The 69203-nt window shown below is 34.6% G+C and overlaps 8 protein-coding genes across 14 annotated transcripts; all 8 read left to right on the forward strand.

Annotated features, from left to right (window-relative positions):
* The first annotated feature begins 9526 nt into the window (after positions 1 to 9526).
* LOC130982780 (probable WRKY transcription factor 27) lies at positions 9527 to 11386 on the forward strand. Of its 2 annotated transcripts, XM_057906863.1 has the most exons (4): positions 9880 to 9930; positions 10041 to 10236; positions 10424 to 10537; positions 10627 to 11386. In XM_057906863.1, the coding sequence occupies exons 1-4, from the start codon at positions 9918 to 9920 to the stop codon at positions 11108 to 11110; spliced, it is 807 nt and encodes a 268-aa protein (XP_057762846.1). In that variant the 5' UTR covers positions 9880 to 9917; the 3' UTR covers positions 11111 to 11386. The 2 variants fall into 2 exon arrangements, with proteins under 2 accessions (XP_057762845.1, XP_057762846.1); XM_057906862.1 differs by having other exon boundaries at positions 9527 to 10236.
* Positions 11387 to 14536: 3150 nt separating this feature from the next.
* LOC130979054 (probable NADH dehydrogenase [ubiquinone] 1 alpha subcomplex subunit 5, mitochondrial) lies at positions 14537 to 16693 on the forward strand. The gene is made up of 2 exons (XM_057902405.1): positions 14537 to 14946; positions 16294 to 16693. The coding sequence occupies exons 1-2, from the start codon at positions 14634 to 14636 to the stop codon at positions 16488 to 16490; spliced, it is 510 nt and encodes a 169-aa protein (XP_057758388.1). The 5' UTR covers positions 14537 to 14633; the 3' UTR covers positions 16491 to 16693.
* A 1146-nt stretch (positions 16694 to 17839) lies between these two features.
* LOC130983139 (pentatricopeptide repeat-containing protein At5g66500, mitochondrial-like) lies at positions 17840 to 27442 on the forward strand. Of its 6 annotated transcripts, none has more exons than XM_057907319.1 (6): positions 17840 to 19554; positions 20533 to 20653; positions 21237 to 21532; positions 22061 to 22389; positions 22508 to 23178; positions 27077 to 27442. In XM_057907319.1, exon 1 carries the CDS (start codon positions 17861 to 17863, stop codon positions 19373 to 19375), a length of 1515 nt encoding a protein of 504 aa, XP_057763302.1. In that variant the 5' UTR covers positions 17840 to 17860; the 3' UTR covers positions 19376 to 19554; positions 20533 to 20653; positions 21237 to 21532; positions 22061 to 22389; positions 22508 to 23178; positions 27077 to 27442. The 6 variants fall into 6 exon arrangements, with proteins under 6 accessions (XP_057763302.1, XP_057763305.1, XP_057763304.1 ...); XM_057907322.1 differs by lacking the exon at positions 27077 to 27442 and having other exon boundaries at positions 22061 to 22220; positions 22318 to 22389; positions 22508 to 23215; XM_057907321.1 differs by lacking the exon at positions 27077 to 27442 and having other exon boundaries at positions 22061 to 22188; positions 22318 to 22389; positions 22508 to 23215.
* A 14279-nt stretch (positions 27443 to 41721) lies between these two features.
* Positions 41722 to 46163, forward strand: LOC130981932 (protein SGT1 homolog). Its single transcript, XM_057905700.1, has 10 exons — positions 41722 to 42112; positions 43060 to 43129; positions 43585 to 43709; positions 43915 to 44038; positions 44426 to 44522; positions 44642 to 44707; positions 45052 to 45187; positions 45385 to 45470; positions 45547 to 45651; positions 45768 to 46163. Exons 1-10 carry the CDS (start codon positions 41953 to 41955, stop codon positions 45873 to 45875), a joined length of 1077 nt encoding a protein of 358 aa, XP_057761683.1. The 5' UTR covers positions 41722 to 41952; the 3' UTR covers positions 45876 to 46163.
* A 1291-nt stretch (positions 46164 to 47454) lies between these two features.
* LOC130981546 (receptor-like protein EIX2) lies at positions 47455 to 50137 on the forward strand. The gene is made up of 2 exons (XM_057905129.1): positions 47455 to 50037; positions 50117 to 50137. Exons 1-2 carry the CDS (start codon positions 47455 to 47457, stop codon positions 50135 to 50137), a joined length of 2604 nt encoding a protein of 867 aa, XP_057761112.1.
* A 21-nt stretch (positions 50138 to 50158) lies between these two features.
* Positions 50159 to 50943, forward strand: LOC130979286 (receptor-like protein EIX2). Its single transcript, XM_057902694.1, has one exon. It carries the CDS (start codon positions 50170 to 50172, stop codon positions 50749 to 50751), a length of 582 nt encoding a protein of 193 aa, XP_057758677.1. The 5' UTR covers positions 50159 to 50169; the 3' UTR covers positions 50752 to 50943.
* An 858-nt stretch (positions 50944 to 51801) lies between these two features.
* Positions 51802 to 54482, forward strand: LOC130982596 (receptor-like protein 35). Its single transcript, XM_057906635.1, has 2 exons — positions 51802 to 53525; positions 53636 to 54482. The coding sequence occupies exons 1-2, from the start codon at positions 51836 to 51838 to the stop codon at positions 53719 to 53721; spliced, it is 1776 nt and encodes a 591-aa protein (XP_057762618.1). The 5' UTR covers positions 51802 to 51835; the 3' UTR covers positions 53722 to 54482.
* A 6506-nt stretch (positions 54483 to 60988) lies between these two features.
* Positions 60989 to 64318, forward strand: LOC130981547 (receptor-like protein EIX2). The gene has a single exon (XM_057905130.1). The coding sequence runs from the start codon at positions 60989 to 60991 to the stop codon at positions 64316 to 64318; it is 3330 nt and encodes a 1109-aa protein (XP_057761113.1).
* The last annotated feature ends 4885 nt before the right edge of the window (positions 64319 to 69203 follow it).

Consider the following 69203-nt stretch of genomic DNA (forward strand, 5'->3'; position numbering starts at 1 on the left):
AAATTAAAAAAGAAAGAACCTTCCTCTGAGTGAATAAGAAAGGAGAATGTCCCTTGGCCAATAATACATAAGATGTATCTTTGTTTTCAACAGCGAAAAACGAGTATTTTTCAGCTTACTTGATTGAGTAACACTTATTATAGCTATTGGTAGTGCAATTGTCATTGTAGGTTTGATCTCATGTGAAAGTGTGGAACTCAAGTAGTGGAGCATATATATTGGATGATGATTAGAAGCACTTAAGCACATGCCAGAAAACCTCATGTATTGGCTCTATTTACAAATACCTTTCATAGTTTTGTTAATGGAATTTCTTAGTGCTCTCTTATCTTTCTAGTAGTTGTGATATTGAAATATTTATACACGCATTTTCTGCATATAACTCTTAACTCATTAGAGAACTTGATAATTATGCAAATTTTTTTTAAGTTAATCGTGATTTATTCTCATTTTAAATATATTTTATATTTTATTTTAATGCATGTACCCAGTTACCTATTATTGCTATATCAATAGAAATCTAGAATATTTAACTTTCATTCATATTTGTAAATCGCCACCCAAAATATACATTTAATTACATATTTTTTTAAAAAAAACTACACGGTTAGTGTATTTTTTTTTTGTTGGCACAAAACAACGTTAAATTCTTATATTAGGTATATGGCATGTTTATGTCACCCACAATGTTTGAATCACGACAAACCGAGAAATATATATCTGGAAAGTTGGTTTGGGTATCATCGAACTCACATCTTTTTAAAATATATTTTGAGCTTTTAGCCTTTTTACTATATGTGTCAACTCTCCTAGCTTAGCCTATCAATTGATATCTAAGTCATGGATATTGGACCCTCACCATCAACATATTGGTAAAGTGAACAATGGTTAGCGGCTAACAAAAAATTGACAGGTTAAGAACTAATTTATTGCGGATTTGAGCTCTATTTAAAGGTTTATTGTTGGCCAATGGTCTGGGTTGCTACATGCACAAGGCGGGATTCAAATCCCTAACACTTACGAGTAAGCTGATTACTCGACCAACTCAAGTTGGTTGAACGACACCTTTCTTGATCTATCCTAACTCAATTTAGTCAATTAGATAGTTGAAACAAATAATAGAATATAGAAATTAAAAGTTTAGAGATAAACAAAACAAGTGCAATTGTGCAAAGATAGGATCATGCATGCATGAGCTCGTTAAAAATTGTTAATGTTCGTTCTCCGTATATATCTTAAACACACACACCACTATCCATGGGTGATGGATGAGTATCAACTTCAGATTTTTTGAGATGTCCCTATCAATATATTATCATGATTAATTGATAAAAATAGTAAGACATCTTTTGCCAAACTAGTAGGGAGAAGTAATTGGAGTTGCCAAACCAAATGGATCTCACGCTACCCTTTCAATTTTTGCCATAGGTACATACCTTAATCATGCTATTACTGAAACTTCCATTGATAATGACTACCAAATCAGATTATGAACCAAACTATCAATTTCATGATATATCCTTTCAACCTTGGTATGAAATTAGTTTCTTAAAGATTTTTCGCTTCCACTTTATCTTTCAATGATTTAAATTAGAGTTTAATTTTGAATATCAATAGTGTAAAATATTTTATAAATTTTTTCAATCATACTAGTTCTTTTGGATGATCATTCACAATATCAATATTTACAAAACTAACGTGAAAAGTATTTTTTTTTATTTTGTGACATTACATAATTAAATACAAGTATAAATTTATTTTATATTGACAGTGTATTAAAATTAAATTTTTTAAAATAATAATAAAATAGTTTATCTGCTCGTGTCATAAAAAACTTGAAAGAAAAATATAGAAAATTAACTTTCTTTTAGCCAATTATTTCTTTTTAGTTCTAAAAAAATTATTTTTTGAGAATTTAAAGTTTCAAGTTTATAATTTAGAATTTAGTTTTAATGATTTACAATTTAGGATTTGAATTTAAAATAAATAAAATAATCTTAAAAAATTAATTAATATTAACTGAAAAAATTAGTTCTCTAACATTATTCTTTTTAAAAAATACAAACCAAATAAATTAGTAATTGAGGATTTTTTTTTATGAGTTAATTAGCTTCTTTAATTTCTCTACGTATTAACCTTAACATTTTTCTGCCTTTTATTTCTTTTTCTTGGAGTGAATTATCATATGATTCAAGAAATGCAGCGAAATTATTTAAATGTGTAGAGTTTTATCATTATTTAATAGCTCGTTTCATCCTGAATCCAATTTTAAGAATTTTAAAGAAAATCCGCAAGTGCTAGCTAGAGGGTAAGGCGGGTGAATATAGATCAGCTTCTCTAGAGAAGATCATTATTGTGTTCATCAAAATCAAATGGATGGAGATCAGAATATATTGTGATTAGGGATGGCAAAACTTTTTAAGATGCGAAAATTTTTGTGGGAATTGTTCTAAATTGATATTCGACTATGGAGAATTTTTATGCCGGGATGAGGATGAGTGACGAAATTTTTCTGAGGCAGGCGCGGGGACTTGAGTGAAGATTTTCACTATTCTTTGAAATTTATAAATTTATTTAATTGTCCTTAATAATTTATTTTTCATATATGTTTTTTAGTCATTTCACATAGAGAGAGACACTTAAAATTTTTAATCCTCATTTGCATAACCCTTCTTTAATTTATAAATCTCTAGCGTCGTCCATACTCCATCTAACCTGTCTGCAACTATTTTCTCGCCACTCTCTCGTCTCACCGCATTGTCACGCATCACCATTCCATCATCTTCAATGTGTCATTCTCTATATTCATGGTGTTCCTTTCACAATTCTGTTGTCATGTCTATTATTCTCTCTGCTGTCGCGTCCCCCACCTCGTCCAATGTTCTGTGCTCTAGCTCGCCATAACGTCCCCCACTGCATCATTTTGAAAGTCACCATTTTGTCGTTTAGACTTTTTGTATAAAATATTATTGTTTTTGTACATAATGGATACTTTCAGCTCTATTTTATGAAAATTAATAATAAGTCAGAACTATTAGAGAGATAGAAAATAGAGTCCCCACGAAAAATGAGACCCTATGAAAAATGGGGATGAAGAATAATATTTTTCTATAGCGAAAAATAAAGACAAAGACGGAGAATAAATTTTGGGGCAAAAATGGAGAGTAGAGAGGCATCCCATCCCCTTCCTGCCCTATTAACATCCTTTATTGTGATTGAACGGAAACTAAGTTCGATATACAGCAAAACAATAAATTACTTTTAATTAATTTTTCCTATATGTGTAATTTTACCCTTAAAAATATCATTGATATTTTATTTCCCGGCCACAAATGAAATCTTTGAAATACTTTTTCATATTATTAGGTGAAAATTTAGGTGCAGTTAACTTTATATAAAGTTGATAACTGAGAACCGTTATATAAAAATTTAATTAAATCAGTTAAATTATTTAACAATTCTCAACTATTAACTTTATATAAAATTGACTGTATCTAAATTTTTACCTTATTATTATTGTTATTCCTCTCCTTGCTACAATTACTTAGTAATAATATGCATGCATAAAAAGTATATATATATATATATATATATATAATTAATTTAATAATTAATTTTTACACAATATTTTTTATATAAAAAAGTATTGATAGTAACTAAATTGAATTTAAGAGTGACTAGCGAATGACAAACAAGGATTTAAAGTTGCATAAACATTTAAGATCAGTCTTTTTATATCCTATTTATCGGCCCTCTCCCATGGTTTTTTCTCCCAAAAATATTATTTTTATAATATCTTTTAATTTCATAAATCAAGAATTAATCTACCACAAATTAAAAAAAAAGATTTATACATTTTATAATGCGATTCGGATTAGTCTTACTCCAATAAAAAACTCAGCGTGTATTTTTAAAAGTGCGAGGATATATAAATTAAGTTTAATTGATATGAAAATAAATTTATACCATGAATAATAAAATAATAATAATTATACTATGTATTTACCAAAAATTAAACAATAATAATAATAAGAAGAAAAAATACATATAATATTAATTCTTTTAAGTGAATATCTTACTGCACAAATAAATTCCTTTAGTATATATCAAGTGGTATATAATGAAAATATGTTTGTAGACAATTTTATCCCCCACACTACTCCAAAAAAACATTTTGTTATTGGTATTTTATCAAAGACAGTAAGTTATTAATGTTTGAAATTTGAGAAGAAATAAAGCCACTGAATAATCATAAATCAGCAATTCTTTTCAAGTGGGCTTTCATCACAAGAAGGAAGGATGATATCGATATAAAGCAAGAAAGATATGTCTAAATTAAAAAAATATATATGTCTAAATTAAATTCTCAAAATGACCACACAAAAGAAAACTGACGTTTTGTAAATTATTATTCCATTGGAAAACGGCCAATCAAACTCAAATGAAATCAAGAAATATATACTTAAAAGATCTCATTATTATATATTCTTGTACAAGAGAAAAAAGAATTAAAATAAATTTTTGTTTGGACCCCTCCCACAATTAAGGGCAGAAATTAATGGGTTATACATCAGAGATATGATAGTGGTGGTGGTCCATTCTACACATACAATTAGCTTCCTTGAGGTACCGTCTCTATATGCTTCTACTCCTTGTTACAATATATATTTTAATCTAGCAATGTTATATGTATTATTATCTTTGTACGTACATCTTTTTGATATTTTTTATTTAGTATTAAAAAATAGTTACTAAGAAATGAAAGAAGATAAAAAATTTATCTTTTATACTATAAAAAGAAGATATATAATATATGCAAAAAAATTTAAAAAATATACAAATATCATTTTTATTTTGATCCATTGCTATATATATTGGTGCACCAATCAACTATATATCTCTGCATGTTTATTATTGAAATATATAAAGCTGTTTGAACAACACTCCTATATCACAATCATCAAAGATGCCATAGAAATAGTGTCATCAAATCATATTCTCGTAGTGATTCCAGAAACTTGGACAATGAGAAAGGACTAGCTTTTTCTTTTTCGGAAAGAAAAATAGTAATAAGTGAGAATCTTATTTAATTATTTCATGGAGGTAATTAAAGTAAAATCATAACCTCATCAAGAATTTACTTTACAAATTACAATGGACTACCTATAACTATACTTCTAAGAATTCCAAACTCCCCTCCCCCTCTTCCAAAAATTATGTAGTTATTAATAATCATCAAAGAGCTTGAAAAAAATCAAGCTAACCTTTTTAGTCCTGCTTCAAGGAGGATTCATATGAAATAATCCTAACCTTTTTTTTCTTTAAAATTATATCCTAACCATGTATTGAGAATAAATTAAGTCTATATTGGGAAAAAATGTTAGCCATCAAAAGTAATTGTCATTCCAGCCATGCCTAATAAAAGTGGAAGCTAAGTGTCCTACTGTATAATTGATATTTTTTTTTTTTTTTTGCTAAGTGTCCTACTGTATATTGTTGCTATTATATATATTTTAATTTTATGTTAAATATTCATAATATTCTATATATTATCATCAAACTTTTAATCCCAACCCTTATTAGTTATACGGTCATTTTCTATTTTTCTTACATTGCACGACAATATTCCCTTTTAAGTATTCATAAACCACTTAAAGTGATGATTTATTAATCAATATATTCCAGAAAATACTATTTGTACACCAAAATCAGCCACTAAAATCAACAATCAATATATTTATGTATAAATATGTAGTTTAATTTATTTTTAATATATTTTTGTATTTTAACATGTATTTTATACTGATAGCTGATTTTAGTGGTTAATTTTAATGTACACATAGCATAATACATATATTCCCAACAGCTTTTCTACATAAACTCACTTTAATGTTTAGTGTGGAAACTTCTAATCACATAAGATAGAATTAGCAATAATGAGTAATGAGTAGCTCTAATTTTATACATCAATTTATTTTTTTAATATAATTTTATTATTTTATCTACAAATTGAAAGCTCTTAATTTTAATTTTTATTTACACTCCAAAATTTTTCACCCGACCATACTCAACCGTACTTGCAACAAATGAATCTTTTTCAATCAAATATTCAAATGAATATTTAATTATTTTCATAAACATACTAATAAAACAGAAAAATACAAAATTAAATCCACATTAAAATTTAAAGTAAAAAAATCTTAATAAAATCTATGTTAAAATTATAAAAGAGAGAGGATATGTGTTTAATCTCCATCAATTTTATTGTAATAAATGTATATTAAATTTGTAGTTGATCCTACCCACAATTTAATCCACTTCGCTCTAAATCTGACCCATTGTAGATTGAATTGTCAATCCTATTCGAATTGGTTAAATTATCTTAAATATCTAAAGATAAAGTTAGTATTGTTATTTTTTAATATAAAATCTAATTTAAAGTTTTAATTTTTTAAAAATAATTTATTAAAACTGATTTTTTTAAAGATAATTTTCAAATATTATAATAAATCTGTTTAATAAATTAAAATAAAAGTAATTTTGAATAAAAATAAATTACAAAATTTGTATTTAATAAAATTATTTCTATTTAAAATTATTTTAATAGATATAAATATAACAAAAATAAGAACAAATATAGATATTTATTAATATATGAAATTATATATTTTTTAACTTTAAAAAATATATTTATAAGTTTTTTTGTAATTTTGAAATTAAAAATATAAATACGTGATCTTTTTATTTATCCAATACAAACTAAAATATTTATGTTTTTAAAAATATAAATGCTTCTAAGTCACCAAAAAAATATAAACACTTCTCCAAAATATTTTACCAAATTGGGCCATAATATGTTATATCAAGCCTAATTTTATTAAAACAAAATTACGAAGCAGTTCATTCAATCCACAATACAATCAAGTGTGTAAAAATAGTGCATGCAATTCTTTACATTTTACTTCTATTTTAAATAAAATAGTATATTATATAGGAAAATTTCAGAATGTATTTTAAACACTGTATTTCAATAATTTTAATAGTTAATTTTAATTAATATATTTTTTATAATTAAAGTTATCAGAACACCTAATATTTTGGATACACTTAAAATTCTTTCTATTATATATATGTACGGATATCTTCCGGTCTCTGGAAGCATCAACATATATATTGTTTTTTTCATATTCATTCCTCCCTCCAACTTTGTTCCGGTTTCTCTTTTTTATTCTAAGTGCAAAAAAAAAAAAAAAAAATTATACAATGTTCTAATCTTTTGCTAAAAGTATGCATATCTCAAATCACTTAACAGGCATGATTCTTTGCCAAATTTAGCTGGATTTTCCTTATATATAAAAACAAGATAGAATTTCTTTTGAACCATAATACTTGAAATAAATATAAATCATAGATATTTTATAAAGTTAACTAATGTAATTTGTTATATTTGCGTTGGTGTTAATTGATTTCACTATATATTATATATTATTAGTCCTTGCTTGTCCAAAAGAATATCACATTATTGTATACGATCCAAGCACACAAAAATTCTTTTAACCATGTTACCTAAATATTTAAAAATCAACAGTTAAATAATTCGTATAAAATATATATTAGAATATAAAATATATATTAAAAAATAAATTAAATAATATAATATAAATATATAATAATTAATTTAATAAATAATTTTTAAAAATTATTACTTTAATTTGTACAGTTTATTGAAGGATTTGAATTTTTTAAATTTTAAATTTCACTTTAAAAAATAAAGTATGATCTAATAACATTCATTTCATTAGTAAGACAAAAGAAATTAATAATAAAAGATCTCATTTTATCATCTAAAATAAAAATCTAAAATTTAAAAAATTCAAATTTTTTATTGAAAATACTCCTTTGCTGACTCTACGTACCTTTGCTAGCTTATAAAACATTCAAAACCTAAAACACTTTTGTTTTTTAACTGTAAGTAAATTTTCACCAAAATTAACAAGATGTGTCGAGGATGTAACAGAGATGCAATATAAAGAGAGAGGAGGAGGTAGTGCAGAATGCAGAATGGGGCCCCGATGGTAAGAGACATGATATATGCATGCCATGCAGAAAACATGATACAGTAACGACAGTGCTCATATCCATTTACATTATTGGGTCACCATTTTGAAACAAAAGGCGCCACTACTACTCCACTATATGTTACTACTTACTACCACACCTAATTCATGTATAAAGATGTTATATGTATTATTGTTGTATAATTTTTTTTACATTTTTATTTTTAATATTAAAAATGGTTGATAAGAATTGAAAAAGAAACATTCTTTATAAAATAAAATAAAAATATACAAAAAATACAAACATTATTTATCATAGTATAAATGAATGTACTATGTATGTACGTAGGTACATTCCCAAACTAGCAAGCACGCGCATTCTATCATGGCAAGAGGTTGGTATTAAATTTTTATCTATTTTATTCAATGTATTAATAAAAATTATCTAAAAGATCTTATTCTTTAAATTATAAATAAAATTCGTAAATAAAGTCAAACCCTTTAAAGTCTTTTTATATCTTCTAAAATTTCTAAATCAAAACTCACAAACGCGCTCTTAAAGAATAATGATTACTAGTTGAGTTTCCTACGTACAAAAATAAATAAATAAATAATTGAATGTTCAATTTAGTCATTATTTTTTACATATATCAAATTTGAATTTATTGTACTGTGTTTGATTTTTTTTTTCATTTTTTTGGTATCTCTCAACTCAACCCGAAAGTAAATTTAAATCTCATTTAAAAACTTATATATACAAATTCAAATACTTAAATAGACAAATGAATTAACTATTTGATCAAAATTATTTTTTATATAATGTTAAAAAATGTTACTAATTAAAAGACATATTGAATATTAAGATTCAACTAGAGTTTTTTTTATATAGTCAATGTATTAAACTAACAAAAGATCTTAATATATTATATTTTATTCTTTTTATTTTAAATTAAATGTCTCTTTTTCATTTGCCAAAAATATATTATGTTTGTAATGTTTTTTTAAATACTTAATATAAAAGGGAAGGAATATATTACACTACTTATTAGTTATTACTATTATAAGGGTATCTAAATATTTAATGGCATGGTATAGGGCATCTCTTAGCAAGCATCGGAATCATCGTCCTAACTCCTAACATTGCTAATGCCACCTTTGGTACTTGGGTCCCCCTTTGACATTTACCAAAGTCAAAGAAAAAGGTAACCGAATTTTCCCCTCTTATATGGAGAGAGAAAAATCTTCCACTTAAAATAACCCTCAAATCCATTGGAAAAAAAAAAAAATATATGTTAACAAGTACTTTTTTATATAATGATAAATTAAGTAGTAATTAAGAATTGTCCAAGTTAAGTGCTCCACCATCAACATAACATATTGCTTCCACACTCACCCTTTTTCTCTCTTCAAACTTCAAACAAAGTCCCTTCTTTGTTTTTTGTGTGTGTGTTCTGATTTAAAGCAAAAAAGTCAGCGCCGTCCTTTGTGCCTCAAATTTCAACCTCTGTCTGAGTCTTCCCCTCTTTGCTCTCAAATTTCAACTTCCTTCTATTGGCCCAAAAAACACAAAAAGCACCAAAAAACCACAACAAAATCATTCTCTCTTTTTCTTTCTATTTTTTTCCTTTCCTTTTTTTCTCCCTCTTCTGAAAATGAGTAATGAGGAGGATTGGGATCTCTTTGCCATAGTTAGAAGCTGCAAAGCTGCAAACAACACTGCACAAACTCCACAAGACACAACAAGAACTAGTAGTAATAGCATCATGTCTACTTCTACAACTTGCTTGGCCACTACTACTATCACTGCAGAACAAAATGATGGTCCATTTTCTTCTAACAATTTTGTGCAACCCAGGACCAATGGTTTCCAAGAGTTAGAACAATTGCTCAATACCTTTAACCCCACCATCACCACCACCACCACTACCACTAGTGCCCATGGCATCAATTCTAATAATCCTCTCACTTTTCCTCATTTCACAGCACCGCCATCCACCCTTGGAGCCTCCACTTCTGGTTTTGATGATAGATTCCACCACCACCAACAACATCAACAAAAGCAGCATAATCTACTACAGGTTCAAGTTCCCCAAACTAGTACAACTACTTCTCTGACTTTATTACCAAGCTCAGAATCACAATCACAATCACAAACGCAAACACCCAGATCAAGAAAAAGGTAAATAACTATGAAAATATTCTCTTTTTCCATTAATATACTAATTTCCAATCATTCTCGTTACATCCCAAATATAAAAAACCAAACTTTAATTTCTACATACATAAATACCCTTCATAACATCAAATAAAAAATACTAACATTTTATCACTTCTACTTTTCATTTTTTTTTTTTGCCCTTTTACAGAAAAAGCCAACAGAAAAAAATGGTATGCCATGTAACCGCAGATAACCTCTCATCAGATTTGTGGGCATGGCGTAAATATGGCCAAAAACCCATCAAGGGTTCCCCATATCCAAGGTACTAGTCTTAATTACTTTACATTAACACTCATAAACACAATTAGTCCTCTCATAAACATTTTTTAATGTGCCATCATCTCTTTCCAGAAACTATTACAGATGCAGCAGCTGCAAGGGTTGTGTAGCAAGAAAGCAAGTAGAGCGAAGCTTATCAGACCCCACCATGTTTGTTGTAACTTACACCGGAGAACACAAGCACGCTAAACCGGCTCACCGGAACTCACTCGCCGGAAGTACCCGGAAACCATCCACGCCTCGGTTAGCTGAGACCCAAGAAAATAATGATACTAAGAATCCTAATAATAATAACAAAAATAATAGTCATGATGAGAAGGCTCAGAATAGCAGCACCACAACGAAAGAGCAGAACGCTGAACCGCCGGAAATTGAACAAGAAATGGATGATTCTTCATGTGAAGACAGTGATGATGATGGTGTCTTGATTCCCAACAGCACTGCTGCAATGTCGGATGCAGTGTTCTTGGGAAGCAGCTCCGCCGCTGAAACATGGCACTGCGACGGTGGATTTGAGAATAGGTCCGATCCGGACGGTCCAAGTAATCGGATCTAAGGTTTGTTTTGAACCGGTTTATGATATAACCGGTTCAGCACCGGTTGGAATATCTCTGTCCGGTCCAAAATCCTATGAAGCATAATAGCTTCTTTTTTGGGTGGCTACTAATCTACTATTAGTCTATTGCCATTTGTAAACATAATATCTAAACAAAATTAGTTTGTGTAACAAAAAAATCACTCACCAAATTAGTTTTACTAATTTTGTGACTAATTTTTTTATATACACATAATAATATAATTAATATCTAAAATGTACACATATATTATATTAAATAGCTTAGTTAATTCATTTTCAATTATTATTTTTACATTGAGATCTTTTATATTAATAGTTGCCTTTTCTTTTAGTTACGTACAAAATTAACAAAATTTGATATTATTCATTTTTTTTGCTAAAAGGTTAATTATAAACGGCTTATCTTTTTTATTTTTTATTATGCAAATAAATGTAATATTTGTATTTTTTATAGACAATAATTTTATTATATCCAATCTTCTAACTTTATGGGAGCTAACTTTGTTAACATTTGATTATTTCATTAGTACATAATTATTTCACCTTTATAAATTTCTCACTCCTTAATTAAGGGACGTAAGATTTACTATTGCATCTTTGGTGATTGAGTTTTGTTGATGTCATGATCATGAAATCATCGTCATCCGATGGCTTCATCCTAGTGTTGGATGCAATTAAGATTGGTTTAATTTAGTGTTAAAATTTTGGATAATATGTAAGAAATCTTAGTTACTACAAATTTTATTGTCCATATGCGTAACCAAACTCATTGACCACATAGAGAAACAAATTTGTCAAAATTTATTTTTTATGATAAAAATTGAATGTCAAAATATAGGATCATGACAACAACTCATCAAGTTAATTAATGAGTAATTAGAAAATTAAATAATTATTTCTATACATTTGAATGACCATGTCAAAGTTTGAACTTTGAAGTCGGCATATCATTATCAAAGTCGTGGCAAGGAGTAACGCCAAACCAAATCCAATTTATAAATCATGCAATATTTAAGTTTCTATTGAATATTTCACATATACAATTAAGAAAGCTCCATCTAATATAATTCATTTTTCCCCCTCTGTCTGGTGTCTGCAACTGGGGAAGAAAAGAATTTGAAAATGTCATGTTGTAAAGGAGTGAATAAATGATTTCAATCCACAACGTTATAATAGTGCAGCTTGTATAAGTTATAATTTTTAATTCATTGAACAATAATACTTGTCTTTTTCCTTAGAGAATGATATATATATATATATATATATATATATATATATATATATATATATATATATATATATAGTCATACTTTGAATTAAAATGTTCAAAATTCTAAGAGGAAACAAAAATTTTTTATTACCAATAAGTAATAGTTCAAATGATATAGTCTCCTCATACTCAAACTCAATTAAGAGGTTGCGGGTTCAAATTTTTTATCTTTGATAAAAAAATAAAAAAAAAACAAATAATTTTATTACCTATAAATAGGAAAATTATCATAACAATGTGTGATTGTTTTTTTAATTCAAAACCACGCCTTTATCACGGGAATGATATTTGGTAAAAATTTAAATTAGTTAATTTTACGTAAAATTAGTAATTAAAATTTATTAAATAATTTAATATATTTAATTAAATTATCATCTAACCATTTTTAGTTGAGTTTACACTTTTCTTTATATATATTTATTCTTCTCACATCCACGATCACCAGCTGTTGATACCAAGGTCAAAGCTTTTTTATTCCTCGGAAGGAGCAGCCAGTCAACTATATTTTATTTAGTGTTTCCTTTATGCAAATAAACATATGTGCCACATTTAAGGCAGACAAAAAATATCAAATTAAAGCATATATATTATTATTATTGCATCCTTGCAGTTAAGTATTTTTTTTGTGACTCTTGCAGTTAAGTATTTGATTGGGGGTGTGTGATACACGAAACTGGTTTTTAATTTATATAAAATGTGTGTATGCAAGTTGTTTAATTATATAATATGTTTTTTTTATTTAATTGGCCAAGTTGTCAAAGTATTTTAATAAAGGGAATCTGATTAAGGGTGACCCGGATTTGGAGTTTGAACTAGTCTTTAAAAAGGTCATTTTTGGCGATATACTTCATTATCCAATTTGTTTTGTTTTGGTGATGTTAAACAAGTGAATAAACAAGCATACACCTTCAAAGTTCAAAGTGTCATGGAGGTACTTAAATTTACTTTTTGAGAGACTGCTGATTATATAATTTTTAATATTATTTAATAATTAAATAGACATAATTCCTTTAAAAAATTATTGAAATGTCTTATATTTATAAATATTATAAAAACCTTATTCCAATGAGTATTGAGAATATAAACATTTTTAATCCATTAATGGATATATCATAAAAATTTAAACTATCAATTGAGCCATAGGTTTACAAAAATAATTATCTTTTAATTTAACAAATCAATAAATCATTTATTGCAGATTTAAATTTTATTTAAAATTTTATTATTGATTAATATATTATTATACACAGAAAAGTAGAATTATAACTCTCAACACTTATTTAAGTAAATTAATAAACTAATTATTTGACCAACCTAAGTTAGTTTAAATAATTATATATTTAATACTAATAAAATACAAGTAATATTAGGTAATCAATTTTTTCAACCAACATCAATCAATTTTTTAAAAGTTAGTTGTTTATCTTAAAATCTAAATCTTAAATAATAAATTTTTAACTTTAAATATAAATCTAAATACTAAAATTAAGTAACTAAATGTTAATTCCTTGTACTTTCTCTTAGGTAGCGTTTGGTGGAGAGACAGAGATAGAAAGACTGAGACTGCGAGACAGAGACTAAGAGACATGGACTGAAATAAATTTCAGTATTCTGTTTGGTGCAAAATGGGAGACAGGAATTGAAACAAGAATGAAACTCTAATTTAATTTGCACAAAGAGTAAAATTGGAATTAATTAATTGAAATGAAAGTATTTTAGGTATAAAATATTATTAAAGTTTCAGTCTCCATCTCTAAAAATTTCAGTCCCCGGTGTCCCTACTTTTTAGAGGTACTGAAATATTGAAATTTTGGAGACAAAAACAGAAATTTTAATACCAATCTTTGAACTAATAAATACGATATTGAGTCTCAGTCTCTCAGCCTCTGTCTCACTACCCGAAAACATACGGTACCTTAAGGTATTCCAAACAAAAGCACTAAATAAGCTGCCTAATCTTGTATGTTTAGTCATGGAATAAGCTGCATAATCAACATTGCACATGAGGAAAAAAAAAAAATTTGGGCCACATTTAGACCCAATTAACAACAGAATCTGGACCAAACAGATCGGATTTTAGAACACCCGACCCATAAATGAAAGGCCCAATATAGATCCATTCACCTCACAGTCTCCAGCATCTACTCTACCAGAGAGAGAGAGAAAGAGAGAGAGACAGATCGTAGAAGAAGGAAGGAGTGATTGAGAGTGAGTGATCGGAGGAGAGCGAAAATGTTTCTGAGGGCGGTGGCTCGGCCGTTAATGGCGAAGGTGAAGCAGACAACGGGGATCGTTGGATTGGACGTGGTGCCGAACGCGAGGGAGGTTCTGATAGGGCTATACAGGAAGACACTGAAGGAGATCAAGGCGGTGCCGGAGGACGAAGGGTATCGTAAGGCGGTGGAGAGTTTCACGAGGCACCGGCTCAAGGTCTGCGAGGAAGAAGAGGATTGGGAGAATATCGAGAAGCGACTCGGTTGTGGCCAGGTCGAGGAGCTCATCGAGGAAGCTCAGGATGAACTCAAGCTCATCGATAAAATGATCGGTAATTGTCGGATTCGTGATTCGCTTGTTGAATTCAATTGATTTGTTCTGTTTGATTGTTTGGATTGTGAGAAATGGAGAATTTGGGAAATTTTATGGGATTGATTTTAAGGGAAGGTTAATTTGTGCTGAGAAATGGAAAATTTTTAGGTCGAATTAGTTGTTTCTTTTTAGCGATTAATATTAATATGTGGGATACAATGCATTTTGTGGGGACTGATTTTTGAAGTTTGAGCTACGTGATCAAATAGTTGTTGGATACTTTGATGTGTACTTTTGTGGAAAATTCGTGGTTCTTGAAAATGATAATTAAGTCGTGTTGTTTTTATCATATGCTGTTCATACAAGGGTTGTGATGGTTTTTTGTGTTTTCTTGCACCTGTGTGTGTTATATGATTGTGGAATCGTGTGAATGTTGAGCAAAGGAAGGAAATATGTATACATATTTGAATAAACACGGGGATGTTTTCCTTTGGTTCCACTTTGCTTTTCATTGTTCGCAAAAGTTGGTCTATCAAACCTATAAAATCTTGTGTACTACATAACCTGTGTAGAAGTTAGCAATGGGATAAAAACTATCTCAGGAAGACACTATCAAGTTGGTTCCTACCTCCGCCTATAACATCCTTGGAGTTTTAGATTTTAGCATGTACTTGTTTATCTGTTTTTCTACATTTGAAGTTCCTTGTGGACCTGGTTCACAGTCATACTCATTGTTTGTTTTGTCTTTCAAGCCTAATTCTGGATTTTTATCCACTTGTTACACAATAAGTTGAGATAGTTCACACCTTCCTGGGTTTTTACCTGACCTTTGGTGTTTCGAGGTGTTTCATTAGCTCTTGATGAATGTACTGGTGGACAGTTTTTCAGTTCAAGATGCGCTCCTGTCTTTTTGGCAAGTTAAATGGACTTGCATCACAATATTTTTGCTGTTAAAGTTTGAGCATTTCAAGTTCTAGTAGTATAGTTTATATAACCTTGAATTTTGATTAGAAGTCACATTGTAGGATCATACCATTTCACCAAAGAATAGTTTGCTTAGGTTTCTTCTTATTGACATTCATTCAAGTGCAGTTGATTTTCTCTTATTAAGTTATAACCATGTTTCAACATATGCAGGATAACAATGTATATGCAAATATGATACAATAATACTCCTAAATATGACATTCACTTTGTATGATATAATGACTCACGTAGTTAAACAATACACGTAGAAGTAGCATGTTATCTGCTGCCCATTCTGCACGTGCTTTTACCTTTCTTTTTGGATTGAACGATACATATGTAAGGCAACTGTTATATTACGAAATTGATTTAAATAGTCATGTTTATGTTTGGATTTCAGAGTGGGATCCTTGGGGTGTCCCAGATGATCATGAAATTGAGGTGATCGAGAATGATGCACCAGTTCCCAGGCACGTTCCCCTCCACCGACCTCCTCCTCTTCCTCAAGAGTTCCACGACACGCTAGAAGCACTTCAATCCAAATCAGGAAAGGATAATCCTGCTATCAGCTCTAGTGAATCACCCTCAAAGGCTTGATCTGCAGCCAGGAAGATAAAGAGCTTTTGGTTTCTCAATTCCAATGTATTTTCCCCTTTCTTTTCATCAAATTGTTTCTGCTAGGTACCGTTGGCTTCCTAAATAACCCGAACTTTGAACCTTGAGAAAGAACAAATATTGCTTGTCTTTATATGTATCCGTGATTAAAAGTAATTTAAGTCTTTTGACACCAAATTCTGCCATTTTCGTGTTCCCTTGACTCTCAACCTTGATAAATGAATACCATCTCGGATTTAAAATGATATATTAAATAATCAATGCCTTTCGAATAACTATGGTTTCGTTACAAGTATTTTCTCCCTAAAAAACAAGGAAGTAATAAATAAAAGAGAGGAAGGATAATAATGATATTAAACGTTAAAAATCATTGCAAAATATCATTCATCATTTGCGGGTGGTGTTTATGATTTCAAGATACTATCAATACAGTCGTTCCAAGACATGAAAGTTTCCCGGTGGGAACATATGCTATTGAATTTCCAATCAGTCAATAACAATATGAATAAGCGAGTACAAGTACATAAAATGATCACAGTTACGGGTTACTTAATGCGCCAAAATAAACAAGCCACCGCCAGAGACAGACCGGCACCTGTGGGTGAAATGATTCTTTTTTTGTTGGGTCAGATCTGTGGGTGAAATGTTAGATTGTGTCAAAAGTTACTGACCCAGAAGTAAAGATCCCAACTAGAACACCGTCCAGATGCGCAAACACCGTCATCGTTTTTTTGTCGTGATATGGGCCGGATAGACCGACCCGCCCCGAGAAAATACCCGAAAACAACCCCAAAATTCAAAAACAGAAATTGCTTTCCCCTCTCCCTCTCTGCGATTCCTGATGCTGCGCTTCCAGAAGGAGAAGATGATGAAGACCACCTGAGGAGCACTACTTCTACCAGAGGATCGCCGTTCGAGGTCGCCGTGGAGCTAACGCCGGCGAGCTACCTCAAACACTCCCTATCATCGGTTAAGCCATCGGACCGCAGCGGAGCTCTCCTCTCGGCGTCTCTGGTCGCTTCCGGCGTGGTTCCTGATCGGTTCCGACTAGGCTCTGCAAGAGCTCCGAGTGCTACGTCGTGCGTGCTGGTGGGTTTGTTTGAGATGATTGATTCTTGGTACTGTGAACCCAGCGACAAACGCAGCGTTGTTGTGCAATCTTCTCTCCCGGTAACTTCCTCACGGCCGAATTGACTCTCTGTTTGGCCCCCTGTCTCTCTATTCTGGACCTGGCTTTCGGAATTGAGATGATGGTTTGAACCTGCTGGCTGGAGTTGTCTTGTTCTTGGTTGGTTTCAAAATGCTCATTGATTCGGTCCTATTTTACCTCCAAAACCAACTTCACATATAACATGTTCGATGAAATGCTCCATAGAGACATTTCCCATGTAAACTCCCTCATCACCTCATATGTTCGCCGTGGAGACCTTGCCACTGCTTGGACCCTCTTCTGTGACGTGCGACGCACACGCTCTGACCTTGATGCACACACCTTCACCCCTGTCCTTCGTGCGTGCTCTTTGTTACCACTCTCTAAGCGGGGCAAACAAGTCCACACACACATGATCAAGACCGGTGCAGATATCGGAACTGTCGCAAAAACTGCACTGATGGACATGTATTCGAGATATGGGTACTTGGAACAATCCAAAAGGATCTTTGAAGAGATGGTTCACAGGGATGTTGTTGCTTGGAATGCTTTGCTTTCGAGTTTCTTGAGGCATGATCTTCCCCTTGAAGCACTAAGTGTTCTAAGAGAAATGGGAAAGGAGAATGTTATGCTCAGTGAGTTCACACTTTGTTCCGTGTTGAAATGTTGTGCTTCTTTGAAGGCCTTGGAATTGGGTAGACAGGTTCATGGTTTGGTGGTGTCCATGGGGCGTGATTTGGTTGTGCTGAGCACTGCTCTTATTGATTTTTACTCCAGTGTTGGATGTATTGATGATGCTTTGAAAGTTTTCTATAGTTTGAAGGGTTGGAAAGATGACATGATGTATAACTCTTTGGTTTCTGCATGCATCAGGAATAAGAGGTATGATCAAGGGTTCAAAATTCTGAGCTTGATGAAGCCTAATGTGGTTGGTCTTACCAGTTCTCTGGTTGGCTGCTCTGAGAATCTGGATCTGTGGGTAGGGAAACAGATTCACTGTGTCGCAGTACGTCAAGGTTTCACTTATGAGACTCAACTGTGCAATGCCTTGTTGGACATGTATGCGAAATGTGGGAAGATTTCACATGCTCGTTCATTGTTCGATGGAATTTCTCAGAAGGATGTGATTTCCTGGACATGTATGATTGATGCATACGGTCGGAATGGGCGTGGACATGAAGCTGTTGAGCTGTTTGAGCAGATGATGGAGGATGGGAATAAGGTGATTCCGAACTCTGTGACTTTTTTGTCTGTGTTGTCAGCTTGTGCTCACTCTGGATTGGTAGAGGAAGGTAAAAAAGGCTTTAATTTGTTGAGGGAGAAATATGGTCTTGAACCAGATCCAGAGCATTATGCATGCTTCATAGATATCCTAGGCCGAGCCGGTAACATGGAAGAAGTATGGTCAGCATATCAAAATATGATTGAGCAAGGTACTAAACCTACTGTAGGAGTATGGATAGCATTGCTGAATGCTTGTAGTCTTAATCAGGATGTTGAAAGAGGTGAATTTGCTGCAAAGCATCTCTTGCAGATGGAGCCTGATAAAGCTAGCCATATTGTGCTTGTATCAAATTTTTATGCAGCCATTGGAAAGTGGGATTGTGTAGATGAGTTGAGAAGCATGATGAGGACAAAAGGGTTGGTCAAGGAAGCTGGCAATAGCTGGATTAATGTTTCAGCCTTCAATCAACATGTCGGGTTGCGATCTGCTTGATGTTTGCTAGCAACTGCCAACACAAAATTGAGCCCGAGTCTTACTATTAAGTATGGATTGAATACAGTGGCAAGTTGGCAATGTGTCTGCTCTGCATTCTTTATATCATTGGCTAACATCGTTGGCCTTTTGCTCATGCTTGGTTCTATTATAGGCTTGACTCTTGGTTTCTAACATCGGTATGCTAAATTTAAGTTTCCCTATTAGCACCTAATGAGACCATGAATATGTCCTGATCCTGTATTAGGAAGAGCTTTTTCCTAGTCCTAATTGTTTTCCAGACTCAAACTCTCTTCCTCCCTCAATTTAGTTCAACGAAAATTATTAATTGGTGTTGTATCTGGAATAGTATATAATAGAATGAAAAGAAAAAGGAAAAGTTCTTTACGGGGATGGAGTGCACAGGCTTCACTTTGCTGTAATTTTCTAATCTTTCTGTGCTCACTTCATTCCACTTTTGAATATGCAATTTAAAAAGCTTCTTTTATCTACTTGTAAAGTAAATAACTTCGTGGCCTTGACCCCTTGAACATAATGCTTTGTGTAGACAAGCTCTTCAGTCTTATGCTTAATTTGCAAAGTAAATGACATGTTATGATGTATGTTAAGCAGAGAATGTCATGCATGAATCATGATCTAGAATTTTCTATCCTTTGCAAAAGAATAACGTTGATATATTCTTTTGTTCTTGGAAGAAAATGTACTCAGCAATCTGTAAGAAAAATTCCTATGAGCTTGAGATTTGCATACTTGAAAACTTAGGACAAGTGAAGCTACATAATATAAATGCGTATAAAAGGTTATTCGTACTTCTTTTAAATTCTTTTCTTCTACTCTGTTAATCGGTTAGATTTCATTTCACCCAACTTGTAATCAGAGAAAGAACCAAACACTTTATTTTCACATATATATTTTCACATATATATAGTTCTCTCGCTCAGACACACTTTATTTTGTTGTTTGATTTTGTTATAACTAAAGAAGAATCCTTTATAATCCATTCTTTGGTGAATGACATTTTCAAATTCCACTGCTCCATAGTAGGAAGTCAATTAAAGCTCTTCTTCATCCTTTTTAATTTTTTGGTATAAATTTTTATTATAATCATTATTTTATCCTTCTAATTTTTAATGAGTACAGTTATGTATTTGGGTCAGATATTGTAGATTCAAGAACCATAATTTGGAGTTTGCATGTGAACGTCACCATTATGCCATATCTAAGAAACAGATTTACACAAAAGTCGCCATTATAGACTGGGATTTGGGATTTGCTCAAGTAAGTTGAGGAATACTTCTTTTTTAATTATTACCAGCAGCTGATGATGTTGCTTAGAACTCTATTATCTACAAAGTTGTGTATTTGAAAACTCATTGTTAGTTATTTTTTATCAAAAAGTATTTTTCATGTTAAGTAAATTTCCTCTGCTAAATGTAACTAGTCATGATAAAATAGCTATTTGTAAATAAATTTTAATTAATATATAAATTTTCAAAAAACAGATCTAACATTAACTAATCATACTGCAAACTGTTTGATTATGTAGTCCTTCTTTCACAAATCAATGTTGATAGAATAGAGTAGGTGCCTTATGGTCTCAATTTTTTGTTGCATACTTGCATGGAATTGTGTAATGCTAACAAGTAATAAAGTAGGACTTGAAATACTTTAAACGTGATATCTTTATGCATCTAACTGCAATATCAACATAGATTTAAGGAGAAACTTGGGTTAGTGTTCTGCTATGGAACAACTAAAACATTAATTGATAAAGTTATATAGTTTTGGGCTGATAATAGTAAGAAAATGGGTTGCATTGTCTGTGGAACTTGATCTAATAATTTTCTGAATCGAATGCAAGAGAGTGAAAGCAAACAGAGCAGTGAGGGAGAAAGGAGGTTAGATTGAGAAAGAAAGGAGGAGGAATGAGGCAATGGCAGTAATGGAGGCCACCGTTGATGCTGGATCCGCCGCCGAAGTAGAAAGTCGTTTGAGAGAGGGGAGCTTCCAATGAGGCATATGCTACTCTGTTGTACGGTGAGGAATTTTTTCTTGGCGTTCGAGTTCTTGGGAAATCGATTCGCAACAGTGTATCCAAGAAGGACATGTCTGTTGTGGTCTCCAATGGAGTCTCTGATTGCCCGCAACCTCCTTTAGGTAACACTATCCTTTATAATTTCCTTTCATTGCGTTTTGCATTTATGTTGTTATTAGAGGAAAGAAAAGATTGATGCTATAAATTGAAATTTTGGCATTATATTTCTGCACTTTATGCCTCATTTGACATGATTGATAACATTTTTATCAAGTCTAAAGATATATTTCATCTTAGAGTTTAATTTAACATTATTTAGACCTTCTCAATTATACCGGTACTTTAATCACAGGTTGAAAGCAATCTTTTTTCTCATTCGGGATTTCCATGGTTCCTTTGAAAGAAGTGGTTAGTTTAGTAATTTCATCTATTAGCAACAATCTATAAGAATTGATTTTCAATAATTGGAATATGCAAAATAAATCTTTTATTTTGGTTTCTAATTGAAATGAATGGCTGTGTTCTTAGTCCAATATAAGAAGAGGTATCTACTGCATTTATGTGCATTCAATATAATATTTTTTTGTGGTTTCTACAAAATTTTCTATTACTGGACATGCTTTGGGACTAAGATAAGGAAGATTTTACAGCTGCAAGAGCAATAGATGTTCTGAATTTCACTCCTGGAACAACAAGCCCATTAAGAAAAAGAAAGAAAGGCTTGACAAGTTCTGTGAGAAGTGAGAACCCCTTCTACTTGAAGGTTCTCAAGGAACATGTAATGAATTACTGCTGTGTATGCACCACCATGTCAACACCGCTTCTCTGATCCTTTACATTGTTCTTGCTGATTTTACCTGGTTGTGGACTATTTTTTTTCTTAGCCCTCACATGCTTTCTGTTCTAGGGATTAATAATGTGGATTACGAATCAGAAGTAGAAGATGAATTTCTTTCTATATTTCGGAAGGGATAGAGAGGTACAAAGTAACTTAATTTCGTCTTCCCATTTCTAGGACTTAAGAAGCTGTTCATTTAATGTTCATCTTCCGAATATTACTTGAAATTAACCTTTTTCTTTGTTTTCCAATAATCCAGGTCCTTATGTTGCTATTTCTCTGGATAAGGTTGTGGATGTTGATAGAAATCTAGGAGATGAAAAGTTGGTTACTGATGGATTTCAAACTCAATTGGAATAGTTCATGTTACGGGAAATTCATCGGAAACAATATGGGACAAGGCGATGATCCTGTCACTGAAGAACACATTGCATTCTTGTACTATTTGTTAAATGGGATAGTCTTTTCTTTGCGCAGTGTGACAATGCAGAAACTCTATTAACCATTGCCAACACTCATCCTTGAGAGCACATGGGGCTATTACCTGCTAAACTCCTTTTAGAAAACTTATACGAAGAGTTAGGTCTAATGGTCGAAAACCTGCGAGATTGATCTCCTCTCTGGAGGTCCACTATGGTTATTCCAATTATGGTTGAATGCTGTCTAGAAGTTCATGGTGGTTGATGGCGCTCCTCTCGCAATAGAACACCGCATTGAGGGCAATAGACTGTCAGTATTGAAGCCAAACTTCTCTGGTTCCTCTGTGGAGATTTATTTTGGGAGGTTTTTACCAAGCTTTACAATGTCAAATTCTTCTATAACGATAATCTTAACTTCATTCCTTTTGTCAAGCGCAAATGCGGCCTTTACTGGTTTCAAGTCCAGAATCTAAGTCTGAAAACAAAAAGTGCAGTGCCTCGACAATACCTGGTACAATTTTACTGCTATCCAAGTGTTTTCTATTGGTTTTTCGGTATACAATAAAGATCAATATCAAGTAACACTTAATGCTTCTCACCTAGTTGCTCAAAAAATGGGATTTTCTCAAGCATTATTAGCTCCCTTTAGGTCGAAATTATCTAGCTAACTTGGTCAACAAATTTATAATTTGAAGCAAATTCATCAACTCTTGAATCAAAATGAAAGTCGTCGATCTAATTCCGATCCCATTGACTTCATCTTCAATTGCTATGTGGAAAAGTCTTTCTTTAAACGATGACAAAAATATTTTTCACTATGTGATCGAAATCTTGAGCAAATTTAGCATAGGACAATAAGAGTTTGTCCGACCATAACTGAAAGCATGCAATTAAAGCAACTTCAAAACGCAAAACCTTCATTCCTCCTAAGACAAAGGTCAAGACCTTGAAAGCATCATCCACAGCTTCAAATGTGGCTGAGGTAAAGATATCAATTTTATTTAGGGAAAAGGACAAATTAGTCCCTGAGCTTTTAAATCGTGGACAAATCGATCCTTTAAGATCAAAAAATACTAAAATGCCCCTTACCATTCAAAACGTGTGACGGATCGATCCTTCCGTGCAAAATGATGTGCCAGACGTAACGGAGAGGGGTGACTTGTCGCTTAGTTGGCGTGTGTTGGGCCTAGGTGGCAAGACGGGACCATTGAGGGAGCTTGGTGTGCCCGTTGGGAAAAAGTCTTGGACAAATACGTCCTTATGATTGAAAACGACGTCGCTTTTAGAATGTTGGCTGTAGTCAGAATTCCAAAGAAGCCCATATCAATCATACACAATTCCAAAGAAGCCCTAGCACACATATGTATGATCTTTTCCCTCAAAAAAAAACGATTGATCTTCTTCCCGTCATTGTCTTCGTGTAAGGTTGCGCCAGTGAAGCTTCATTGGTGGAGTTGCGGGTGTCATCGGTAGTGGTAAGTACCCTTACTGCGAAACTGAATGTGATATTTACTTTCGAACGTTATCTGCTTTGCATGTCGTGGGTTGGGGTTTAGGTGTAATGTAGTGTTGGGAGGGGCATGGAAGATGAGTTGTGTGTGGTTTATGGCTTAGGTAGTTGTTTATTTGCTAATGCTTAGTGGTAATCGTTGAGTCAAACAATGATGCAGATGGTAGATATTTTCGTGATTCCTGTTTTCCATCACGGGGGGCTACTTTTAACGGGCTCCGAATGGTGAGTTAGTTTATGTGGATGGTAAGGTTGAGAGGTTTTCCCCCATGGACCTGGATTTTGTAAATTTCGGTGATTTGATAACACTGTTCAAGGGATTGGGATATCAATCATACAAGGAGGCGTACTGGTATGATCCAAAGAGCAAGGATATGGATTCAGGGCTGCATGTTCTGAGGGGAGATGCAGGCATCAACCAGATGCGTCAAGCAAAGATGACAAACAAAGATACTGATGAGTTCTATGTATTCTTTAATCATCCTATTGATGACCCAGAACCTGTAGACTGTGGTGGAAAGGAAAACGTTGAGGCAGAGGAAGATGATGTTGGTGTCAAGGTGGATGAATTGGGTGAGTCATCGACGGAGCACGATAGTTACGAGAGCGCAGAGGATGAGCCGTATGCACCTCCGCCTCCCGGTGATGAAAGTAACAGTGATAGTGGGGAAGATGTTGTCAGTGGGTCTGTGTCTGACAGAGGGAAGAGGAAACAAGTGCCTCATTCCTCTAAGAGAACCCCTCAGTCAAGTAATCAACCCAGGAAGCAAGCGCGACGTGTGTCCCAAAGAACAAGGTCTGCTGCAAGAAAGAAAGGGCCTGTCCATGAGCCCGAGGCAGGTGGGCCTGGTGGACAACCCAGTGGATGTAGGCCTGCAGGGGAGCCCAATATACCTAGGCCTGCAACGGAGCCCAATAGGGCCAGAGGACCAAGGCCAGCACTAGTAGACTACGTGAGTGATGTAGAAACTGATGGTGATGATATTGTATAGGAGTATGAATCTGAGGAGCTGCATACACCTGTCTCTTCTGATGATGAGGGAAACAAACATCATTGGCCTGAGTTCAATGACCAATATAGTTTCGGAGAGGGAAGATTTGAGCTTGGAACAAGGTTTGCAACAATTGAGAGGTTCAAAGAGGTGGTAAAGGACACCTTCATTGCTGAAGGCCGGGAGTTGGTGTGGATAAAAAATGATAGGAAAAGAGTTAGGGTTGGATGCAAGGATGAAGAGTGTGGTTGGATTGCCCACTTGTCTTACAATCGGCAACTACAATGCTTCCAAGTCAAGACGTATAGAAACGAGCACACTTGTGCAAGAGACCTTGGAAGCAACGCCGCTGATCAACATTGGATCAGTAAAAAGGTGGAGAAGAGGATGGCAATGCACCCGCATATGACAACCCATGAAGCCATTGATTTTCTAAGAGAGGACTTTGACCTTACTGCACACCCAAAGATGGTGTATAGAGCTGTGAATGAGGCAAGGGATAGGATGATGGGTAACGAAAGGCAACAGTATGGCAAATTGAGGGATTACTTATTAGAGATACATAGAAGTAGCCCTGGATCTTCTGCATTGCTAGACCTGATCCCCCAGCCTTAAGCAGCCCCTATGTTTGACAAGTTATATGTTTGTTTTGAGGCCTGCAAATAGGGAGTCAAGAGTGGCTGTAGACCATTGATCCACCTAGATGGAGCATTTCTTAAAACATACCAGGGGGGACAACTACTTTCTGCCATTGCACAGGATGCCAACAACCAGTTTTACGTGGTTGCATACGCAGTTGCAAGATCCGAGAACAAAGAATCTTGGAAGTGGTTCCTAACATGCTTACAGGAGGATATTGGTGATGTAGGAAACCACGGTTGGAATTTTATGTCGGATCAACAGAAGGTTAGTTCCTTTTTTGTCATTTCGTGTTTGTTGTCTTAGTCATTCACTGTATTATATATTGTTGTAAACATTGCTTCATGCCTTCATTGTTGTTAGGGACTGCTACCTGCACTGAAGGAGGTAATGCCTGGTGCACACGTTAGAAACTGCGTGATGCATATGTGAAAAAATTTTATAAACCGATTTAAGGATCTGCATATAAGAGAAATTGTGTGGTAATGTGCTAGATGCACAACCATATCAGAGTTCAAGGCAACCATGGAAAGACTCAAAGTTGTGAACAAGGATGCTTGGGCCTATCTCATGAAATTTGAACCTGCTACCTGGGTTAGAGCATACTTTAGCCATGGTCCCAAGGTCGACAACCTAACAAACAACATGTGCGAGTCGTTTAACGCAAAGGTGGTGAAGTACAGAAACAAGCCTATACTTACAATGTGCGAGGAGTTACGGTGCTACGTGATGCGGCGAATGGTTCAACACAAGAAACTTCTGGGGACTCATGAGGGAAAACTGGCACCAGTGCAGGAGAAAAGGCCACAAAGGCTTATCAAACCAAGCAACAAATGGACAGCGAATTGGATTGGTGATAATGAGCGCAAACGGTTTGAAGTCACTCACAAGGGATCCAAAGTTGATGTGGATCTGATCAAACACAACTGCTCGTGTAACAAATGGCAACTCACAGGTTAGTCAGGGTTCCTGAATTTCAACATAACCATGCTGTGTATTCTTTTAATTTAAGCCTGCTGTGAATTCATAGTTAATGTGATTTTTAATTTTACTCATAGATGATGTTAACCATGCTGTGAATTTGGACATGCTTGGTGTGAATCTAATTAACATGCCGTGATTGTGTTGATTTTAACTATGCTGTGATTGTGTTGATATTAAGTATGTTGTGAACCTGTTAGCCATGTTGTAAATTTATATTAGTTCATTCAACTCTTAGTCATGTTTATGCCATTTTGTTGTTGTGAAACCGCTGTCCTGCTGTGAAGGGATGCCGTGCATTCATGCTATAGCAGCAATCAGAAAACGGCATGATAATCCCGATGATTATGTTCATCCATGGCTATGTATGGAATCCATTAGAAAGACATACGAGCACTTCATCCAGCCGGTAACGAGTGAGGAATACTGGACAAGATCTGAGTTTACTAAGCCTGCTCCACCTGTGTTAAAAAGGCCAATTGGACGTCCCAAGGTGCATAACAGACAGAAAGACCCAGCTGAGGCTGTCATTGATGGGGACAAATTGAAGAGGAGATTCTATGTCACATGTAGCAAGTGTGGTGAGAGGGGACACAACTACAAGACATGCAAAGGGGCCCCATCCAACCCAAACTGGAAGCCAAAGACGAAAAAACCAAGAACAAAGGCCAAGGACTCTCAATCACTTGTGGTTCTACCTTTGTCACAGTCAGCCCCCGAGGAAGAGGTAATACTTAGTTTCACAGGGATGTAATTGTCCCCCCGGCAATAAACTCAGGGATTTATGTGTCTATTTTATTATTAGTTAGGGATCTATTTGTCTATATTTTCATACTTCAAGGTTTTAAATGTCTTATGATATATTGTGCTTTACTGAGACTGTTTAAACTAACTGGATACATTTTACACAATGCCTCATCTTAGATTATCGAAGACAGTCCCCCTGCTGCTACGAATCCTCCTCATGTTGAACAAAATTCTGCTAATGAGTCTGTTGCTAATGAGGTAATAATCTTGGTGACATTGCATTATTGTTGCTTGCTGGTTTCATTGCATTTCACACTTGTTTCGACCTTCATGCAGGGTAATTCCAATGCAAACACTACATCGATAAATGAGCAAGTATTTGGTCCCTCAGTAGCAGCGGTTCAGACACAATCAGTGCCTCCAAAAGCACCATTCAAGCCCCCAGCCCAGTCTACATCACGCCCGGCACGAGGTACATTCAGGCCTAAGCAACCAGTTAGGAGGAAGACTGTGACAAATAAACACTCGCAGCCTGTACCACCTGTCCAGAGTGAGCAGCATCTCCCCTCTCCACAACAACCAACTGCATCAGGAGCATCTCCACAGACTTTGGCTGTAGCAGGCAAAGCAACCCAACGGCTGTTTAAGTTCATCCCCACTCCAGGACTAGACAAGCCAAGTAGTTAATGCTACATGTTTAGACTTTAGTCATGACCTCATCCCCTTTTTGAGAAACACTTTTATTTTGCTAAGCAACTCTTTTTTGAAAACAATGTGATTAGCTATAGCTGTCAGGCTTAAGTTATGCCTTACTATGGCAGTTGACATATACTTGACTTCTTTTGTCAATATTAACAACTCTTTCATGAGATTAAATTATGCTTTACATATATAATGATGTCTCTAAATAATTATGTCACTCACTTGCTTAGGGCAATGACTTTGCTGCACATATCATAATTTACCTTACAACATTGTTTGTTCGAATAGCATACAACAAAATGGAAACTCATCCCATACTACATTACAAGGTTTTTTTTTACCTACTTCTCAGCCAAGATTGACTATGACATAAGCAAACATTACACAAACTACTGCTACAATAACCAAATACAGATTAACATTCTTCTTCCTCTCTAGATACAACACCTTCTTCTCCAAATCAATCACCTTCTGTTCCACTACCTTCTTCCCAAGATACACTTTCAGATCATCAACCTCGTTCTCCGTAGTAAACTTTTCAAGGACTCTTATTGTTGAAAGATGGTCATCCAGCCATAAGAACTTGCAGTGACTGGGATTTTTCAGCTGCATGTTCATCGTTCCAAAACAAACAGAACTTAATCAACTCCCCTATAATCAAACTGACCAAATAAAATCACCAACATACCTTAAAGAATGGACACCCAAAGAACAATCTATTGGGGTTCGTCGTCGTCCTCGATTTGTACAATATGGCGTACACACGGCATTTACACATCGGAGCAATCTCGTCCTTCTCCTCTGAAGCTTCCACGCATTTCACGGTTGGCGGCAGTCGAACTCGTCGTGAGCTGGAGGAGGCTCCGTCACTGGCCATTTAAGCTTGCACAATGTCCCCACACTTAACCAGTCACAGAAATGAACAACGGTAATGGCGAAGGAGTTCCATTTGAAGAAATAGGACAAACAGAAAAGCGATGTCGTTTTCAATCATAAGGACGTCTTTGTCCAAGACTTTTTCCCAACGGGCACACCAAGCTCCCTCAACGGTCCCGTCTTGCCACCTAGGCCCAACACACGCCAACTAAGCGACAAGTCACCCCTCTCCGTTACGTCTGGCACATCATTTTGCACGGAAGGATCGATCCGTCACACGTTTTGAATGGTAAGGGGCGTTTTAGTATTTTTTGATCTTAAGGGATCGATTTGTCCACGATTTAAAAGCTCAGGGACTAATTTGTCCTTTTTCCTTTTATTTATTTTTGATCAAGAATATCTTATTTACATTCTACTCAATTCACACGTATACATGGTGCAGAAATCGAATCTAGAACAGGTTGTAAACCCAGAACCAACCAAATCCAATTCTCCCTCTCATGGTTCTAACATCACACCTTCAAAATCAAGTACTAGGAATTATGACACTGATTTCGAAGATGTCTCCTCCAGTTGTCTTATTCTGGCAGAATCTTCTATATAGGAGTTGGATCTCCCAAGACCACCTCTACTGAACCACGATTGCAAGAACCAGGCTTGATTCGCCTGGTTGTCAAATGAACTGAGTGTCATAATTCTGCCATGTTAAGACAGCTGGAGGAGACATATTCAAAATCTGTGTCATAATTCTTAGTACTTCATTTTGAAGGAGGTCCATGAGAGGAAGAATTGGACTTTGTTGATTTTGGGTTTACAATTGCTTCGATTTTTGCACGTATATATGTATGGAAATTGAGTAAAATGTAAATAAGATATTATTGATAAAAGATAAATAAAATTAATATCTTTACCTCAGCCACGTAAGGATGATGCTTTTTCAACATCTTGACCTTTCTCTTAGGAGGAATGGAGGTTTCTGCCTTGCATTTTGAAGTTGCTTTAATGGCAAGCTTTTCAGTCATGATCGGACAAGCCCTTATCATTCTATGTTGAATTTGTTCAAGATTCTGATCAGACTCTCAAATATTTTTTTGCCACAATTTAAGGAAAGACTTTGTCACATAGCAAGTGGAGATGAAGTCAACGAGATCGTAATTAGATCGACGGCCTTTATTTTTATTAAGAGTTGATGAATTTGCTTCAAATTATAAACTTGTTGACCAAGTTGGTTGGATAATTTTGACCCAAAGGGAGCTGGTAATGCCTAAGAAAATCTCATTTGTCTAGCAACTAGGTGAGGAGCATGAAGTGTTATTAGATATTGATCTTTTTTTGTATATCGGAAACCAATGGAAAACACTTGGATAAATTTGATAAATTTGGACCAGGTGTTATTGTTGAGACGCTGCCTCTTTTTGTTTTTACTTTGGAGGCTTGAAACCAGAAAGGGCCACATTTGCGATTAACAAAAGGAGTGAAGTTGAGATCATCGTTCTAGAAGAATTTGGCATGGTAAAGTTTGGTAAAAATCTTCCAAAATAAATTTCCCACAGAGAACCAGAGATATTTGGCTTCAATATTGACAGCTTATTACCAACAATGTGGTGTTCTGTCGCAAGAGGAGCGCTATCGACCACCATGAACTTCTCGAAGACAACATTCAAGCATAATTGGAATAACCACAGTGGACCTCCAGCTCTAAGAGGAGATCGATCTTGCAGGTTTTCGACCATTAGACCTAACTCTTCATATAAGTTTCTTAAGAGGAGTTTAGCCAGGCAATAGTCCAATGTGCTCTCAAGGATGAGTGTTGCCAATGGTTAATAGAATTTTTGCATTGTCACACTGCGCAAACAAAAGACTATCTCATTTAACCAATAACACAAGAACGCAATGTGTTCTTCAATGACAGGGTCATCACCTCCTTCCATATTGTTTCTGATGAATTTCCCGTAAAATGAACTATTCCAACTGTGTTTGTATTCTTTGGATGACTTTAAGTCATGAGTAATAATGGTGTGCGTAGGGGAGGGACTATTTCACATCGAAGGTGTAGATTGGTGCGCGTATGGGAGAGACCATTCCACATTGAAGGTGTAGATTGTTGGTTCTTCGAATCCAAAAGTAAAGAGCAACTCTAATCATCCAGTGATGAGTAGTGAGTCGATACCAAGACAGTCGAAGAAGGTCATAGATCCCACTTGTTGCCCAAAATTTCTTTTTGTCAGGTTCGAGTCTCTTAAACCAGGTCAAAAAGGGTGTATTTTTGGAAATTTTGGGATTGTTTCGAAAAGTGCGGGTTTTATCATCAAAGGGAGCCATGTAAATAACATTTTTTTATCAAGAGCTCTTGGTTTGGCAAAGTCCGAAAGAAAAAGAGGACTTCATCGATATGAGAATAGGGCTTAGGTAGCGTTTGGTAAAGAGACAGACTAAGAAATAGATACTGAGAGATAGAGACAGAAATTAAAATAAGTCTCAGTATTGTGTTTGGTGTAAAACATCGTTCAAAATATAGTAGAGACTAAATTACCCCTACTAATTAAAAGAAAAAAACAAAAACCCTCATCCAATCCTCCAGACAACCATTTCCCCTTCCTCCTTTCTCAATCCCCAATGTCTCCCGTCAGTTCACCCAATTTCGCTGCGTCACTCTCCTGCTTGGCGTCGAGTTCGCCGTCGACGAGGAAGCCTTGCCACCGTTTCTCCATTGCTTCACTTACAGTTCTCTCCATCTGTCTCTCTCTCACGTTCGATCTCTCTCTCCCTTGCTCTCTCTCACTTTCTTCTGTTGGTTGCAGGGGATACTAGATAAGAGCAAATTGGTTGCTATTGATGCTGGAAATAGGGGCTATCCTCCGAATAAGGTATGTAAGCTGATGATTACGATAATTTTGACACCAAATTTCTGATGATTCGATGATGACATTGATATGAGATGGTTAGCATCGTTGTTAACTTTGAATAAAGTCACGATTTGAAAAATTGTTTTCCACAGTGAGTGATTTTGAGTTTGTGGTGTCTGAAATTTAAAAGGAGAAAATATTACATGGTGATTGAGTTTTAGAGCACATAACCTAGGCATGTGTTTGCTGTTTTTCATTGTATTTGAAAAACCAAAATTGCTTGCAGTTGATATGCTTATTGGCTGCAATTATTTTACTCTGCCAAATGTTTGCAATTATGTCACTGAGAGCTAAAAAAGAAGATAATTTTGTTTCATTACAATTTTGTTAGCTAAAGGTCCCATCCTTCAATCTCATGATTGGGTTGACCTGGTCGAACTATCTGAAGTGGAGAAGGAAAGAAGAGCAAAAAAAAGGGGGCTTGAGTGGACAAAGCCTTCAACTTCCGTCCCACTTCTCTATCTGTCAAATCCCCTCTCTACCTAGGTGTAACCTTTGATAATCCGTCTTCCTAGAAATGCTTCGAATTTAATCAACTCAATTTTGAAGCTGACAAAATGTCACACTCATGGTTTGTTCTTTGACGTAATGCATGATTCGAGTAACCACTGCAGGTTGGGTTTGTAGTCAAGTTGTGATTTTTGTTCTCATTTCTTGGTTTGCTGTTTTGGTGCTTGCTCTTGCATTAGTGTATATGGTGTGCCAGGTTTCAGTTGCTTGCTGTTAACCCATGTTTCATGTGTTTTCATCTTTTTATGGCCCTTATTTTGTGAATGCACATTATAATTCTTTTTTCATATGTTAAACCAGGTTTTCGAATATTTTGGGTTTGGGCAGGAGATCCTAGACAATGTTTTGAGTCGTGGATATATGGAGCGAATAGGAAGGGTGAAAAAGAGGATTGGATGACAAATTTTTTTGCTATAATTTGGTCTCTGTGGAAACATAGAAATGCTGCTGTCTTCAAGGAGGAAAAGGTGAATATCTCTCTTTTGGAACAAGATGTATCGTGTTTGGTGCTAGTTTGGTCACGAGACAGAAGGCTTCGAAGAACAGGTGCTAAGAATTGAGATATCTAACAACTTATTGGTATCTTGTTTCTCTTGCTGCTTGTGTGGCTGGATTTTATTCCTTTATTTTCTTGTTGTGTAATGTCTGGTTTGAGTTTTGTCTATTCCTTGTTTAGTGTGGGTTGACTAGCCTTGTTTAAGCTTGGTTTTTATTTGTTTGTGAATAGCCTTTTCTTTTAAAGGTTGTGTCAGCATAGAAACTATCAACAAAAAAAATATGTTAAACCAGGTTTCAGTCACTTTTTTTGCTATGTATTTTGCACATTATAATTAAGTGTTAATTTTAATGTAACATACAAAGCACAATATGGCATTTGAATATTAAAACTAAAAAATAAAGTAGCTTAGTTATGCATACATTACTTTAACCTTTCAATTGTTAATTATGCTGTCCTTCTTTGGTTTCTTTGTTGTGATAGGGCTGAAGCTATAAAAAAAGTCCATTGTGAGATCCCTATTTACTAAAATATCTAAGCTCTTTATGCACACTATATTTGTTTTACTTGTGTTCTATTTAACTATTATGCTTTTGTATTCTCTTTTGCTAAAATCCTACAATCAAATTTCAAGCTGTTTTGGATTAGAATTGAAGTTAAATTTGTTTCATCTACAGATCTGCTACAAATGCTATCATCTATTTCGAGACATTCAAACTTCATTGAGCACACCATTGAGAAATCCAAGCAAGCTAATGATATACAATTGAGAAACCCAGTGGATACATAACTTATGCATCACAGAATCTCTTGAAGGCAAAAGGAACTACAGATTAAGTTATAGTGTTGGGTTTTAAATTGCAGTAGGAGCATTTGTGTGTAATTTGTTTGTATTTGCAAACATGTTGTAAAAGCATGTATATGAATAAATTAGATTGACTGGTATGTTGTAGTGTTAGGTTTTAAATTGTTGTAGGAGCATTTGTGTGTAATTTGTTTGTATTTGTAAACATGTTGTAAAAGCATGTATATGAATGAATTAGATTGACTGGTTTGTTGACATTGAATTCTTGAAATTAGATTGGCTGTTTTGGAAAATTCTTGTATTCTTCACCTAATTCCAAACAAAAAAAACTGCAAAATCTGATCCCACTAAAACGGTATATTATCATAATTTCATACAAAGCATTAATATAGATGGGAATAACAACTTGCTAATAACATAGATGGTAGGAGACTATGAATTTAGCATATTGAACTCATCAATATAAATTCATGAAGCATTAGTTTGAAAATTCAGTATCTAATATTAACTTGAAAATTTATGAAGCAATAATTTGAAAAGACATAATCTAAAATAACTTGTGAATTAGGACATTTCACCTAGTAAGTTATTGAATTCATAAAAATAACTAAATCATCCTAAACTCATAAAAATAATTAAATCATCCTAATAAGTTATTGAATTCACAAAAATAACTAAATCATCCTAACTATGTTCAACAAGAATCGTTAACTAGAACCACTTATTCTGATTAAGAATGGATCGCACATAACCACTCTTATGAGAATCCTTCAAACCCCAAAAAACCTTCTCCATTTGCGCAACCTGCACCACCTCATCGTTATCGAATCCAAGCTGTTCAAGCTTCTCACCGACCATGAACTTCTCATTCATCCCAGATATAACATCAGCAAGAACTTGGGCATTCTTTCCTTGTTCAGCGGTCAAAAATTGCACATGTTCAACCATCCTCTCTAAAATATCATTTTGCTTCCGCTTCTTTCCCGAATGCCTTCCGCTAGCTGCACCAGCATCAGAGTGTGAACCTGCTCCATGTCCTTCATAAAAACTTACATTTGCTAACATTCCAAAATCGTCCAAACTTGTTGCGAGGTGCACATGTTCCTTGAGCCCACTCTCTAACATGATAGCGAGTGCCTCTATATGGTGCTAGGAACCCATGACTATTTGTGTAACCCGCATCTATTAAATAGTAATTACCTATAAACATTACATACAAACAAAATAAGCTTTACTACTGTGCAGTCAAGCTTAATGTCAAAATCTAACTTATGACTTATAAATTAGATATTACCACAAGTGATTGCATCTCGAAATATTCTTGAATCAGATGCCGATCTCTCCCATCCACTAAATACATAAGCAAAACTCATATCTCAGTTACACACTCCTAGGATATTAGTACATATTTTACCCTTCCTTGTTCGATATCTTGACTTATCAGACTCAATGACTGTCACCTCTATATAAGTGTCATCTAATGCTCCCAAGCAACCCTATAATTCATAAAAAATTACAACTTTTAAATAGACAATCCTTCTAGGCTTAAAACAAATTACATACATAATTCATTTAGGTTTACCTTAAACTTTCTACATGTTGGGTCTATACAATCTTCTTCAACTGGTGAGGCCTTGGCGAATTCTTCAACTAGTGAGGCCTTGGCGAATAACAAGTTTTGCATACCTATAATAGTATTTAAAACCTTCTTGAAATACTTACTAACTGTTTTCCCAAACCTACAAAATCTAACTTGTAGACTACAGTTTTTCTTGTGATGAGCTAAGATAATTAAAAAAGTTGCAATTTATTCCGGCAAGCTTACTTGACCATCCTTACGAAGTCCTCCTTGGACTTGAAGCAACTCGCACAAATTAGCAAAGGCATTTGTGTTTATTCTCAACTCACAAATACAATTCCTATCACCCTTACCAATAATACGCTCTAAAGCATCACGTCTAATTCTACTATTCATTCTTCCGCCTAATAACACTTCCCCACTACTTTTATTCCTAAAGTACACAAATAATGTAAAAACAAAGTTCAACATCAAATTATCATGCTTTGATCTCATCGTTTCATAAAAAGAAACACATCGTTTAATAATCTCCGACCGCTCCATTCCTTTCTAACACAATCATTTCATTCAAAATAATTATAAACATTCAATTTAATCAAATCAAAATCTAAACTAGATATAATCATTCAATGTCTTTTGTCACATGTACTTGAATACGAAATGCACTTATTATGAAGCTTTAATTTAAATTTAGTCTACACCTACTATGAGTATGAGCAATTGAGCACACCTCCATATCCAATTTTAGCAAAGTTTGCAGTTCAACATTATTAAAAATCACACAAACTCTGTTATTCATTACTCAAACATATCTCATTGAATAATATTATAAAACCACCAACAAGACATAATAATACATATTAGACTCTGTCTCAGGTATAGTAGGTAACCAGGTAAGGGCATAGGACATTTTAGTTTCAACAAGAAATCAGCATACAAAACTAAGTTCATTAGAACACAAATTTAAATTATGCAAGAAATAAAAATAGAAAATACCAAAACAGAAGATAATATGTAGAAGGCATTGAAATCTACTAAAAATTTCAACAAGCAGAGCAGTAGGACTTTTGAATAAAAAATCATATAACTCCATACAACTTCTATAAAACTGCAATAAAAACCAACACAAATGCGAAAGAGACAAGAAGAGACGACAAGCAAAATGCAAATATGGAGGAGAAGAGAAGAGAAACAGAGGTTTCACGAGGATACCATGAACTGAAAAATATGCCTACGAAGATGAAGGTGTGACGGTGACTAACCTTGCTCACGGTGGTTCGACGATTGTGACGACGAGGTAGTGGTCTTGCAAGCGGCGATGGGCAGCGGCAGCGGCAGCAGCTTCAGGGTCTTCGAGCTCCAAGGTCTGCGATTGAAATTATATTAGAAGAACTCAACCCTGATTATTTGATTTAGTCAAGAGGGCAAATTAGGAATTAGATAATTAGAATGAAGGCATTTTGGAGATAAATTGTTATTTAAATTTTTGTCTCCGTCTCAGTCCCTGTATCCCTACTTTTTGGAGATACTGAAATACTGAAATTTTTAAGACAGAGAGTGAAATTTTAATACCAATCTCTAAGCCAACAAACATGATACTGAAACAGAGTCCCTCAGTCTCCGTCCCAGTATTTCAAAACAAACACTACCTTAAAAAACAATGTACATGGTTGTCGACGACAAAAGGTAAGAGAATTTTGTCTACGTTAGAGGTGTCGATTGGATCCTTGATAATGGTGTCTATGTCCTTTGATAAAATCCTAAGGTTGGTTCTAGAAATTTCCCCCCATTGGATCTTTTCCTCTCTTTGAGGGTTCAATCGTTTTTCCAAATGCTATGGCCAAAACAAAGATTTTAATATCAACAACAACAAAACCTTGTTCCATTAGGTGGGATCGACTAGATAGATCAAATGATACTATTAAGTTCTATCATATATCATGTTTATAAAGAGATCGTTTACATGTAGATCTCGTTTGACCACTTTATGGATGATCTTCTTCTGCCTTTCACCTCTTATCCATCTTCCATTTCATCCACCCTCCTGACTAGGTGCTCTATTTGTCTTCTTCTCATATGTCCAAAGTCCAAACTACCTAAGATTAAAATAATTTTAAAATATAATTATGATACCAAACATTATTTTAAGAACATATAAAAGTAATTGTTGAGTTAAGAAATTAACTAAATTAATTAATGATGACAAACATTATTTTTGAGCAAAATAAATAATTAGTGTTGATTAATTATATCTACTTATTAACTAATTGTTTATTGTTGCAGGCCAAATGTTAATAGCCCAAATGGAATAAAAGGCATTCAGCAAAGAATATTGGGCTGAAAGCAAAATAAAGAGCCCAAGCAAAAGCAAAGGAAGAAACCAAAGAAATTAAATCGGGCCATGCATACTAATACCCGATCCAAGCCCGAACTGGTTTCAGAATTGAAATTCCCTCTCTCTTGCTTAACTAAAAGCAACGTTCTTCTTCCTTCTAATCAAGTCACATCAAGATTTCAGAAAAAGCAAGAAAGAGAAAGAGAAGAAAAGCTTCTTCCATAAGCCACTAACCAAAGAAGCAAGAGAGAGAGAGTTGAAGCTTGTAGCACAGAAGCTAAATCAAGCTTAAGAAAGGTAAACCATATCATCTTGCATGCATCAAATCTTCATCCTTTCTTCCCTACTCTCTGCTCTATCCGAAAATGGCTTTGAAGGGAAAGTTGTTCTCTGCCCTATTCTGCTGTGTATCTACGGTCTTAATTAAAACTTGGGGACCAAGTTGGTGTTCAAGGGTTCAGATTTGGTTGACCATTGGAAAACAATTTCGGTTACTCCTTTGTGGCTTTCGGTCAAGTTGGAAAAGTCAGAAGGAACGGTTCTACTTTGATGATTAAGGAGAAAAAGTGAATCTGTGGTTGGTGAAGCTCAAGGCTCAAGATGTTGACCTTGGAGGAAGAACCAAGGAACATGCTAGGAGATAAAAAGAAGCTTGTTGTTCATTCTGAGGTAAGGAGAGATAACCAGTGAACTTGAGGTGTTTTGTTCTGAGAGAGCTCTTTGAAGAAGTTCAACTAACTGGACAGTGTAACCAATTCAAGGTGCATTCCGCCAGTATGAAGAACTAAATCAGAGGCTTACTAATCTGGTTTTTCGCATAGCACAGAGGCTGTTGATGAAGTCAATCTCCTTCATGTTTTTCTGATTGTAATGTACTTTTCTAAGCTTATCTTTCTGTAATTTCTTGAGAGAAAAGGCAAAGTGAGAAAGCTTAAGAAAAAAGCCATGAGTGGAAAAGGGCTGAGAGATACACTTGAGAGAAAAACTTAGAGTTATTTTCAGATTTCTTTAGGTTGGTTAAGTGTCTTGTATCTTGTACTTGTTTGGTATCCCTTTCTTAGTTGGGTTAGCACTAAGAGAAAATAGTTAGGTGTTAGCATAGCTAATGTCAAGTTAAGCTAGAACTTGAGTGTGAAATTGGTGTATGTAATACTGTTAACTATAGTGAAATTCTTCCATATTTGTAGAGGAGACTGGATGTAGGTTGCATAGCACAAAGCAACCGAACCAGGATACATGCTGGTGTTAGCTTTTTCTTCTCTGTCATGTTCTGTTTTCTGTTATTCATGAGACAAAAATAAACTGTCTCATAAATTTCCGCTGCAGAGTTCAAACAGAATCAGATTTGTAGCTTTGCTTAAAAAGGGTCAAAACAGCAACTTAAAAGGAAGGCATAGATTCAACCCCCCCTTCTCTAAGCCTACCACAACCTTCAGTAATCTATCAACATACTAATATAATCAAATATCTATTCTTAATATATAAAAGTAGGTACATAGGTTTACCCACATTGCTTCTAAGTTATTTCTCTTTTTCTACTAACGCCATGTCAACACCAATGCTTACTTGGCAAAATTTTAGAATCCACTACTCAAATCTTGCTAAATCAACTTTTATTTTTACATAAAAAAAATACAAAAAAACTAAAAAACACAATAAATACCAACAAATTAACTTTTTCCAAATCAATCATTATTTCTAAAACAACAAAAACACAAATTAACATTCACCCTAACAAAAAGCTCTCAAAACCAAAGAGCTTATTACCTTTCTCAAACCCTCACCCTCTTAGCACCTCTTCGTACCAATATCCTATTTCCTCCATCCTCTTCCGGTCTCATCCTATTTCCTCCATCCTCTTCCGATCCCATGAGCCATTATTTTTTCTTCAAAACAAATTGTACATCGCGATGTCCATCTACGCCGGAGCCGCATTGCATAAATTGCATAAACTAGGACAAACTCCATTCCTCCGGTTTTTCTGTCAGAGCTCGATTCTGGGTCTCAGACCAACATCACCATTCGGCGCCGCCAACGTAGAAAATTTGTCCCAGGTATCTTCCTAAAGATTTTCAACTTTACCGTTTTCTCTTCTTATTGTTCAATATCATTTTCAATAGTCGTATTTATTTGTTATAAATAATAACATTTTAATTGTGAACTCATTGCAAGTAGCAGAAGTTTATGTATTCCTCTTTTGTAAACGGTTCTGTCTAACAGTCACAACCAAAATTAATGTGCGTTTAAAATTATTGCTCCCAATATACTATCGATTGCAATATTTCATCATCAAATTATAAATTGTTATTTTATATGTGGAGTACTTTTTCCACAATTTACATTCACGTGTTCCTTTTTTTTCAAATTGTTATTCCAGATGTGCAGTATTGCTTCCACAATTTATTTGTAATGGATTATCATTCTTTGACCATGTTTTATTCTCTTTGTTGTAGAATGATTTGCAGTGGTAATGACAGACCGGAAGAGTTAATACCCAAAATTGCTAGATAAAAATCAACCAATCACTATTTAGTAAAATATTTTAAAAAAATTAAAATAAAAAACTCTTATCTATTATTATTCAATTGAAACATCAAGTACTAATTAAATGCAATAAACATACATTAAAAGTGTCATAATAATAATAATTATAAAAATTTTAGTTACAAATATTCAAATTCTACAACTTATACATATTAAAACTCTTACTATTCTTTATTTCTTAATCTCTTATACTAATTGTCAAAAATTTCTTAAATTTAATATAACATTTTATATATTTTTCATTCTCATTCATTTATTTTTTTCATTATTTACAAACAAAAAAACCGCAAGAAAAAATAAAGTGTAGCCATTAATGCAAATCGAAAAAAAAAGAAAATACACTTTTGTATAACTCTAATATAAATAACCTAAATCTTTTTAAAAATAAATAAATTCAAAATCTATTTATAATATGTTCTCTAAAATATTTTTAATATAATATTTATTAAAATATACTATATAGTATAAATAATCTACTTCTCCGCGCATTGCGCGGGTCTCACTCTAGTTTATTTTAAATTTAAAACTACAATAATCAAATAAATATCCACTACGTCTTTTTTCTGCTGTTTATCCCCGATAATACCTACTCCATTTCTATTCTTCACTTTTCTTGTATAGCAAAGTTTGAACTCGAAAGTATCTAACTCCCTGACTTTTGCACCGACCCATTTTGTTTCTTGTAGATACATGATGTTAATCTTCCTCCTTGTCATGGTATCCACCACCTTCATAGATTTTCTGTTAGAGTGCTTATGTTCCATATGTCAAATCTCAACCTTCCGTTGCTCTGACATTTATCTTTACCTTCTTCTTTGTGAACTAGTTTATTTACCTTTGTCAATTCACGAAAATTTGAGAACTCTTACTCATTTAATACTACACCTGAAACACCGATGAATCAGTTCTTGCTTATTTGACATTGTATGCGAGCTATACAGTGCGTTGCTTCCGGACAACGACCTAATTTTAGCGCAATAACATCTTTAATCCATATCATGAATATTCGACTAAATTTTTATGTTAGTTGTCGAAAGCCTAACATAACCCTCAACCTTAATCTAGATATAGGACCGACTATGGGCTATATATCACAAATGTAATATACGCAAAATTCTTTTAATAAATAATAACTTAAAGAAATCTTTTCGTAAAATTCATCACAAGAAACCTAACAAATAAAGTAAAAAATTTGTATTAATGTAAAAATGCATTACATAATAGAATATATCAATATATTTAAACCTCGATAAATGCGAAATATAGGATAAACAAAAAGTTGAATCGATCTATTCTGATTCCTGACTATTTTTTTATTTAAAAAAAAGGGAAAAATTATTAAAAAAAAAAAAGCTAACAAACCTTTCATTTATTTATTTTTCATTTATTTCAAATTCCCTATTATAAATTATTTGTTGGCAGACTTTGCAATGCAAAAGTCTACTCTCTCTGTTCCCTTCTCTCCTTCCTTCTCTTAACCTTCCCTTCCAAATAATCTCCATAAAACTCCAATTCTGAGGTCAATCGCATTCTTGTTTTTGTTTTTTCGAACTCCCCCACCCTAAAATCACAGTCTTCTTTGGCGTTCGATTCTCTCTCTCCAATTTTCTTCTTTTGCCCCCTTTTCTCTTTCTGTGTGCAGTGTTCGTTTGTTTCTTGTGCCATGGCTTCTGATCTGGAAGCGAAAGCCAAAGAGGCGTTTGTGGAAGATCACTTTGAGCTGGCGGTTGAGCTTCTTTCTCAGGCCATTGATATCGAACCCAACAGAGCTGAACTCTATGCCGACCGTGCCCAAGCCAACATCAAACTCTCCAACTTCACTGGTATCAATTATTTCATTCCTCATCAAGTTTGTGTTTTTCGGATACCCTTTTGCTTGTTTCGTTTGAATTATTTGATTTCTGCTTGGGACTGAAACTGTGTTCAATTGGGTAAATCTTTTGTGGAAGTAGATTCTGGAAAGATTATGGGAACTTAATGAAGTTGTTTTTTTTTAATTGATTTTAATCATTATTGGAGGAGAATTCCTTGCACGTGCTAAATTGGTGGTTATGAATGATGTCTTCGATTGTTTGCTTTGAGGGTGGAAAAAAGTAATGTTCTGGAACAGTTGTCTTTTATACAGTGTTTACTCTAGTTTTATTCTCTCTTTTGCACACGTTTCCCTTTCTTTGCTTCGTGTGTGTCTCTGTTTTTGTGTCTCCAATTTGCCTTCTCAAGGAAGAGCTATATTTGGCTTGAAAGATGGGCAATGCTCAACTACTTTACCATATACTGAAATTCAATTGAATGGTGCGTGTACTCCTGTGTTCGAAGAAGATAATTTGTGCAGTTTTGAACCTCCATATAGAATTAATTATAATACATGTCTATAATAAGAATCTCGAATATATTTCGTTTGATATAGTAAAACTACCAGCCTGAAGGTTAGAATACAATGCTTAGAGTTAACAGGTTGATTTCCAGATGAAAAGAGAAGGTCATTTTGTTTATCATATGTTAATCTCTTTTTGATAAGACTTCTGTAATTGGACAATGAACACATGATTGACCTATCCCATGTTTATCTAATTGTTCATTTGTTTAGGTTTTGAAACATGATTCCTTATTCCTTATTTCACTCCCTCATTCCTCCCATGTTTGTTGTATATGTAATTTTTCCTGTGAGCTTTTGATATTGTGTGTGTTTTAGGTGTAAATAAACATTTACTTTTGGAGATTTAGTTGTGTTCATTCACTATTTTTGGCTAACATTTATGATTTTGTGCAGAGGCTGTTGCTGATGCAAACAAGGCAATTGAGTTAAATCCTTCTTTATCAAAGGCATATATGCGTAAAGGGTAACTAAAGCGCTACCTGCTCTACAAATCTTGTCTTGGATTTGTTTGATTTGCACTTACTATTCATATGGTGTTTTTATTTGGGTTAGATTATGTTTCTAATGCATTGTCATGAGTTAATTTCTTCCCGATCTAAATATGGTTAGTTTTTGATGATTTGTCATTTTATTGTTACGTGAAAATATGAATAGTTTTCTTTGTTATATTAAATATCTGCATCATGTTATGATGTGGTTGCATCACGTGGAAGCCCTGATGGAACAAAGTGATGCAGTTTTGGTGATGGTTGCCTCAACTCGTGTTTTCATCTGACAACATACTACATACTATTCGATGTGCTGTGCAACTTATTGAATCAGATCTCTCCATATTCTATTTGATATTCCATGTTTGTGTTCAACTGCTGTAATCGATAGGTTCATTGATTAAATTCTGATATCTTATTTTGGTTGCAGCATGGCGTGCATGAAACTTGAGGAATATCAAACTGCTAAGGCTGCTCTAGAGGTCGGTGCTTCATTAGCTCCAGGAGAATCAAGATTTGCTAAGTTAATCAAAGAATGTGATAAGCTTATTGCAGGTAAAGTATAGTTTTACGTGCTAAAATTCTTTCCAATTTTTAATCTGGTGTTTACCCTCTCCTCTACTTCTGGTTTTCTAGTTTGTTTTTAAGTTATATGTTACTTGTGATTGCCCCTTTGATGGTTGAAAGGGAAAATTTTGCATACACATTTAGTTTGGCCATGAACTGTCTAACTCTTGATTGGGTATATTATGTTGAACAGAAGAATCTTATGACACACCAATACAGGAGAAGACCACAACACAGGAAGAATCAGCAAACGAAGTTCAGCCTGAGAATGTCCTTCCAGAGCAGCCTCCAGTTGCAGTGGTTAAATCTAAATACAGGCAAGTAAAAGGCGCTTCCTGGATTTTTTTTTTTAACTGCTCTATGCTATGGATATTGTTTTTTCCTATATGTGGAGAGTGCTAGTACTGATGTAATTATTGTGTGTATATTTGCTAATTATTTCGTTTGGTATTTAGTTTTTTATGAGCATTTCAAGCATCTTGTCTCAGATTTTTTTTTTTTAATTTGTTGTTTTCTCCCGGTTTCTCTGTATATTGGTTTATGATTGGGACGACTAATAAATAGCTCTGTTTGGAATCTTTTACCTTGTAAATATTGATATTGCTTATGTAGGTTTTGAAAACATATGTGCATCTGTCAAATTTCTTGTGAACGATGGTTCTAATCAACTAGACATTTTTTGTTTATGAAAAAAAAAATTGCAGGCATGAGTTCTACCAGAAACCTAATGAGGTGGTTGTAACTGTATTTGCAAAGGGAATTCCAAGGGAAAATGTTACTATTGACTTTGGCGAACAAATTGTATGGTTCACATTATAAAACTATCTTGTCAGTTGTATGCCTTTTTTATTACACTTTAGAATATATTTGATAATTGGATTCTGCACTTTAAACGATTTTTTTCCCTCCTCTTTTTGCAGCTAAGTGTTAGTATTAATGTTCCTGGAGAAGATCCATATGTTTTTCAACCTCGGTTATTTGGAAAGGTATATGAATGTGAGGTTCCTTTTTTGGATAAGCTTGGGGCACGGGGACAAATGTAGCTTTCGCTGTAAATTGGTTTGGTTTTAATGCGGGTATTTATGTCTGGGTGGTAATTCTATGTTATCTCATCAACATTATTGTTTCAATTCAAATAGTTTTGGTTTGAAATTTTTGTTGTGGTTTCTTCACATATATCAAAATTCATAAAATTATGGAAAAATATAGCTGATCCTGTATTTGCAAATTATGAATTAACCACCCGTGTATGATCATTTTAGCTATGCTTTGTTTTAGTTTTTGGTTTTTTTCGGTATGTCATTCTTACTGTTTTTTTTTTATCAATCAGATCATACCTTCCAGATGCCGGTATGAGGTTTTGTCCACAAAAATTGAAATAAGACTCGTAAAAGCAGACCCTATTCACTGGACATCTCTTGAATTCACCAGAGCTACAGTTCCACAAATGGTTGTTGCCCCATCAGGTAACTTTATATTGTAAGCATGTAATATGCATAATCTTAATTGAATCCGCAGTAGTTTTCAGTTTGACATGAGTAAAAGGGTCTGTCCAGGAGTATTAGATAGGGATTTGAAACTAGTTCTGCATGTTCATATATCCCCTGAAATGTATCAAAATTCACATGCTAACATGCTATATTCCTTGGCCTAAATTTTGCAGCCACAGGAATCAATAGACCAACTTACCCATCCTCAAAACCAACAAGGGTTGATTGGGATAAGCTTGAAGCTCAAGTAAAGAAAGAGGTTTGTCTGCTGCTTATGTAAAATGTATTTAACTCCATTTCAGTGTGCCTCTTACTCATGATATTGTTTATTTCAGGAGAAAGAAGAAAAGCTTGATGGCGATGCAGCTCTAAACAAGTTTTTCCGGGAAATATATCAAGATGCGGACGAGGATACACGAAGAGCAATGAGAAAATCATTTGTAAGTTTCATATTTGTCATCTTGTTATGTATTGAAAGAACACAACTGATGCTGAGAATTCTAGCAAATTTTGTATATATGCTAAGCATTTGGTGCTTGTTAAATTTTCCTTGCAGGTGGAGTCTAATGGGACAGTGCTGTCAACAAACTGGAAAGAAGTGGGATCGAAGAAGGTGGAGGGAAGTCCTCCTGATGGCATGGAGTTGAAGAAATGGGAATATTAGTCTGTTTTCTTGACAACGATTATGTATACTGAGTGTGGGATTATGCTGTTGAACAAAATGCATATTTGACTCTTTTGTTATTTTTCATGGAGATACTCTTGGTTAAGACTTAGATAGTGCATGGTAGAGTGATTGTTTTCTTGGGGTCTGCTGGAATATAATGCAGTTCTGGTCATGTCTGTTTCAAATGATGCTTCTTTTGTGTCCTGATTTCTACTAATACATCAAGTGAACCAAGTATGAATTTCATAAATAAATGAGAGTTCAAATGTCTTAATTTAGCAATTAGATATATATTTCATCAATAAAAATTTTCTCTCATTTTTGTTTACTTCTAGAGCTAATAGGAGGGATAGGAAACGGTAAAATTATTCAAATAATAATGACACTTTCTTCACAAGGATATTGGATATTAATATCATATTGTGGAAAATGGTGTCTTTGAATTCAAAGTTGCAGCTTGAGTATAGAATGGATCGTTCTATTTTTACGGAGCCATTTGCCTTGACTTCGTGAACGAGTTTAAACCCTAAAGTGGTATCCGAGATTGGCGTGATGCTTTAAAATTGTTCATGATCCTTGATTCATTTTCAGTCTTGTGGATGTATGTTGGTGATGTGGACCATTAGTGACACGTGTCATTTTATAGTTTGGTCACGTGTAATTGTATAATGACAGGTCGATCAATAACATGGAGCATATTAACATAGACAGTTGTGCCATATGTTGCAATATGATTCGTCCATGTGTCATCATACATCAAATTGGTTCTTGACTTTTCATTAAGTGACTTATTTTAGTCTTCAAAATTAAATGTTGTACACCAAATTAATCCTTTTATCATTTTTTTATAAATTCAAAATTTTCAATATCTTTAGATAAATTTCAATTCTACTTTTTTATGTTAATATAAAATATTTTTAAGATTTTAGCTTTAATACAAATATCTTTAAAAATAATATACAAATCAAAACTTATATGCCACATACCACAAGTTGAAATGCTACATTGCTACCTACTAATTAAATGGATAGAGAAAGTCTAAGAAACTAGCACTTTTATTAAAATTTAGCCTGCACTTGCCCAGTAAAAGAGAAGTGAGTAATCCTATATCGTTGGATGAAATCTCACACTATTAAAAACACCAATGATAGCTAATTAATGGCTACAAATCACAAAATTTGTTGACCCTAGCACTCCTCAGAGAGATAATGGATGGATAGTACTCATCAAAATCATCATTAATTTCAAAAGAGAAACTACAAGCAGAGAACAGATTGTCCTCACTTTTCAAACATGGATAAACTCTGCATTACTAGGACGGTGATGGTGGAGCCATGGAGGTGTTTACTTTGACTTTCATTCATTTAATATGTTTGGAGAATAGGCAATAATTCCTCTTCCACAATTTTTCAAACATATGAAGAAAACAAATGCAAGTATTTGTTTCCGGGAAGATGAGGCTTTGCTAGCTTAGCTAAAATGTTTGTGTATAAATATGTGATCATTTTTTAATGCTAATCCCATCCCATTTATCACCACTTGATTCCATTCTTCCATTGTGATGAGTGCAATGACAATGACAAATCCAACTTGTTCCAAAATTCTCATGAAATCTGTACTCATAATGTGCTTCATGTTGCAAGTAGTGGACCTTGTTTGTTCTAAAGAAAATGCAAAGTGTATAGAGAGTGAGAGGGAAGCACTCCTTCAATTCAAAGCTGCCATGGTGGATGACTTCGGCCTGCTCTCGTCGTGGAAGGAGAAGAGCAATTGCTGCCAATGGAAGGGTGTTCATTGCAGCAGACTCACCGGCCATGTGCAAAGACTTGATCTCAGTTCAGAAGCTGAATACATTGAACTCAGAGGAAAGATTCCAGAATCATTGTTGGAGTTGCAACATTTGAGGTACTTAGATTTCACTGGGATTCATTCCCAGGACAATCATATCCCTGAATTCTTTGGTTCTTTGAGAAATTTGAGGTATCTTGATCTGTCACATTGTGGTTTTGGTGGAAAGATTCCAACTCAATTTGGTTCTCTTTCGCATTTGAGATACTTAAATCTTCAAGCTAATCTTCTAGAGGGTTCAATTCCATTTCAACTTGGAAATCTGTCCAAGTTGCAATATCTCAATCTTGATGTCAATGATTTAGAAGGGACAATACCATCTCAAATTGGGAACCTTTCAAGCTTGCAAGAGCTTTATCTCTTCAATTTTGGTACTCTCAAAAATGGTGATGGTGGTGGCCAATGGCTGTCCAAGCTCAATTCTTTAACCCATCTTGATCTGAGTCATGTATTGAATCTTGAGAATTCTCATTACTTGTTCCAAATGGTTGCTAATCTGTCCAACCTAAGAGAGCTAAGTCTAACCAATTGTAACTTTTCGGATCATTCTATCTCTTCATTTTATCCTTTCAAGTTCAAATCATCAAATTCCTTATCTGTCTTTGATCTTTCTTTGAACCACTTCACTTCATCCATGATATTCCACTGGGTGTCAAATGTCACCTCAAACCTCATTGAGCTCAACCTCAGTGATAATAACCTCTTTGAGGATCATGTATCAAATAATTTTGGCATGGCAATGAATTCTCTTGAGAACCTTGACTTAAGAGATAATAAACTCAAGGGGAGCAACATGAAGTTGTTATCGAGTATCTGCACTCTTCGATCATTATACTTGTCCCAAAACAATTTTACTGAAGATCTTGCATCAATTCTTCATAATTTGTCAGCTGGCTGTATGAGGGACTCACTAGAAGAATTGGATTTGAGCAATAATCAAATCACTGGCTCATTACCTGACCTTTCAATCTTTCCATTCTTAAAGCAGTTAGATCTTTCACTTAATCGGCTAAGCGGAAAGATACCTGAAGACATCACATTGCCATCTCAGTTGGAATCATTTTCAATCTCAGGAAACTCTTTAGAAGGTGTAGTTCCAAATTCATTTGGGAACACATGTACCTTGAGGTCATTAGATTTTTCATTGAACAATTTGAGTAGGGAGCTTTCATTGATAATTCACCACTTATCTGGCTGTGCTAGAAATTCACTCCAAGAATTGCATCTAGATGACAATCAAATTTATGGCACATTGCCTGACCTCTCAATATTCCCATCTTTAAAGAAATTATCTCTTGATGCAAATATGCTAAATGGGAGGATTCCTCAAAATATTCAATTTCCACCACAATTGGAGACTTTGTACATGGGATCAACTTCTTTGGAAGGTGTGATTACCAATCATCATTTTGCTAATATGTCAAAGTTGAAGGTGCTGGATTTGTCTGACAACTCATTGTACTTGAAATTTAGCAATAATTGGGTTCCTTCTTTTCAACTGAGAGAGATATACTTGAGAAATTGCAAGTTAGGTCCATCTTTTCCCAAATGGTTGCAAACACAAGATAACTTGTTGAGCCTTGATATTTCTAATGCTGGAATTTCAGATGTTGTTCCACACTGGTTTTGGACCCTACCATCATGGAAACTAGAATCAATGAACATTTCATACAACAATCTTACAGGTACTATTCCAAAATTTCCAGTAAGATTTAGTGAATACCCATCGATATCTCTAGCTACAAATCAATTCGAAGGTCCGATCCCACCGTTCTTGCGAAGAGCTATCTCCCTTGATCTGTCTGATAATAAATTTTCAGACTTTGATTTGTTTGCATGTGCCAATGGTATAGTTGAACAATTAGGCAAATTGGATTTTTCAGATAATCATCTATCTGGAAAAATTCCAAATTGTTGGAGCAAGTTCAAGTCTTTAAGCTATATAGATTTGAGTAATAATAATTTGTCTGGAGAAGTTCCTACCTCAATAGGATCAGCTCTTCAACTTCAAGTGCTGATGTTGAGAAACAATCACTTAACTGGGAAGCTACCATTCTCATTAAGGAGTTGCACAAATTTAGTAATGTTAGATGCAGGGGAAAATGAACTATCAGGGGTTATACCTTCTTGGATCGGGGGCGATTTACAACAATTGCAGATGTTGATCTTGCGAAGAAATCGCTTCTATGGAGGTCTACCATTGTCTCTTTGTCACTTAGCAAATATTCACCTTTTGGATATTTCTTCTAACAATCTAAAGGGACAAATTCCTACATGCTTCAAGAACTTCACTGCAATGATTAAGGGAATGGTTTCAGCAATGCCCTATGATGATCATATTTATTTTGTCAACAATACTTTGCAAGGAGCCTCTGATTTTCTCATGGCAGAAGGACAACAATATGATTTAATTACTCTGTTGATGTGGAAAGGTGTGGAACGGATGTTGAAAAATGACAAGTTACTTTTAAAGGGCATTGATCTATCAAGCAATCAGTTATCAGGGGAAATTCCAAAAGAACTTGTGGATTTGATTGAATTGGTTACCTTGAATTTATCAAGAAATAATTTATCAGGTGAAATTCCTCTAAAGATTGGTAATCTTGCATCACTAGAATTTCTTGATTTGTCTAGAAACAATCTATCTGGTTTGATTCCTTCTAGTCTTACACAAATCAACCGTTTGTCTATGTTGGATTTGTCTCATAACAAGTTGTCTGGAGAGATTCCAATTAGCACACAATTGCAGAGTTTCAATGCCTCAAGTTATGAAGAAAATCAAGATCTTTGTGGGCCACCTCTTGAGAAAATGTGTTTCAAAGGAAAATCAAGGCAAACATCTTCGGCAAAAACCAAAGAAGATGATCATGATCCTTTCTACCAAGCATTTTACATGAGCATGGGATTGGGATTTTTTGTTGGATTTTGGGGCATCTTTGGCACCATTCTGTTCAATCGCTTTTGGAGACATGCTTACTTCAAATTCTTGAACAAGTTGACAAATAAAGTTATGTCAAGGTGGTAGTAAGTGGGCTGAATGCACCAAGTTGTTTGAACTATGAAGGCTAGCTTCATTTCATTGGTAATGTTTTGTGACACCTAAAAAAGAAAATTGAATGTGTGATGCTTTGTAACAATTTTGCCTTTCACTTCTCTCATTCTTTAACGAGAAAGTTTAAGTGGAAAGGTGGGGTTTGGTAATGTGTATCAATGTATCGTATACGTGTTTTGCATTTGTGCTTTAATATTTTGATAAATGACAAATAAAAAAAATGTGTTATGTTTTTTACTTTTAAAAGCCAGATGTATTGATATATTATTTAAAAATTGTAAGTTTAATATAAATTTATAAATTAAAAATAAAAAAATAAAAATTATATTTTATTATTAGACTTCTATTTTCATATTAGATACATTCGTAGTATATAAGACTCCGTTTGGTTAGTGTTTTAAAATTTTGAGACATAAATACAAATATATATAAAGACATAAACACAAAAGGATAGTTTAATACTAAATTTGTTTGGTTGCGAAGACATTGACTAAGAGACATAAAAGTTAATGTTCATATTCATTTTTTCGTGTCTCAGCTTTTTTTAAATATACCAAATACATGTTTATTGTGTTCATTTGTCTTTTGTGTGTAAGCGTGTCTTTAAAAATTTATGTTTCAATAACCAAACAACATATATTACTGTGTCTCTTTGATGGACATAGACATGAAACAAACAATGCCTTAGATGCGTCATGCATGCATGTTTGCCTTAAAGACACTAATTAACTAATTTCTTTTTGTACTTAAAATGCTTTAACTTTTAGCTTTTGTTCCATATATTTGTAGTATATAAGATGCAGCATGCATATGTACAAACCTATATATATAATTACAATAATTATGTTGACCGCAACTCCACAAGGTTAAGCCATTGACTAGGTCGATTGCATTGCAGGATTGCAGCATCGACGTAATTTAATCAGAGTTAAAAGTAAATAAAAAACCTGCTGTAGATATCAAGAGTAGACATATATAATTCAGAGTCTGTTGAACTTGTTTTGCACTCACTTCAGAATTTCTAGTCGAAGCAACTTGCTTGTATTGTTGATGAATTATGAGTTTGAGCGCAATCATGCCGATGAATGCGAGTTGTGGAGCCATATTACTTATAGTTATGGTGGTGTCGATGTTGCATGTTGGAGTTGTTATGAGTGGGTGCATAGAGAGGGAGAGGCAAGCACTGCTGGATTTCAAGGCAGCCGTGGTTGATGACTACGGCATGCTCTCTTCGTGGAAGGGTCGTGATTGCTGCCACTGGAACGGTGTTGGCTGCAGCAACCTCACTGCCCATGTAATCAGTCTCGACCTTCACGGTGACTACATCTTAACGAGATATTCCTACTTAGAACGACTTTTGAGAGGTAAGATTCCCAGCTCGTTAGTGCAATTGCAGCACCTCAGGTACTTGAACCTCAGTTTCAATCGTTTTGAAGAAAACCATATCCCTGAATTCTTTGGTAACCTCACCAGCTTGAGGTATCTTGACCTGTCCAATTGTTACTTTGGTGGAAGAACTCCAACTCAATTTGGATCTCTTCCTCATTTAACATACTTGAATCTTTTTGCCAATAGTTTAGAGGGTTCAATCCCTTATCAACTTGGAAATCTGTCCAAGTTGGAGTATCTTAATCTCGATCTAAATCATTTCCAAGGAACAATACCATCTCAACTTGGGAACCTTTCAAGCTTGCACGAGCTTTACCTTGACGGTACACGTGGTTCTCTCAAAATGAATGATGATGGACAATGGTTATCCACTCTTACCTCTTTAACCCATCTTGGCTTGACCTCTATATTGAATCTCAACAATTCTTATAAGTGGATACAAGCCATCAGTAATATCTCCACACTAACAGAACTCAGCCTAATCAATTGTGCACTTTCAGATCATTTTATCTCTTCACAAACACTAAGTCTTTCCATGTTCAAATTTCCTAATTCTCTTTCAGTCTTGGATCTTTCTTATAACACCTTCACTTCTTCCCTGTTATTCCAATGGTTGTCGAATGTCACTTCCAACCTTGTTGAACTTGACGTTTATTCCGGCCTCTTAGGGGGTTCCACACCTGCCACATCAAATCATTTTGACATCACAATGCAATCACTTGAGCGGCTTTACATATCTCCTGATCAAATCACGGCCAGGGATTTCAAATCTTTTGCCAATGTATGTACCTTATCTTCTTTGAGGGTGTTTGGTACCAATTTGACTGAAGATTTGGAATCAATTCTTCATAATCTCTCAGCTGGCTGTGTCGTTCACTCACTTCAAGAATTGGATTTGAGCTATAGTCAAATCATTGGCTCAATACCTGATGACCTTTCAATATTCCCGTTTTTAAAAGACTTGTCCCTTGATTTTAATCAGTTAAGAGGAAAAATAGCTGACAATATCAGGTTGCCGTCTCAGTTAAAGGCTTTGTCCATCAGTTCGAACTCTATAGAAGGTGGAATTCCAAAGTCATTTGGAAACATATGTACTTTGGAATCATTAGACTTGTCTTATAACAATATGATAGGAGAGCTACCAGTTGCAATCCAGCACTTGTCTGGATGCTCAAGTCTCCAGTACTTGGATCTCAGCAATAATAAATTCAACGGAACCTTGCCTGACATCACATCAATATTCCCATCTTTAATAACATTATCTTTGTACGAAAATAAGCTAAATGGAAAGGTTCCCGAAGAAATTCGTTTTCCATTGCAGTTGGAGACTTTGATGATGAACTCAAACTCCTTGGAAGGTGTGATCACAGAATCTCATTTTTATAATTTGTCTAACTTGAAGGTCTTGGACTTATCTGGCAACTCATTCGTTTTGAAAATTAATCCTGATTGGATTCCACCTTTTCAGTTGCAAGTGATAATGTTGCAACATTGCATGGTGGGTCCGTATCTTCCAAAATGGTTGCAGACACAGAAAAACTTGATCCAACTTGATATTTCCAATGCTGGAATTTCGGATATCACTCCAGAGTGGTTTTGGGCTCTATCAACAAGGCTAAATAGGATGAACATTTCGTACAACAATCTCACCGGAACAATTCCGAATTTTGCATTGAGGCTTGCGGGATATCCTTCTATATATCTAGCTGCAAATCAATTTGAAGGCTCAATCCCGCTATTTTTACGAAGAGCTGTGTCCCTGGATCTGTCCAACAATAAATTTTCAGATGTTACTTCATTTGTATGTGCCAATGATACAGCTGAAAGATTAGACCAATTAGATATTTCAAACAATCATTTATCTGGTCAAATCCCTGATTGTTGGGAGAATTTTAAATCATTAGTTTATATAGATGTGAGTAACAATAATTTTTCTGGACAAGTCCCCACTTCAATGGGATCAGTTCTTGAGCTTCGTGTATTGATATTAAGAAACAATAGCTTGATGGGGGTGCTTCCTTTCTCGATGAAGCATTGCAAAAATTTAGTGATGCTGGATGCAGGAGAGAACAAATTATCAGGAATCATTCCTTCTTGGATTGGAAGCGGCTTACAACAACTGCAAATGTTAAGCTTGCGGAAAAATCACTTTTTTGGAAGTATACCATCATCTCTTTGTTTTCTAAATGGCATTCGCTTCTTGGATCTCTCGGTTAATCATCTGTGGGGCCCAATTCCCAAATGTTTCATTAACTTCACTGCAATGACCACCCAAGAAAGGTTCTTAACAGATTCCCATCATCATTCTTATATTGTCAACCACACCATTATACGGCATATGTATAATTATGATATAATTGCTTTGTTAATGTGGAAAGGTGTGGAACACATATTTGAGAATGATAAGTTGCTTCTCAAAGGTATTGATCTCTCAAGTAATCAATTATCTGAAGACATTCCAACTGAAATTGGGAGTTTAGTTGAATTGGTTTCATTGTGATGAGTTTGGAAAACTCTAAACCAAATTGATGATGATCAAACATTATTAACAGCAAAATTATTAAGCTAATGTTGATTAATGTGCTGATTAAAATAATTTTGTTGTGCAGATTTTTGTTGGGCCGAAACAAAAGAAAATTAACAAAGCCCAACTGTTGCATTATTAATTCAGCTTTGTGTTTGTGATAAAAGCTAGTTATAATTGGGCCAGAATCAATGTTAATGTTGCAAGCCCAAACAAATGCTTTCTTGTTTGCTTCCTATGCATGATCCGCTACACAACTTATCAGGAAAGCAAATGCTTACTAATTGGGCCAGCTTTTACTTCCAACACTACAAGCCCAAGTCTCACAAATGATGAAAGGTTCCACTCTTGGTCCGAAACAAAAGGAAAAATGAAAGCTTAGTGCTTCCAACGGAACCAAGCTCTAACAAAGTAATGGATTTCAAAATCTATTACATTGTTAATTAATGCATGGGGAACATGAGAGAGAAAATACAGCTGAATTGATTGATGGGTGTTATGTCAAACACGCCACTCTATGCTAAGGGAAGTAAAAGCAAGCTATGCCTAATTAATTTGTTCAACTTCTTTGCATTGCTTTTCTTTCCTTCAGATTCTTTTCATTCTCTCTCATCTCTTTCTTCTTCTCTCCTTGGTCCTTGTCCAGGAAACAATGGACGCCGAGCCCTTCAACGAAGAAAAGGAAAGAGTTGCATGCATCAAGACCATCAAGCTAATGATGGCAAGAAAACATACAAAAAGAAAGATGAGCTGTGGCTAAGATGCTTACCAAATGTGGTTAGATTTGGTGAAGCTATCTTGAGCCTTTCATGCTCAAAAATGGAAGAAGAAGATTCGGCCAAGAGGGAGATTCTTGAAGCATGGCTTGTCTTCGAATCTGACCAACCACCACAGGGAGTAGCTAGAGTGGCGAAGTGATGGTTGGAGGCAGAGTTTGAAGCAGATGAAGTCATCATCATCATGAGGCATCAAGGGCCAGAAATCCATCTTGGAGAGGAAGCCAAGGATGGAGAGCCCGGATTGATGAAGGTTGATGATCAAGAAAGGACTAGAGGTAATTACATGTTGGTTAATGCATGGTTATCTCTTTTCTCTCTGTGTGGCCGAACCGGTTTGTTGAAGGAGGAAGAAAGTTGGTTCGGTTTTGGCTTCAAGTGTGGAGGCTTTCCTCTTGTTTAAAAAAGGGGGAACAACCACTGTTTGAAAAAAGGGAGAAAATTTGAGAGTGCAAGGCACAGAGTTCTCAGAGCTACCTGAGCTAATAGATTTCTCTTCTCCTTCAATGTATTCTGTTTAGTGTTTTTCTGTTTAATTTTGTCATGTCTTGAGTCTCATGGTAAAAGGCAAACAGTGAGGTTTGTAATGAAAAAGCCATAGAGCGGAAAAAGGCAGAGAGTGCAAAATTAAAAGAAAAAGCCATAGATGTCTTAGAGTTCCTTTGTTCATCTATGTTGTGTATCATGATTCTGTGGGAATCCCCTTGTAAGTTGAGTTAGCACTTTACAAGTTGTAATCAGATTGATTATAGTGAAATTCCATCATGTTTGTGATGGAGACTGGATGTAGGCTGCACTGCACTTAGCAGCCGAACCAGGATATATCTGGGTGCAAGTTCTTTCTCTTTCTACTCCATTTCTGTTTTCTACCACACACGAGCAAAAGCCAGAATTATCTCGTGCCAAGTGACGAGACAAAACAAAAAGTCTCGTGGCAAGGGACGAGACAAAACAAAGTTGCTCGTGTCAAGTGACGAGCAAAAACAGAAAAGTCTTCTCTGAAGTTCAGCAAGTGCCAGCATTTAAAAAGGGGGCTAAGATTCAACCCCCCCTTCTCTTAGCCACTGAAACCATCACATTGAATTTATCAAGAAATAACTTGGAAGGAAGAATTCCCTGGGAGATCGGAAGGCTAGTATCTCTAGATTTTCTCGATTTGTCAAGAAACCACTTGTTTGGCACCATTCCTTCTAGTCTTGCAAAAATTGACCGTCTCTCAATGTTTGATGTGTCACACAATAATTTATCTGGGATGATTCCAATTGGCACACAATTGCAGAGCTTTAATGCCACAAGTTATGAAGAAAATAAAGATCTATGTGGGCTACCTCTTGAAAAGTTGTGTTTTGTAAAAGAACCGCATCAAGAATCTGTGGTTAAAACCCAAGATGAGAATGATGATTTTCTTCAAACATTCTTTATGAGCATGGGATTGGGATTCTTTGTTGGATTCTGGGGGATCTTTGGCACTATCCTCTTCAATCGCTCATGGAGACATGCTTACTTCCGATTCTTGAACAACATAACAGAAAAAGTTATGTCAAGGTGGCAACGGTGGTGATAAATGCAGCAACTACTAGCTTGATTGGTAATACCTTCTCTTTTATTTATTTTAAATTGATCTTATTTCGAATTTTTTATATGAAATATTGTTCAACCTATGGACTTTGAATGATGTTAATGGTTTCTTATCTTTTCACTGATAGCGGATCGGCGATCATGTGCCGGCATCATTCTAGTCAGGAAGCAAATAAAGCTGCAGTAATTTTAATTTAAGTGATCAATAAAACTTGGCCGTTCATGAAGTGTGTGTCTGAAACTTTTAAAAGTAAATAAAATGAGTTGTGTATTTGTAACTAAGTACTAGTGAGTGTTACTTATTGATATATCAGTTTGTATTTGTGAATTGTAACTACCAGTTACCAATCAGTGTTGTGATGTATTTGGTTTAGACAAGAGAATATGATATTAATTTTATATCTTTCATGGAATAATGGCCATCAAATCATTTTTGCATGGCAATGAATTTTCTTGAAAAGCTTGACTAAAAAGAGAATGGCTTGAACAACAACAACTCAATATGGCTTAACTGAATTCAACTAAGTAGGAAGATGGGATGATGTTAAGTAATCATTGTTTCAGATGGATCACAGTCATGCATGTGACATAGTTGTTTTGAATTTTGGTGCATTTGTTTGCATATGTGTAAGCCACAAAAACTCTGTTTTTTCCCTGTTTTGGACGCCTACTTCTTCTGCTTCCATGCATTCATCATTGCTTTCCAGCTGTGACCGTATCCAACAAACCTACAATTCTTTTCTTCAATTTGCAGTTGTTGCATCCAAAACACGCGGTGTTATAGTGAACACATTTGAGGACTTATTAGAACCAAGACGCCTCAAAGCAAATTCCGAAGGTTCATGCACGCATGCTCATTTGTCCAACACCACCAGTTTTCTACGTGGGACCTTCACTTGCAACAAAATCAAAATCACAAACACGTGTTGTGCGTGATAATGAATGCACGAGTTGCTTGAACATGAAAACCTAGTAAAAGTGAGTGTTGTCTTTCTTTGTTTTAGAAGCATGCACGACGTTTATGTACTGTTATCCAAAGAGCAGTAACATGAAATGGCCTATCCGTTGGAGAGAAGTAGCCAAAGGTTCTTGTGGCTCGTGTGAAAGCTAGTTACGGTTGCCATGGATGAAGATGAGTCTTCTCATCTTGCATTCAGTATTCACCCACCTTCTCAATCACATTGAATCCGCAAAAAGTACTAAAAGACCTATGTATTTCGTTATGGATCTTATAACAAATATTATACATTTTTTCACTCTAAAAATATCTTAATTAAATATGTCAAATTATCAAGATTCCAAGATTGGTTGATGGAGCTAATGAGTTATAGTTCAAATGGCATAATCTTTTTATACTCACTTAGAAATCACAAATTTAAATCTCACTTCTAACTTAAAAAAAAAAAAAAGAAAAAGAGGTCGGTTGATCAGTCTCAACACAACTTCTTGCAACATGTATATAGACACACATTAAGTTATACCATTTATAAAAAAGAAAAGTATAGGGAACTAAGTGTCTATCAGAATTGAAGAACTCAATTAATAATAATTAATTTTAAATTATTTTTTCAAATTCAAAATTTGATTAATTGACATTAATAGTATTTTTGAATCAAAACTTGTCCTAATTTATTTTCACTTTCACTCACCATTCACAACACAAACCCAGTAACCCACAAATTCTAATCCCTCTTACCAAGGTCCCACGCTGCCGCGATTTCGTCCTTGCGCCGCGAGCGTCGCCGCTGCACTATCCTCTTGCGCCATCGCTGGTCGTCCTTACATCCTTCTCCGCCACCTCATCTACCGTTCGCGCAGGAAAGACAACCACCATCGCGCTTCTATTTCACCCTACTCACGTTCCATTGCGACTCCCCATCGCTTGCCACTCGCACCCCATAACTCTCCATCCGTCGCGACACAACTACCACCAGGTCCCCATTTGCGACTCTCCACTCATTGCAACATGCCACCGCGAGTCCCCTACTGTCCACGCAATGCCGTCCAAGATGTTACCGCCGGCCGCTTTGCGGCTCTTCTTCTCCTCCTCCTATTTGGTTTTAAATGGTTTTTTTAACTATTTTTTTATGTTTCTTTCTTCTACATTTCGGATAATTCTTTTTATTAGTTTTGGATGATTCTTTTTTATATGTTTTGTATGTTTTTTCTTAGAATTTGGATGATTTTTTTTATTAGTTTTGGATGATTCTTTTTCCTATATTTGTATGTTTTTTTTTCTTAGAATTTAGATGATTTTTTATCTTATGTTTTGGTGTTTTTGTTTTTTGGAATTTCAAAATTTTTTTTGGAAAGAAAAATTAATTAGTGTTTGCATAATAAATGGTAAAAGATAAATTAGAGTAAGAGGGAATTAATAATTATTAATTTTGTATCTTTTAAAAAAATTAAATAATCACTAATTAATGACAATTAGTATAGAATATAATTTAAAAATATTTATTGGCTTATTGTTGACTAGACTCCTCTTAATTTTCTAGCATGACAATTATAAAAAAATTTCATCTACTAAATTAATTATTTATATATAATATATTAAAAGTAAATTTAATAAAATATATTTATATATAAATATATAATAGTTAAATTTAATGAACGAGTTTAATGTGAACATGGTATTTTTTCTAAAATCACAATTATTTGTGTATTCATGTATATCAAATCAATGTCATAATTAAGTCTATGTGCTAGTTAATACTAAACATAGTGCGATACATGAGACTAACTAGTTTTCTATAGATTAAAAAGATTAAATATGATGGATATTCAATAAAAATTTTATAATTATTTTCAGGTAATTTTTTTATTATTGAACAGTGAATAATAAAGTTAAATTGTAATATATTATAAAAATATTATTTTTATTTAAAATATAACGAAATAAATATATCATACTTATTTTAAGTATATTTATGAAAAGATATATTTTATATCTTTATTAATTAGTAGGGTAGGTGCAAAAAGTATTATCTAGTATATTAAATGCATCATGCCTGGATGTGTACAAAAAGCTAAATATAGTATTAATAAAGCTAAATATATAAGTAATAATAATTTTGTTGACTGCACTAATGCACTAACTAACGAGTTATAATTTAAATAATATAATTTTTGAGGAGTGTTAGAGATCGGTAACTTTTGTGATTTATAATTATCAAGTAGTTATTAATGATATTTTTAATGATATGAGATTTTATAGTATAAGATTACTCATTTTTCTTTTGTTAGGCCAGAATTTAATAAAGTTACTGACCCCTACACTTTTCTATAGTATTTTTATATTCACTTAAAAGATAGGGTTTTGAGTCTCCCTATCTTCTGTAAAAAAAAAAAAAAAAAAATTGTTTATGGCAACTCCAAAACATTAAGTCATTGACTATTTAACAAGAGTCAAAAAAAAAAAAAAAAAAACAGCTGTAGATATCAAGAGTAGACATGTATAATTCAAGGTTCATTGTGTGTTTATGCCGATGGATCCAAGTTGTGGAGCCACATTTATGGTTATCGTGGTGTTGATGTTGCATGTTGGAGTGACTGGGTGCATTAAGAGACAGAGGGGAGTATAGAATGGATCGTCCTCATTGATCAAAGTTGAAAGTTCAAGCATGGATAACTGTATATCAAAGAAGATGGTGAAGGTAGGGTCATTTACCTTGACCTGTTGATGGATAGAATCCAATTAGTTTCGCTTAGTTACTTATTGTTAAAAGAAGTGATTTGATAGCTGAAAGTGTTGCAAGGCATCTTCCATATATCTGCATTGAAAAGAACGACCTTTCACAATTAATGACTACGCGGAAAGAAAGAAAAATACGGGTGTAGGAATGGCTAACAGCAGCGCTTATATATGTGATGATTTGCATTGCTACCACACTCAGCCAAGTATCATTCTCGATTTCATACTTCACTTGTGATGAGCGTGGTCATGATGAGGATGAATCTGAATCTTGTTCCGTTCATGATTCTGATTGAAACTGTATTACTATTTATTACGATGCTGCTGTTGGCAGGAGGAGTAGGAGGAGAGGTGAAGTGCGCAGAGCGGGAGAGGCGAGCATTGCTGGATTTCAAGGCCGCCATGGTTGATGATTATGGCATGCTCTCGTCGTGGAAGGGTCGTGATTGCTGCCATTGGAACGGTGTTGGCTGCAGCAACCTCACTGCCCATGTAATCAGTCTGGACCTTCACGGTGACTCCATCGGAAATGAATATTTCTACTTTGAACGATTTTTGAGAGGTAAGATTCCCAGCTCGTTAGTGGCATTGCAGCACCTCAGGTACTTGAACCTCAGTTTCAATGGTTTTGAAGACTACCATATCCCTGAATTCTTTGGTAACCTCACCAGCTTGAGGTATCTTGACCTGTCCAATTGTTACTTTGATGGAAGAATTCCAAGTCAAATTGGATCTCTTTCACATTTAACATACTTGAATCTTCATGCGAATAACTTAGAGGATTCAATCCCTTATCAACTTGGAAATCTGACCAAGTTGCAGTATCTTGATCTCTCAAGAAATGCTTTACAGGGAATAATACCATCTCAACTTGGGAACCTTTCAAGCTTGCATGAGCTTTACCTTGACAGTACACGTGGTTCTCTCAAAATGAATGATGATGGACAATGGTTATCCACTCTTACCTCTTTAACCCATCTTGACTTGCGCTCTATATTGAATCTCAGCATTTCTTATAACTGGATACAAGCCATCAGTAATATCTCCACACTAAAAGAACTCAGCCTATTCGATTGTGCACTTTCAGATCATTTTATCTCTTCACAAACACTAAGACTTTCCAAGTTCAAATTTCCTAATTCTCTTTCAATCTTGCGTCTTTCTTATAACACCTTCACTTCTTCCCTGTTATTCCAATGGTTGTCCAATGTCACTTCCAACCTTGTTGAACTTCACCTTGAACTTGACCTTGTTTCCGGCCTCTTAAGGAGTTCCACACCTGCCACATCAAATCATTTTGACATCACAATGCAATCACTTGAGCGGCTTCACATATATTATTATCAAATCAGAGCCAGGGATTTCAAATCCTTTGCGAATATATGCACCTTATCTTTTTTACAGGTCTTTGGTAGCGATTTGACTGAAGATTTGGAATCAGTTCTTCATAATCTCTCAGCTGGCTGTGTCACTCACTCACTTCAAGAGTTGTATTTGGGCTATAACCAGATGACTGGCTTAATACCTGATGACCTTTCAATATTCCCATTTTTAAAAGAGTTGGTCCTTTCGGGTAATCAGTTAAGAGGGAAAATACCTGACAATATCAGGTTGCCATCTCAGTTGAAGGCTTTGTCCATCAGTTCGAACTCTATACAAGGTGGAATTCCAAAGTCATTTGGAAACATATGTAGTCTCGCATCATTAGACTTGTCCCACAACACTTTGACGGGAGAGCTTCCAGTTGCAATCCACCACTTGTCTGGATGCGCAAGATACTCACTCCAATATTTGAATCTCAAAGATAACCAATTCAACGGAACTTTGCCTGACATCTCAATTTTCCCATCTTTAACTGATTTATATTTGTCTCAAAATAAGCTAAATGGGAAGGTTCCTGAAGGAATTCAATTTCCGTCACAGTTGGAGACATTGATCATGAACTCAAACTCTTTGGAAGGGGTGATCACAAACTCTCAGTTTCATAATTTGTCTAAGTTGAAGGTCTTGGGCTTATCTGGCAACTCCTTTGTTTTGAAAATTAATCGTGACTGGATTCCACCTTTTCAGCTGCAAGCGATAATGTTGCAGCATTGTAAATTGGGTCCCTATTTTCCAAAATGGTTGAAGACACAGAAAAGATTAATGCGGCTTGATATTTCCAATGCTGCCATTTCGGATATCACTCCAAATTGGTTTTGGGCTCTATCAACAAGGCTAGTCAGCATGAACATTTCATACAATAATCTCAGTGGTGTGATTCCAGATTTTCCATTAAGATTTACAGAATACCCTTCCATATCTCTAGCTGTAAACCATTTTGAAGGCCCAATCCCGCCATTTTTACGTAGAGCTCAATCCCTTGATCTCTCTAGCAATAAATTTTCAGATTTGGCTCTTTTTGTATGTACCAATGATACAGCTGAAAGATTAGGCCAACTAGATATTTCAAATAATATTTTCTCAGGCCAAATCCCAAACTGTTGGAGCAACTTCAAATCATTGGCCTATATAGATGTGAGTAGCAATAATTTCTCTGGACAAGTTCCCTCTTCAATGGGATTAGCTGTTAAGCTTCATGTATTGATATTGAGAAACAATAGCTTGACAGGAGGGCTTCCCATTTCACTGAAGAATTGTACAAACTTAGTGATGCTAGATGCAGGAGACAACAGGTTATCAGGAATTATTCCTCCTTGGATTGGAAGCAGCTTACAACAATTGGAGATGTTAGGCTTGCGAGAAAATCTCCTTTCTGGAAGTGTACCATCAGCTTTTTGTTCTCTTACAAGCCTTCACTTCTTGGATCTATCAGGTAACCATATAAAGGGACAAATTCCAAAATGTTTCAAGAATTTCACAGCAATGGCTCATGAAGAGATCATACAAGATCCTTTCTCTCATTCTTATACTGTTCGCCACATTAATGGCCCCAGGTATCTCTATAATTATGACATAATTACTTTGTTGATGTGGAAAGGTACAGAACAAAATTTCAACAATGATAAGTTACTTCTAAAAGGTATTGATCTCTCAAGTAATCACTTGTCAGGAGACATTCCATCAGAGCTTGAGAATTTGGTGGAGCTAGTTTCATTGAATTTATCAAGAAATAACTTGACAGGAAAAATTCCTTCAGGAATTGGAAGGTTGTTATCATTGGAGTCTCTTGATTTGTCAAGAAACCATTTATTTGGCTCCATTCCTTCTAGTCTTGCACAAATTAGTTTTCTCTCTGTGTTGGATCTATCACATAATAATTTGTCTGGACAAATTCCAACTGGCACACAGTTGCAGAGTTTCAATGCCTCAAGCTACGAAGAAAATCAAGGTCTTTGTGGGCTACCTCTTGAAAAGCTGTGTTTTGTAAAAGAACCGCATCAAGAATCTGTGGTTAAAACCCAACATGAGAATGATGGTTTTATTCAAGCATTCTTTGCAAGCATGGGATTGGGATTCTTTGTCGGATTCTGGGGGATCTTTGGCACTATTCTCTTCCATCGCTCATGGAGACATGCTTACTTCCGGTTCTTGAACAACATAACAGAAAAAGTTATGTCAAGGTGGCAACGGTGGTGATAAATACAACAACTACTAGCTTGATTGGTAAGACCTTTTTTTTTTATTTATTTCAAGTTGATCTTATTTCAATTTTTGTTGATATGAAATATTGTTCAACCTATGAACTTTGAATGATGTTAATGGTTTCTTATCTTTTCACTGATAGTGGATCGGTGACCATGTGCCCACATCATTTTATTCAGGAAGCAAATAAAGCAGCAGTACTTTCAAATGATGAATAAAACTAATTAGTCGTTCATGAAGTGAGTGTGTGAAACTTTAGAAGTAAATAAAATGAGTTGTGTATTTGTAACTAAGTACTAGTGAGTGTTACTTATTAATATATCAGTTTGTATTTGTGAATTGTAACTACCAGTTACCAATCAATGTTGTGATGTATTTGGTTTAGACAAGAGAATATGATATCTATTTTATATCTTTTATGGGATAATGGTCATCAAATCATTTTTGCATGGCAATGAATTTTCTTGAAAAGCTTGACTAAAGAGAGAATGGCTTGAACAACAGCAACTCAATATGGCTTAACTGAATTCAACTAAGTAGGAAGATGGGGTGATGTTAAGCAATCATTGTTTCAGATGGATCACAGTCATGCATGTGACATAGTTGTTTTGGATTTTGGTGCATTTGTTTGCATATGTGTAAGCCACAAGAACTCTGTTTTTTCCCTGTTTTGGACGCCTACTTCTTCTGCTTCCATGCAGTCATCATTGCTTTCCGGCTGAGACACTATCCAACAAACCTACAATTCTTTTCTTCAATTCGCAGTTGTTGCATCCAAAACATGCGGTGTTATAGTGAACACATTTGAGGACTTATTAGAACCAAGACGCCTGAAAGCAATTTCCGAAGGTTCATGCATACTCATTTTATGGGAAATTAGACACCATTTATAAGGCACTAAAACAATCACCTAACTACGATTAAGTATGTGAGCCACTAATAATTATTTTGAAATAGCACTTGATACTATATATAGTCACACATTGGATAAATAGCAATACAAAGTTGGAGAGAAATCATGTTGTACCATTATCATGTTGTACTAAGATCAGTTGATCGATACAGTGGAAGCACAACTTCTTACAACATGTATATAAACACACATTAAGTTATACTATTTATAAAAAAAAATTACCTACTAAAGTAGTCAATTATATATAATATATTATGTTGAGTTTGAAAAACTTGTATCAAATTTGATCATCAAACATTAGTAAACATTGATTAGAAAATTATTAAATTATTATTTGCCTATAATTGTTTGGTTGATAGGTTTGTTAGTGTGCAGATTTTGTATTGGGCCAAATTAAATCAAGCCCAATGTAATTAAAGAATGTTCAACCTTTATGCAAAATTATTTCATACTATATGGCTGAATTTTTAATAAGATAATGAAATAGATTAGGCCAAGAAAGTAATACAAAGCCCAAATCAACATTATCAAGGACCAACATTATCCTTGGTCCGAATTGGAAGAAGAGAGAAAGGATTAATCCAAAGCTTGGTTCGGTTATCCACTTATTTTGGTGAATGGAATTCAAATTTTGTTTCAATTGATTATTTTTCTTGGTAATCGAAACTCAAAATTAAATTGAGTTTATTGTGCATTAAAAACTTTGTCTCTTCTCTCTCCTCTTTCTTTGCTTTTCGATCATATCAATCAATAAAGAAGAAGATAAAAGTTATCAAAAAAAAAAGTAAAGTCACAAATAAGCCTATGAAAAAAAAAGGATATGGAAGATCGTTACCTCAAAGATCTGAAAAAAGGCAAAGTAAGATTTTTGTCCTTTGATGAGTTTGAAAAACTCTAAATTAATATTTGTGATGACTAAACATTATTAATATAATTGCAAAATTAATTTTGAATTTAATGTTGATTAAAATAATTTTGTAATGCAAGTTTATATTGGGCCGAAAATTAAATGATATGATGCAAGCCCAAGTGTGAATTCATTCAACATTGATGCCAAAATGTTTTATTTATTGTGGCTGAATTATCATTCTTGTTTTTGGGCCAGAATAAATTTTATTGCTACAAGCCCAAAATGAATGCTTTTCTATTTGCTCAATGCTTGATCCAAAAAATATTCATCAGGAAAGCAAATGTTATTAATTGGGCCAGATTGAATTTTGTTGTTACAAGCCCAAAATTAAAAATTGCATGAAGACAAGCATGATGGGTCCGAAACCAAATTTGAATGAAAGCAAGGATTGCCTTCAAAGGAATCCATTTTAAAGCATGTGGTGGAACTCAAATATCATTAAAGTAAAATGAATACATGCATGGAAATTATGAGAGAGAATGTGTTATTAATTTGATTGCTATGGGAAAAAGATCCTCTCCAGTTTTTTTAACAATTGATAAAATCCAGTGTGATTTATCACCTTTGATTCTATGAGTGGGACCAGAAATAAATAAGAGAGAGAGCGCAATGAATGGTTAGATTGAACACTGGATACCATCCAGTTTTTTTCTCACTGGAGAGAATCCACTCCCATTGCTATGATAGCTATGCATGCCTCTCAGCAAAGGGAAGTAAAAGCAACCTTTACTTGTGTAATGTGTTTATTACATTAAATTACTTTTTTTTCCAAGTTGTTTATTCTCTCTCATCTCTTTCTTCTCTTCGGACATTAACCAGGAAATAATGGAAACCATGAAAGCAAAAATGAGCTACCAACGTGAAGGAAGAACAAGCTACAAGTCCATCACAATGATGGCAAGAAAACATAAAAAAATAAAAAATGAGTTGTGGCTGAGATTTTCACCAAATATGGTTGGATTTGGTGAGGTAATCTTGAGCTCTTCATGCTCAAAAAGGAAGAAGAAGATTCGGCCAGCAGGAGGAGATTCTTGGAGACATGACTTGTCTTTGATTCTGCTCAACCACCACAGGAAGTAGCTAGAGTGGCGAAGTGATGGAAGAGGCAGAGATTGAAGCAGATGAAGCCATCATCATCATGAAGCATCAAGGGCCAGAAATCCATCTTGAAGATCAAGCCAAGGATGGAGAGCTCGGATTGATGAAGAGTGATGATCAAGAAAGGACTAGAGGTAATTGCATGTTGGGTTTTGCATGGCTATCTCTACTCTCACTATGTGACCGAACCGGTTCTGTTTCTTGAAGGAAGAAGAAGTTGGCTTGGTTTTTGGCTTCAATAGTGGAGGCTTCCCTCTTCTATAAAAAGAGAGAACAGCCACTATTTGGAGCAAGGAGTTAGAAGTAAGCATTGAGAGTGCAAGGCACAGGATTCTCAGAGCTACCTAAGCTTACAGATTTTTTTCTCCTTCAATGTATTCTGTTTAGTATTTTTCTATTTAATTTTGTCATGTCTTGAGTCTCATGGAAAAAGGCAAACAGTGAGGTTTGTATGAAAAAGCCATAGAGCGGAAAAAGGCAGAGAGTGCAAAATTAAAAGAAAAAGCCATAGATGTCCTAGAGTTCCTTTGTACGTCTATGTTGTGTTTCATGATTCTGTGGGAATCCCCTTGTAAGTTGGGTTAGCACTTTACAGTTTGTAATCAGGTTGATTATAGTGAAATTCCATCATTGTTGTGATGGAGACTGGATGTAGGCTGCACTGCACTTAGCAGCTGAACCAGGATATATCTGGGTGTAATCTTTCTACTCTCTTACTCCATTTCTGTTTTCTACTGCACAGGAGCAAAAAACCAAAAATGTCTCGTGCCCAGTGATGAGACAAAATGAAAAAGTCTCGTGGCTAGGGATGAGCTAAAAACAGAAAAGTCTTCTCTAAGTCCAGCAAGTGTAATCAAGCAAAAAAAAGGGGGCTAAGATTCAACCGCCCCTTCTCTTAGCCACTGAAACCATCAATTGGTATCAGAGCTTGGTCTCAAAGAGATCAAGCTTTGCAGCTTGGAGAAAAGATCCAGATGGCAGAGAACAGTGGCACAAATCTGGTCTCCTACAACCTTACAGAAGGTCAGTCAAGCAACAGACCACCTCTCTTCAATGGAAAAAATTATACCTATTGGAAGGAGAGAATGAAGATCTTTATGCAAGCAGTAGACTACAGACTATGAAAAATCATCCTAGAAGGCCATCAGTTCCCAACTGACACAAGTGCAGATGGAGTAATCACTCTTAAACCAGAAGCAAGATGGACTGAAGAATATAGAAAGAAAGTAGAGTTAAATGCCAAAGCTGTCAATCTTCTCAACTGTGCTATCAGCTTCGAGGAATACCGACGGGTATCACGATGCACAACAGCAAAGGAAATCTGGGACAAACTGCAAATCACCCATGAAGGAACCACCATTGTAAAGAAGACTCGAACAGACATGTTGAACAGAGAATATGAAATGTTTGCAATGAAGGAAGGAGAATCAATTGAAGATCTGTTTGAAAGATTCAACATCATCGTTGTTGGCTTAGATGCTTTGGGAATAACATATTCTGATTCTGTGCTAGTGAGAAGAGTGTTGAGATGTCTCACAAAAGAGTGGGAAACAAAAGCACTAATTATTTCTGAGAGCAGCAACCTTGATTCCATAACACTTGATGATTTGAGAGGAAACCTTCTTGCTTTTGAAAACACTTATTTAAAAAGAGATTCAAAAAAGAAAGGAATTACTTTTTCTTCTATGACTAACCCTCTGGATGATGAATCCAGTGATAATTCCTCTGAAAATGAGTTTGTTTTGTTTGCCAAAAAATTCAGAAAAAATGATGAAGTTCAAAGGCAAAGGCAGCAGCTCAAGAAAAATGAAGAAGGACCTCAGCAAAGTAACTTGCTACAATTGCAAAGAGGTTGGCCATTTCAAATCTGATTGTCCCAAGTTAAAGAAGGAGGAAAAACCAAAGAAAGGAAAGAAGAAAGGACTGATGGCATCATGGGAAGATCTAGAAAATGATTC

Source organism: Arachis stenosperma, chromosome 5 (assembly GCF_014773155.1).
Source record: "Arachis stenosperma cultivar V10309 chromosome 5, arast.V10309.gnm1.PFL2, whole genome shotgun sequence".
NCBI classification, from domain to species: Eukaryota; Viridiplantae; Streptophyta; class Magnoliopsida; order Fabales; family Fabaceae; genus Arachis; species Arachis stenosperma.

What these genes read in the sequence shown, in the direction of transcription:
- LOC130982780 (XM_057906862.1), top strand. Translation starts at nt 9,710, where the DNA reads ATGAGTAATGAGGAGGATTGGGATCTCTTTGCCATAGTTAGAAGCTGC. An exon ending in ACACCCAGATCAAGAAAAAG is followed by an intron (nt 10,237 to 10,423) that starts GTAAATAACTAT and finishes GCCCTTTTACAG; the next exon opens with AAAAAGCCAACAGAAAAAAA. An exon ending in AAGGGTTCCCCATATCCAAG is followed by an intron (nt 10,538 to 10,626) that starts GTACTAGTCTTA and finishes ATCTCTTTCCAG; the next exon opens with AAACTATTACAGATGCAGCA.
- LOC130979054 (XM_057902405.1), top strand. Translation starts at nt 14,634, where the DNA reads ATGTTTCTGAGGGCGGTGGCTCGGCCGTTAATGGCGAAGGTGAAGCAG. An exon ending in GCTCATCGATAAAATGATCG is followed by an intron (nt 14,947 to 16,293) that starts GTAATTGTCGGA and finishes TTTGGATTTCAG; the next exon opens with AGTGGGATCCTTGGGGTGTC.
- LOC130983139 (XM_057907319.1), top strand. Translation starts at nt 17,861, where the DNA reads ATGTTCGATGAAATGCTCCATAGAGACATTTCCCATGTAAACTCCCTC.
- LOC130981932 (XM_057905700.1), top strand. Translation starts at nt 41,953, where the DNA reads ATGGCTTCTGATCTGGAAGCGAAAGCCAAAGAGGCGTTTGTGGAAGAT. An exon ending in AAGGCATATATGCGTAAAGG is followed by an intron (nt 43,130 to 43,584) that starts GTAACTAAAGCG and finishes TTTTGGTTGCAG; the next exon opens with CATGGCGTGCATGAAACTTG. An exon ending in TTGACTTTGGCGAACAAATT is followed by an intron (nt 44,523 to 44,641) that starts GTATGGTTCACA and finishes CTCTTTTTGCAG; the next exon opens with CTAAGTGTTAGTATTAATGT.
- LOC130981546 (XM_057905129.1), top strand. Translation starts at nt 47,455, where the DNA reads ATGACAAATCCAACTTGTTCCAAAATTCTCATGAAATCTGTACTCATA. An exon ending in CTGCAATGATTAAGGGAATG is followed by an intron (nt 50,038 to 50,116) that starts GTTTCAGCAATG and finishes TTCTCATGGCAG; the next exon opens with AAGGACAACAATATGATTTA.
- LOC130979286 (XM_057902694.1), top strand. Translation starts at nt 50,170, where the DNA reads ATGTTGAAAAATGACAAGTTACTTTTAAAGGGCATTGATCTATCAAGC.
- LOC130982596 (XM_057906635.1), top strand. Translation starts at nt 51,836, where the DNA reads ATGAGTTTGAGCGCAATCATGCCGATGAATGCGAGTTGTGGAGCCATA. An exon ending in GAACTCAAACTCCTTGGAAG is followed by an intron (nt 53,526 to 53,635) that starts GTGTGATCACAG and finishes CCACCTTTTCAG; the next exon opens with TTGCAAGTGATAATGTTGCA.
- LOC130981547 (XM_057905130.1), top strand. Translation starts at nt 60,989, where the DNA reads ATGATGAGGATGAATCTGAATCTTGTTCCGTTCATGATTCTGATTGAA.